The sequence below is a fragment of the Lathyrus oleraceus genome, chromosome 5, assembly GCF_024323335.1.
Source record: "Lathyrus oleraceus cultivar Zhongwan6 chromosome 5, CAAS_Psat_ZW6_1.0, whole genome shotgun sequence".
Lineage (NCBI taxonomy): Eukaryota > Viridiplantae > Streptophyta > Magnoliopsida > Fabales > Fabaceae > Lathyrus > Lathyrus oleraceus.
In genome coordinates, this window is record NC_066583.1 from 102,877,576 (window position 1) to 102,949,664 (window position 72,089).

General features: G+C 36.4%; 3 protein-coding genes and 1 long non-coding RNA gene across 5 annotated transcripts in view; 3 read left to right on the forward strand and 1 right to left on the reverse strand.

Moving 5' to 3' along the window:
* Positions 1-10,302: 10,302 nt before the first annotated feature.
* Positions 10,303-14,816, forward strand: LOC127084893 (uncharacterized). 2 transcript variants are annotated; one of them, XR_007788819.1, is made up of 2 exons: positions 10,303-10,441; positions 14,536-14,816. It is a non-coding gene; the product is annotated as an uncharacterized LOC127084893 (long non-coding RNA). The 2 variants fall into 2 exon arrangements; XR_007788818.1 differs by lacking the exon at positions 10,303-10,441 and adding an exon at positions 13,416-13,554.
* An 18,878-nt stretch (positions 14,817-33,694) lies between these two features.
* LOC127087971 (uncharacterized) lies at positions 33,695-37,614 on the forward strand. Its single transcript, XM_051028888.1, has 8 exons — positions 33,695-34,041; positions 34,152-34,190; positions 34,452-34,577; positions 35,553-35,788; positions 36,248-36,284; positions 36,771-36,828; positions 36,919-37,043; positions 37,248-37,614. Exons 1-7 carry the CDS (start codon positions 33,919-33,921, stop codon positions 36,996-36,998), a joined length of 699 nt encoding a protein of 232 aa, XP_050884845.1. The 5' UTR covers positions 33,695-33,918; the 3' UTR covers positions 36,999-37,043; positions 37,248-37,614.
* A 1,225-nt stretch (positions 37,615-38,839) lies between these two features.
* LOC127087972 (squalene monooxygenase SE1) lies at positions 38,840-42,346 on the reverse strand. The gene is made up of 8 exons (XM_051028889.1): positions 41,983-42,346; positions 41,348-41,459; positions 41,012-41,186; positions 40,742-40,910; positions 39,973-40,191; positions 39,570-39,845; positions 39,206-39,484; positions 38,840-39,118 (listed from the first exon to the last, which is right to left on the reverse strand). The coding sequence occupies exons 1-8, from the start codon at positions 42,202-42,204 to the stop codon at positions 39,014-39,016; spliced, it is 1,557 nt and encodes a 518-aa protein (XP_050884846.1). The 5' UTR covers positions 42,205-42,346; the 3' UTR covers positions 38,840-39,013.
* A 29,459-nt stretch (positions 42,347-71,805) lies between these two features.
* Positions 71,806-72,089, forward strand: part of LOC127087974 (probable xyloglucan glycosyltransferase 12) — a 3,730-nt gene continuing 3,446 nt past the window's right edge. Inside the window, exon 1 of the mRNA XM_051028890.1 lies at positions 71,806-72,089. This exon is cut by the window's right edge and continues 948 nt beyond it. The gene's annotated coding sequence lies outside the window, so the exon portion shown is untranslated.

The following is a 72,089-nucleotide window of genomic DNA, read 5'->3' on the forward strand; positions in this document are numbered from 1 at the left end:
TTGTGTATGTCATCTGAAACAATCCTGCATGAACATGTCTTTCATTTAAGCTCCAGTAGGTACATCCAATATCAGAAGCCATGGCATTGTATGTGGCATTCTGAAACAATCCTGCATGCACATGTTCTTGAACTCCAGCAGGTACATAGGATATCTCATGTTAAGACATCACACATAACATCTTGTGAACACTCTTTGTTTTACCAAAATTGCTGCCAACACTTAGAATCAACAAACTCCCCCTTTGGCAAATTTTGGCTAAAACATATATCTGTCCTTTTTGTTCACAAGGTAAACTATCAGCAGTTAAACAACATAACAGTAGTTTAATCAGCAGCAGAAGCAAAACAATTACTAGTTATGGCTACTAGTAATGCACGCATGCACAAGGGTACTTCTCCCCCCCCTAAATCTGTGCAACACAACAGAATTACTAGTTTATGGATGCAACTAGTAAGACACACAAATGCACAAGGGTACACCTTCTCCCCCTAAATCTGTGCACACATCAAATAACAGCTACTGTAACTCCAGCACCTGTACCAGCTAGAATGTCATTCTGACATCTGCTTCAACAACACCTGTGCACCATATCAGACATCCTCTTTGACATCTGTAAACAGAATAACATTCTGTTTTAACACCTGTTCACTTCCTTTAAAAATAGCTGTCCTCCAGCTATATACATCTCACAACTTCCATATCAGCACTTCTCCCCCTTTTTAGTCAAAATTGACCAAAGGTGACCAATTCTCATAGCATCTTCACACCCATCACATCCTTCACTACACCATACCTCACAAAACTCCATACTCTTTTTGTGAGAACCATCCACAGACTCCTTTGATTGCTATAGATTCTCATACATACAAATCCCCAATTTTCCTCTTAAACATTCAAATTGATTGGCATCCAAAGCTTTTGTGAATATGTCAGCTAATTGCCTCTCTGTAGGAACATGCTTCATTGCTATGATCTTCTCTTCCACATATTCTCTGATGAAGTGATGCCTAATATCAATGTGCTTTGTCCTGCTGTGCTGAATAGGATTCTTGGAGATATTTATAGCACTCAGGTTATCACAGTACAATGTCATGACGTCTTGTGTGACATTATATTCAGACAATATTTGTTTCATCCAGACCAGTTGAGAACAACTACTTCCAGCTGCTATGTATTCAGCTTCAGCAGTGGATAGAGATACACAATTCTGTTTCTTGCTGAACCATGAAATCAGATTGTTCCCTAAGAAAAAACATCCTCCTGATGTGCTCTTCCTATCATCAGCACTCCCAGCCCAGTCAACATCACAGTATCCAGTCAACATAGATCCAGATCCATGAGTATATAACATCCCATAGTCACTGGTGCCATTGACATATTTCAGTATTCTCTTCACTTGGTTTATGTGACTGACTTTTGGTTCAGCTTGATATCTAGCACACACACCAACAACAAATGCAATGTCAGGCCTGCTTACTGTGAGATATAGCAGACTGCCTATCATGCTTCTGTATAGACTTTAATCTACACTGACACCATTTTCATCTTTGGAGATTTTTACATGTGTAGGAGCAGGTGTTCTTTTATGGCTTGCATTCTCCATGCCAAACTTCTTCACAATGTTCTTAGCATACTTGCTTTGAGATAGAAAGATAGAGTCTTCCATCTGTTTGACTTGTAGCCCAAGAAAGTAGGTCAGTTCTCCAACAAGGCTCATCTCAAACTCAGTTTGCATTTGTCTAACAAAATGTTCAACCATCTGTTCTGACATCCCACCAAATACAATGTCATCTACATATATTTGTGCCACCATGAGCTTTCCTCCTTCATTCTTCACAAACAGAGTTTTATCAATACCTCATTTCCTGTATCCATTGTCAGTGAGGAGCATTGTGAGTCTCTCATACCAAGCCCTGGGAGCTTGCTTCAACCCATAGAGGGCTTTCTTTAATTTGTACACATGTTGTGAAAGATTTGGATCTGTGAATCCTTTAGGTTGTTCAACATATACTTCTTCATTTAAGTAGCCATTCAGGAAGGCACTTTTACATCCATTTGAAACAGCTTGAATTTCAGAATACATGCCACTCCAAGCAATAGTCTGATGGACTCAAGGCGAGCTATAGGAGCAACTGTTTCATCAAAGTCTACTCCTTCAACTTGAGTATATCCTTGAGCTACTAATCTAGCTTTGTTTTTAGTAACAACCCCTTGTTCATCAGATTTATTCTTATATACCCACTTTGTTCCTATGACATTTACTCCTTCAGGTCTAGGAACCAATTCCCATACTTCATTCCTCTTGAATTGGCCTAACTCTTCTTGCATGGCATTGATCCAGAACTCATCAGTCAAGGCTTCCTTGATATTTCTGGGTTCAATCTTTGACACAAAGTAGCCATGTGAGATCACTTCCCTTGATCTAGTAGTGACTCCTTTATCTGGATCTCCTATGATAAGATCTTTGGGATGATCCTTCTGAATTCTGATAGAGGGTCCCTTGTTGATTTTGTCCTCTTCAGGTTCAGCTTGAGGAGGTTCTTCTTCCTTATTTTTGTCTGAGAAGTCAGTTGGAGAATCATTCAGAGATGTCTCGAAATCGTCTGTGACATCCGTCTGTTGGTCATCCACCACAACATTAATGGATTCCATCAATACATTAGTTCTGGGATTAAAGACCCTGTAAGCTCTGCTATTTGTTGAATAGCCCAGAAATATTCCTTCATCACTTTTGGGGTCCATCTTCCTTCTTTGCTCACGATCAGCCAGGATATAACATTTGCTACCAAATACATGGAAGTATTTGATTGTAGGTTTTCTTCCTTTCCAGACTTCATAAAGGGTTGTGGGAGTCCCTTTCTTTAATGTCACTCTGTTGTGATAGGGCAGTTTCTTAGCATGAATCATAACTCTGGCTGATTCTTGAAGAATCCTATTCTTTCTTTCCACCACACCATTTTGCTAGGGAGTGATGGGAGATGAGAACTCATGATGAATTCCTTCTGAAGATCAGAATTCAGCAAATTTGTTGTTCTCAAACTCCTTTCCATGATCACTTCTAATTTTGACAATAGGACTTTCTTTTGCCCTTTGAAGTTTCAGACACAGCTCCTTAAAGACTTCAAATACATCAGATTTTCTCTTATAAAATTGATCCAGGTGTATCTGGAGAAATCATCCACCACCACATATGCATATTTCTTCCCACCAAGGCTTTCTACTTGCATGGGTCCCATCAAGTCCATATGAAGGAGTTCCAGGACTTTGGTAGTTGTGTCATGTCTGAGCCTCTGGTGTGACATCCTTGTTTGTTTTTCAATCTGACATTCTCCACATATTTTTCCCTCATCAATCTTTAAGTTGGGAATTCCTCTAACAGCTTCAACTGATATGATCCTCTCCATACCTTTAAGGTGCAGATGGCCAATCTTTGATGTCATATCTTCACTTCTTCTTTTTTGGCTAAGGTACACATTGAAGAGTATCCAGTTTCTTGAGAGCTCCACATGTAGCAGTTGTCTTTGGACCTAACTCCCTTCATGATTACTTTATTTTCTTTGTTAGTAATCAGACATTCAGTTCTGGTGAAGTTTACATTCAGACCTTGATCACACAGTTGACTGATGCTTATAAGATTAGCAGTTAATCCCTTAACAAGTAGGACATCATCAAGGTCAGGAACTCCACGACAATCAAGCTTACATGTTCCCTTGATTTCACATTTTTGCTCCATCTCTAAAGGTTACATGGCTTATGGTATGATGATGCAGATCAGTTAGCAGGTCTTGGTTTCCAGTCATGTGTCTGGAACACCCACTATCAAAGTACCACTCTTCTTTGACTGAGATTCTTAGGGGAATGTGAGCAATCAAACCTGTAACATTAGTCTTAGGAATCCATTGCTTCTTAATGATAGGTCTGTACTGTTTGGGTCTGGATTGATAGTGATTCTGATGATGAGCAGGCCTAGGATAACCATACAGTTTATAGCAGAACGACTTTAGATGACCAAATTTCCCACAGTGATGGCATCTCCATCTTTGGTGTTTCCCTTTCTGCTGTTTTTTTCTCTAGTGTTGTGACATATGATGTGACATCACAGGTTTATTTTTTGTTATGGATGCACTTAGGTTTGGCTTGAGGTTTGGCACCAGTGTAGCTGCTCTCAGGCTTTGAGTCATTATATCCAATTCCAGATTTGTCTCCTTCTATTTGTCCAGTTTGGAGAATCTTGTCTAAGGAATCAGATCCATTGCTTAACATCCTTACATACTTGGTCATCTCTTCTAGTTTAGAATTTAGGAACATGACTTCAGTTTTCAACTTAGAGATAGTTTTCACATGGTCTGCCTTCTCACCTTCCAGCTGTGCTATCTTCTGTCTTTCAGCTTGTGGATTTTCCACTAGCTTGGCATTCAGAACCACTGCTTCTGTTTGTAAATTGGAGATGGTTTCCAAGTATTCTTCCTTCTCATTCTCAAGTTGAGTTATTTCCTTCTTATGGTGTTCAACCTGTTTGCACAACTCTCTGTAGGTAGATGCCAATTCTTCAAAGGTTACTTCACCATCACTTGAGTCTTCATCAGATCCCCATCATCCTGTCAAAGCAGTCACAAGATTTGCAGCCTCCTCAGTTTCACTCTCATCAGACCAAGTGGCAGCCAGACTCATCTTCTGTTTCCTGAGGTAGGTTCCATGTTCAGTCCTGATGTGTCCATACCCATCACATTCATAGCATTGTACCTCTTTTCCTTCTTTGGGCTTCTCATCTGATCTTGCTCTTCTTCCAGCATTGTTGGATTTACTGATGTCAGATGAGATGTTCTTGACATTTGTCTTAGATCTTACATCCATCTTTTTCAACAGTTTATTGAACTGTCTTCCCAGCATTGTTACTTCATTGACCAAATCTTCATCAACCTCCTGACTCTTTTCCTCTTCTGTGTTTGACATAAAGGTTATGCTCTTTGTTTTCTTTTCAAGACCATTATTCAATCCTATCTCAAAGGTTTGGAGGGAACCAATTAGCTCATCTACCCTCATGTTGGAAATGTCCTGGTATTCTTCTATGGCAGTCACCTTCATTGCAAATCTCTTAGGGAGTGACCTAAGTATTTTTCTTACCAGTTTTTCATCTGTCATCTTCTCTCCCAGAGCTCCTGAAGCATTAGAAATTTCAAGAATATTCATGTGAAATTCATGAATGTTTTCATCTTCTTTCATCCTTAAGTTTTCAAACTTGGAGGTGAGCAGCTGGAGTCTAGACAACTTTACCCTAAAGGTGCCTTCATGAGTGGTCTTGAGAATGTCCCAAGCATCTTTGGCCACTTCACAGTTGTTTACTAGCCTGAAAATATTCTTGTCTACCCCATTGAATATTGCATTCAAGGCTTTAGAGTTTCCAAGAGCAAGATCATCCTCCTCCTTGGACCATTGTTCTTCATGCTTCTTCTCAGCAATGGCTTCTCCTTCTTTAGTAACAACAGGGTGCACCTAGCCTGTCAACAGAACCTTCCAAGCCTTGTTATCAAGAGATTTTTAAAAAGCTACCATTCGAGGTTTCCAATAGTCATAGTTAGAACCATCCAATATTGGGGGCCTATGAACAGATCCTCCATCTCTCTCCATTGTACCAGAAAGTATTGTCCCTAGATCTCACCCAGAACCAGAGCAGGATGCCTGCTCTGATACCAATTGAAATTCTGGTATCAGATATAAGATGTCGAAGGTAATGTCACAACACTAATATCTGTTCACATACAATGGATAAATATACAGAATGGTAAAGCAAATAACACAAGCAATTGTTAACCCAGCTCGGTGCAACTCACCTACGTCTGGGGGCTACCAAGCCAGGAAGGAAATTCAATAAAATAGAATTAGTTCAAAGACTCTCCGTACACTTCAACAAGTTACAGTCTTTCTCACCTAATCTCTACCCGTGCAATTTCTACCTAAGCACTCTTAGATATGAGAACCCACTCGCTTCCCTACAATCATACACCAGTGATTTTAAACAACAATTCCTTGTGAAAAGAAAATACTTTTCAATTACACACTCTTGATTTTACTTCACAGTTTCAATCAAGAAGACACACTCTTGATCTTGCTTCACATCTTTGATCAAGAAGACACACACTCTTGCTTAACAGCTTTAGAGTGACAAATTACAATCACAAATTAGTCCAATTCAATCATCAATGGATGACTTGAATGACCTACAAGTCTCACGACTAAACAGACACAAACCCTAGCTCTCTCTCTATATTTCGCTCAGTCTTGGTTGTGTCTTCAAACAGGTTTTCCAAGTCCCTTTTTATAGAAGCTTTCAGCTGGGCTTGGACATCTTGAAAACCCTAAATCTATTTTCCAATCAAATCTTTTTATAACAGCCGGTTAGATCTCCTTGAAAAATAAGTAAATTTGGTTGTAATCCATGATTGAATGCGCCTGCCAATCAGATCTTCAATCATACACAGATTGCCATTAATTGTGCAGTCACAAAACACCAGACATTCATACTGAATGTTCTGTGTACAAGATGTCATGACATCAGGTCTGGCATCCTAGAAAAATCCTGCATAATCCAATAATTCCTTTTATAACTTCCAGCAGGTACAACCATATCAGATGCCATGACCTTGTGTATGTCATCTGAAACAATCCTGCATAAACATGTCTTTCATTTAAGCTCCAACAGGTACATCCAATATCAGAAGCCATGGCATTGTATGTGGCATTCTGAAACAATCCTGCATGCACATGTTCTTGAACTCCAGCAGGTACATAGGATATCTCATGTTAAGACATCACACATAACATCTCGTGAACACTCTTTGTTTCACCAAAATTGCTGCCAACACTTAGAATCAACAGGAATTATCTTGGAAGGCATTCTTGAGTTTTGAAAAGTAGAGAATTCAAACTTTTGATTTTGCCGAAATCGAACTCGAAATATTGTTAAGGGTGAGGAATTAGAAAGGTTTTGTAAAGTGTGTTTGTGGTTTTTAGTTGGTATGTGGGTAAAAGTGAAGGTTTTAAGGTTGGTTTTTGGTGGAGTTTATATAAGTTGAGAGAGAGAGAGAGAGAGAGAGAGAGAGAGAGAGAGAGAGATAAAGAGATGAAGATGGTAAGATTGGAGAGAGAAAGGTAATAAGATAATGTGGTTTAAAATTAAACTTGATTTGTGTTTATGGATATTGAATGAGGTTAATTGTATGTGGGAGAGGTGGTGGATTGCTGATTAGGAGAGAGGGTCTTTCAAAAAATTGATTTTTTTTGCTAGGCCCTATTATGGCCCGTAATAGCTATTATAGGTGGCCGTAACATGCCTCTGCATTTTGTAGGAAGTGTGGCAATTTGGATGGCTAAGAGTATGGGAGCTATTACGACCCATAATGGTTGTTACAGGTGCCCATAATAGCTTGTTGGTTTCATCGTTATTTTTTTTTTGTTTTTCTTAGTTTTGGTTCAGTTTTTCTAAGCAGAGATTCAGCGTCGATTCCTCTAAACTTTTCAACTGTACCAATTTATTTTGCCTTCTCCTGTGAGTACCAATTGATTACTTGAAAAGAAAACAACAAAAATGAAAATGATCAAGAAAATAGATTAGTACGAAAAGGTGTGGGTTGCCTCCCACGTAGCACTTTGTTTAACGTCGCATGGCTTGACGATTCTCGAGTATTTCCATTCAAGAGGGTTCCATATTCAAACTTGGGTCCTTAGCATTCCCTTTTTATAACTTGGTACTCCAACCGGTCCTCTTCATCTAAGTCATACATCCATTCTTTTTCTTCCTTTGCGGAAGTTCATACACCGAATCTACTTCCTCACGAACCTCCTTTTTCTCTCTTTATTTCTTTTTAGACCCACCCCATGTGATTTTCTCTCATATAAGGTTAAGGTTATAATGAGAGTTTTGGGCATCAAAAAGATCCTGATCATTAGGGAAATAAAATCCTAACATATCTTCCCCTACCTCAATGGTCAACATTGCATGTTTAACATATATAACCGTTACGCCCGTAGCCATGAAAGGTCTCCTTAGGATAATAAGAATACTACGATCCTTCTCTACATCCATAACCACAAAGTCGGTGGCTATGTATAGGTTTCTAACTTTGACGGGCACGCCCTCTAGAACTCCCAACACAGGTTTTACCGTCCCATCGGCAAGTTGTAGACATAAGTTAGAGGGTTTCATCTCTCATAGGTTAAGCCTCCTATAAATGGCTAGGGGTATCATGATAACACTAACACCAAGATCACAAATAGCGTTAGGACATTTCAAATCTTCTATCTCACGAGGGATTGAGAAGTCTCCAGGGTCTCCTAACTTAGGGGGCGTTCCATGTTGGATCAAAGCAGTACATTTAGTAGTAAGTTTTATGGTTCCATGATCCTTCAATTTACTTTTCTTGGAAAGGATTATCTTTAAGATTTTCTCAAAGGTTAGCATTTGAGATAGAGTATCAGAAAAATGGATATTAGCGTATAGTTTTTTCAATAACTCTACGAAGCCCCTAAGACAGACTTCGTTCTTAGTTTTAACAGTTTCTTTCTGAGACAAAATCTAAACTTTATAGGGGGTGAAACAATGAGAGTTGCCTTCTTCCCTTCCTCTTCAATGACCTCTTTTTCAGGTGGCGCTTGTGTGTCTTTCTTAATCTCACCAATTATCTTCCTAATTTTTTTCTCAAACTCTATTTCCTTCCCCTTTAAACTAACCAACTGATCATTACTTAGGGTGGTTATAGCATTCAGATGCCCCCTGGGATTTTGCTCAAGTTGTCCCAGAAAAGATCCTGGAGGGACGGAGGTGGATGCTTGTTGCTGAGAAACTTGGGAGATTTAAGTCTCCAGCATCTTAGAATGTGTATCAATGCCATAAACCTTGGTTTTTAACTGCCTAAGGATTTTGTTGATATGGAGGTTTTGATTTTTGAACACTTCATTTAGGCGAGTTTGTGTCGCTATGAAGTTCTCCACCATCAACCCTAAATTAGATTTATTTTGGGTAGCTGAGGCAACATTTTGGAAACCTGGTGGTCCCCTAATCTGTTGAGGTTGGTTACTTTTCTAAGAAAAATTTGGGTGGTTTCGCCACCCGAGGTTGTAGTTATTCGAGTACGGATTGTTTTATTAGTAATTATTCACAAAGTTCACATTTTCTTGAATAGATCCTCCGTTGAGAATCATTTGATAATCATTAGTCGTATGCATGTTTATGCCGCAAATTTCACAGTTGAAGTTCGTGGGGGAAATAGAGGCTACACAGGTAAGGGTATGAGAGGTGATGCTCAAGTCATAAATTTTCTTATGAAGAGCATCGACTTTAGAATTCATGTGATCAAGTTGACTCACTTCATACATCCACTAGTTTCAGAGGTGGTTTTAGTGGTGACTTGTCACGTGCTTCCCCAAGAATGACAGTTTTTCTCCATCTCCTCTATAAGATTATAGGCCACATCTTATAGACTATTCATATGGGCTCTGCCAGAAGCCGAAACAAGGTCCATCCTTGTGGAGTAAAGGAGACCGTTATAAAAGGTGTGGATTATTATCCGTTTTTCGAGCCCATGGAAAGGGAAAATCCTTAACAAGTCCTTAAAACACTTTCATGCGTCAAACATATATTCCCTTTCTTCTTGCCTAAAATTATTTATCTCATACCTAACTTAGAATGTTTTACTCTGCGGAAAATACCGTTCGAGAAAAGCGCCTTCCAATTGAGCCCCCAAAAGGTTATCGAATTGGCAGGCAAGGATTGAAGCCAAGCTCGCGCTCGATCTCTTAAAGATAAGGGAAAAAGTCTTAGGCGAATATCATTCTGGTCGACGCCAATCACCTTAACAGAACCACAATTATTGACAAAAATTGACAGGTGTAAGTTTCGGTTTTCTGAAGGTAACCTTGAAAATTGGTCTTGTTGGATCATACCTATCAATGAAGGTTTAAATTCGAAATTGTTTGCCTGAATAGACGAGTGCATGATGTTGTAGTACGGTTCCTTTTCCGTCGGAACTACATAATCTTTCAAAGGTTTCTTATCAACAACGGGTTTAGCCATAGCAAGTTCTCTTCTAAAATCCTAATTATACTAATATTTCTAAAATCTAATCAAGTCTTAAAATCTAATTAAACTAATTAAAACCTAATCCTAATTAAATTCTAATAACTATATTAATCCTAAAATCTAATAAACCTAATTAAACAAATCAAGATTTAAAATCCTAATTAAACCAATTAAATCTTAATCCTCTAATTAAACTAATATAATCAACCAACAAAAAAAAGTAATGCCCAAAAAAATGAAAATGGGCCTCGGATCAGAAAGGGGGTGCAAGCCCGTGGAGGGGGTGAATAGGAAGGATCCGTTTGGGCCCTAGGCCCAAAACGCAAACCCAATAGAGGTGTTAGGTCAGTTAGAAATCACAAGGTAAGTTTGCTATCCATATTAACTCTGTTTGGATTTTCTGTTAATGTCAGTTATGTTAGCATTCTGTTAATTTGATGGAAATTAGTTGATTGTTAGTGTTAAGTGAATGTAGTTTTTAGAAAATGAAATGAAATGTTCTGTGGATAAATTTCAGATATCCTTTATTGTGAATGATATTTGGTGTTGCTTCTATTTTCTTTCCCCCTGATTTTTCTCTTGGAAGGTTGTGTAGTTAAAAATGTGTTTTCAATCTTGCTGCAGGTTCTGCTATCTGTTAGGAATTGGGGTCCTGTTAGGCCTTATCAGTTAGCTCCAAAAAATCTGTTAGTCTGAACTTATGCAGATTATTTATTGAGTTTTGTTAACTGGAAAAAAATTCTATTGAGTCATTCTGTTTAACTGGAAGTTAGTTGTTAACTCAAAATAGGATCCAATCCTTTATTAAATTTGTGAGAAGCTGAAACATAATGTTTTATTGTGGTTAATTAGAATGAATGGTCCTATCGATCTCTATTTTAATGAAATTGATGTTAGTGACTTATTATGCAGTCAAATAGCTGGAAATCAATGGTATCAATGCTGGCCTGCTACTGGCCTGCTACTGGCCTGTCAAATGAGGTTATGAAAATTTATGTTAAATCTAAATTATGTTAGTTAGTGAACCGCATCTTGCTATGTTAGTTTCGGTTAGTATGTGAACTGTTAATTGGTTGGTATGAAATTCAAATTGTTGACTTGATTTTAAAACAGTTAGTAATATGTTAGTTGAATCTTGAAATGGCTTTAGTGAGCAGTTAATGCAGTTAGAAAGTTTGGACTATTTGTGAATTGGAATCATGCCATGGTTTGGATGTTTGATCATTGATGAACATATTGCTTATAATGAATATGAATCTTGAAATGCTAAAGTTAGCTTGGAAACATGGATGAAGATATGTGGTGTTGTATAGGTTGAATACGTGTTTCTTGCCTTTGTAGGTACTTCTATGGAAGGAAGAGTAACTTGGCCTAGAGGGAAATGGAGACATGAAGCATGAAGATGGTGGATGAAGAAGTGTGGTTGAATGTTAGTGTTTAGGAATTTAGATTAGATTTAGATGTTAGAATCTTAGTTCATATGTTAGTTCATGCTTGTTCTTGAATTTGCTCATAATTTATAATATGTAATGTATTAATATGGATTATGTATATGAACCTTAAAATTGAATTTGAATGAAAAGTTTGAAAATTGAATGAAATGAAAAGTCATTGAATGTTTGGATTTGAATATGCATTGATTTGTATTAAACGTTATTTTGAATGGTTTAATTTGAATATGGAAAGTTATATTGAATGATTAGAACTGTATATGGCTTGCCCATTTGAATTGTGTTGGTTTGTATGTACTTGAAAGTAACTTGAATTGAGAAACATTGGAATCAATGGTGATGGATTTGTATGATTGTTGTAGCATGATGTATGGAATCTTGAAACATGTAATGCTTATGAAAAATGCTTGAAAATCTACTTCTGATTTTAATATAACTTTATATTTCCAATCAAAATTCACCTTTTACTATATGTATGAGATGTTTTATGGAATGAAAGCTTTTAATTCCACATGAGTTGGTTAATGGAACAAAATCAAGGGAAATGAACATGGTTAATGCCATTTTCTAAAGTAAGCCCTAATCACCAAATTATTGAAATGACATGATAATGATATGAACACAATGCACAGTAGGTTTAAAAAGATCATAATCTGGCTGGTTGACTTTGGTCAATTGGTCGACCCAAAAGTCAACAATTGACCAAAGTGTTGACCAAAGTCAATTGTAAGGTAGAAACTAGGGAGTTCTTGTGTGGAATAGGCTTGTGTAGGTGAACATGAACCCTGATTAAAAAATGCATAGATGGACCCACAAGGATGACCTAAAAAATGGTTTAAGAACCTTGATGGATTGAAAGCAAATCAAAGCCCAAAAGATCAATGTATTGATGCAAACATGACTCCAAGAATCAATAACTAATTATCAACACCATATGAATATGAGACATGATCTTGAAAGAGCCAGAAGAGTGTATGGATATAATGGACAAGATTTAGGCAAAGGCCCTCCCCAAATGGACTAGGATTTCAGTCAGACCAAGATGATTCTAAGTCAATCCCTACCAGCATAAGCCTTCAAGCATCTGAGATTAGGGTTTCAATAGCACATCCTTCAATCAAAGCCTTTGGATGAATTATGATGCTTCCCAATCAAGTCTTCAACATATGAACCCCTAATTAAGGTTTAGAAATCCAGATAAGGCTCATAGATCATCCATGAAGCCTTACAACCAAAACATCAGCAAATTAGGATTTGAGACCCTTGAGGAGTACCATGATGGAACCTTTTTGAATTCATGCTTCAAAAATCAAGCCATTAGGGTTTTACATCCCCTATGATCAGATGAACACCCAAGTCATACCTCTAGGGTTTTATCCACACGCAAACCCTAGCTTTGCAAGCCATAAGCTTTGAATCCATGATGATTATTTGCAAGTGTTAACATGAATGAATGATACACATGTATTTGGAATAAATGAATGCAGATGAATCTCAAACCAAATGTCAGATGAAAAGTAAAAGAAGTGGGGAAATTTTTTGGGTATGACACTATCACCTTAAGATTTTGGGTGAGTATGTGGCGTGTCTCTCGCAAATGTGTGTTGCTCTTAAAGAAAAATCTCCAAAGTAAAAATGCTCCTTCATGTTGATCCCCCTGAATAGCCCTAACAAAGTTAAATTGTTTTTGCAACTAAGACTGGTGTGAAGTCTTAAAATCTAATTAAACTAATTAAAACCTAATCCTAATTAAATTCTAATAACTATATTAATCCTAAAATCTAATAAACCTAATTAAACAAATCAAGATTTAAAATCCTAATTCAACCAATTAAATCTTAATCCTCTAATTAAACTAATATAATCAACCAACAAAAAAAAAGTAATGCCCAAAAAAATGAAAATGGGCCTCGGATCAGAAAGGGGGTGCAAGCCCGTGGAGGGGGTGAATAGGAAGGATCCGTTTGGGCCCTAGGCCCAAAACGCAAACCCAATAGAGGTGTTAGGTCAGTTAGAAATCACAAGGTAAGTTTGCTATCCATATTAACTCTGTTTGGATTTTCTGTTAATGTCAGTTATGTTAGCATTCTGTTAATTTGATGGAAATTAGTTGATTGTTAGTGTTAAGTGAATGTAGTTTTTAGAAAATGAAATGAAATGTTCTGTGGATAAATTTCAGATATCCTTTATTGTGAATGATATTTGGTGTTGCTTCTATTTTCTTTCCCCCTGATTTTTCTCTTGGAAGGTTGTGTAGTTAAAAATGTGTTTTCAATCTTGCTGCAGGTTCTGCTATCTGTTAGGAATTGGGGTCCTGTTAGGCCTTATCAGTTAGCTCCAAAAAATCTGTTAGTCTGAACTTATGCAGATTATTTATTGAATTTTGTTAACTGGAAAAAAATTCTATTGAGTCATTCTGTTTAACTGGAAGTTAGTTGTTAACTCAAAATAGGATCCAATCCTTTATTAAATTTGTGAGAAGCTGAAACATAATGTTTTATTGTGGTTAATTAGAATGAATGGTCCTATCAATCTCTATTATAATGAAATTGATTTTAGTGACTTATTATGCAGTCAAATAGCTGGAAATCAATGGTATCAATGCTGGCCTGCTACTGGCCTGTCAAATGAGGTTATGAAAATTTATGTTAAATCTAAATTATGTTAGTTAGTGAACCACATCTTGCTATGTTAGTTTCGGTTAGTATGTGAACTGTTAATTGGTTGGTATGAAATTCAAATTGTTGACTTGATTTTAAAACAGTTAGTAATATGTTAGTTGAATCTTGAAATGGCTTTAGTGAGCAGTTAATGCAGTTAGAAAGTTTGGACTATTTGTGAATTAGAATCATGCCATGGTTTGGATGTTTGATCATTGATGAACATATTGCTTATAATGAATATGAATCTTGCAATGCTAAAGTTAGCTTGGAAACATGGATGAAGATATGTGGTGTTGTATAGGTTGAATACTACAACTTATTAACGTGTTTCTTGCCTTTGTAGGTACTTCTATTGCCTTTGTAGGTACTTCTATGGAAGGAAGAGTAACTTGGCCTAGAGGGAAATGGAGACATGAAGCATGAAGATGGTGGATGAAGAAGTGTGGTTGAATGTTAGTGTTTAGGAATTTAGATTAGATTTAGATGTTAGAATCTTAGGTTATATGTTAGTTCATGCTTGTTCTTGAATTTGCTCATAATTTATAATATGTAATGTATTAATATGGATTATGTATATGAACCTTAAAATTGAATTTGAATGAAAAGTTTGGAAATTGAATGAAATGAAAAGTCATTGACTGTTTGGATTTGTATATGGAAATGGATTTGAATATGCATTGATTTGTATTAAATGTTATTTTGAATGGTTTAATTTGAATATGGAAAGTTATATTGAATGATTGGAATTGTATATGGCTTGCCGAATTGAATTGTGTTGGTTTGTATGTACTTGAAAGTAACTTGAATTGAGAAACATTGGAATCAATGGTGATGGATTTGTATGATTGTTGTAGCATGATGTATGGAATCTTGAAACATGTAATGCTTATGAAAAATGCTTGAAAATCTACTTCTGATTTTAATATAACTTTATATTTCCAATCAAAATTCACCTTTTACTATATGTATGAGATGTTTTATGGAATGAAAGCTTTTAGTTCCACATGAGTTGGTTAATGGAACAAAATCAAGGGAAATGAACATGGTTAATGCCATTTTCTAAAGTAAGCCATAATCACCAAATTATTGAAATGACATGATAATGATATGAACACAATGCACAGTAGGTTTAAAAAGATCACAATCTGGCCGGTTGATTTTAGTCAACTAGTCGACCAAAAAGTCAACAATTGATCAAAGTCAACTGTAAGCTAGAAACTAGGTATTTCTTGTGTGGAATAGGCTTATGTAGGTGAACATGAACCCTGATTAAAAAATGCATAGATGGACCCACAAGGATGACCTAAAAATGGTTTAAGAACCTTGATGGATTGAAAGCAAACCAAAACCCAAAAGATCAATGTATTGATGCAAACATGACTCCAAGAACCAATGACCAACACCATATGAATATGAGACATGATCTTGAAAGAGGCAGAAGTGTGTGTGAATATAATGGACAAGATGTTGGGCAGGGGCCCTCCCCAAATGGATTAGGGTCTCAGTCAAACCAAGATGATTCTAAGTCAATCCCTACCAGCATAAGCCTTCAAGCATATGAGATTATGGTTTCAATAGCACATCCTTCAATCAAAGCCTTTGGATGAATTAGGATGATTCTCAATCAAGTCTTCAACATATGAACCCACAACTAGGGTTTAAAAGTCCAGATAAGGCCCATAGATCATCCATGAAGCCTTACAACCAAAACATCAGCGAATTAGGATTTGAGACCCCTGAGGAGTACCATGATGGAACCTTGTTGAATTCATGCTTCAAAAATCAAGCCATTAGGGTTTTACATCCCCTATGATAAGATGAACACCCAAGTCATACCTCTAGGGTTTTATCCACACACAAACCCTAGCTTTGCAAGCCATAAGCTTTGAATCCATGATGATTATTTGTAAGTGTTAACATGAGTGAATGATACACATGTATTTGGAATAAATTAATGCAGATGAATCTCAAACCAAAAGTCAGATGAAAAGTGAAAGAAGTAGGGCAAATCTTGGGGTATGACACTATCACCTTAAGATTTTGGGTGAGTATGTGGTGTGTCTCTCGCAAATGTGTGTTGCACTTAAAGAAAAATCCCCAAAGTAAAAATTCTCCTTCGTGTTGATCCCCCGAATAGCCCTAAGAAAGTTAAATTGTTTTTGCAACTAAGATTGGTGTGAAGTAACAACGGAAAAAAGAATTACAATGGGATATGTGTTTAAGCTATTCAATTCTCCAATTATGCGTTAAGAAGCAAATATTAATGACTTTGTCTTCTTGTAGAGCCGAATATATCCCAATCGACAATGTATCTTATCAAGTAATTTGACTGTAATCTTTGTTGATTGAAATGAAGATTGAAAAAAGAATAAGTTGAACTAATGGTTAAAACAAATCAACAATTAGCATTTAAAGAATTACATATCACATCGAATGAGCAAACACATTAAAATTAAGTTTCACTTCCTTAAAAATATCAAGTAAACAAAGACAATATTACTTTAACATATTGTAAAATCGAGAACCGAGTAGCAGATATTCTAACCAAATCACTCAGATTGAAAAATTTAAAGAAATGAGAGGATGTTCATTATAATTAGTGATAACACTAATTTAAAAATAAGTGTTAAAGTATAATACAAGTTAAAGAAAACTTTAGGTTATAACTAGATGATTAAGTTCACTACGCCAAAAACTGGAATAGACAGCGCACCTTAGAGGGCGCTTTCTTAAAGAAGCGCACTCTAAAGTGAAGAGAAAAAATAAGGAGCGAACAATTGGAATAGACAGCGCACTTTAGAGGGCGCTTTTGTAACAAAGCGCCCTCTAAAGTGAAGCGAAAAAATAATGAGGAAATGGAGGGACACCAATAGAGGGCGCGTTTATGAAAGCGCCCTCTAAGGGTACCCTTAGAGGGCGCTTTTAAAAAAGCGCTCTCTAAGTCCATGTACAATTTCCAGTTTATAAGGCGCTTTTGGAAAGCCTTAGAGAGCGCTTTTAGAAGCGCCCTCTTAGGCCCCCTTTAGAGGGCGCTTTTTTGACACAAGCGCCCTCTAAGGTCAAACACTAAAATTATAACATATACTGCATGTCTCTTTATTTTCCCTCTCTATATGCTATTTCGTTTACGTAACTGGGTTTTCTCTCTACTGCGATTACTCTCTACTACGATTACTCTCGTCCTCCGTTCGTTCTCCCTCCCTCACCGTCGTCGTCGCCGTCGCCTTTTTCTGCTGCTGCGTTCACGCTCACTGAGTTATCTGCGTCCACCGTCGCTGTTCACTTTCTTCTCCATCGTTACCGTCACCTTGAAGGTATTTCTCTTCTCCATCGTTACCGTTCACTTTCTTCAGGTGTTTGATTAGGGCATTTTCTAAACTGAGTTTTACATTTTGTGCATTATGTTGATTAATGTTGTTTAGGGCAAACGAGCACTATATGGTGTTCATGAGCACCTTGTTGTAAGGTTTTTTATTTCTGATTGAAAACTGATGTCATTTGGAGTGTGTTTGAGCTTGTGCTTGGAAGTTTGATGATTATGGATGCAAGTTTGCTCATGTTCCAAACACCATAAGTTTGCATTGATCTTTTGTATGCAGTAGGTGTGTGTGAGTTTGTATTCAATAATGATAAAAAAAGAGAGAGTTTAGATTGTTGTAACATGAGAGAAATGGAAGGTATATGAATGTGTTTTTTGTGTAGCTTCACGAATATGGTCATTGTCTTACTTGGGTCTTATTGAATCATTTCTATATTACATTTAAATGGCTAACCAAGACGATACCCATGACGCGAGTGGATCACGTAACAATGTTGAAAAAGAAATCAAACGAGGATTGACTGTTATGAAGTCAATCATTCGTGCAAGAGACAAGGGTGAAAAATTTGAAGTACATTGGAGTGCTGAAGACCAACTAATTGAGCCTAACGGTTCAATATTGGCAAGTTACATTGGTTTCCTTATTCGACAACATATTCCGATTACATGTGATAATTGGAGAAGTCCGGAATTGAAGGTTGGCAAAGAAAAAATATGGTCCGAGATACAGGTACTTACCATATATTGTTATATGTTTTTTTTGTTGACTATTTGTTGACCATATATTGTTATAATATTACTTATAATAACACACTCCATGTGTATGTTTTTTAGAGATCCTTTCACATCGATGAAAGCCGGCAAAAATATTGTATTCAATTGGCCGGAAAAAGACTCTGAGGATTTCGATCCTTTTTGTCCAACAAATTTCTCAAGGATGAGGAAGGAAAATTTGTTGAAGCAGAACGGCCAATGAAGTATGCGGAGATTATTTCAGCCGAAGAATGGGATAACTTTGTCGCCAAACGAAGAAACGAAAAATTCCATGTAATGTCTATTAATTATGGTATTATACAATTGTTAAGTTACTTGGTTCTAATATGCCTTAAACTTTTTTATCCAGGAAGTAAGCGACAAAAATCGGAAAAGGGCATCAAAACCCGCGTATCCGTACAAAAAAGGGCGTACGGGATATGCACGGTTACAATAAAGAATTGTGAGTATATTCAAATGCTATGAGCTTATACATTGTCACAATATGTTATAATTGATGATCTTATAATCTGATTCAATGTGTAGCTAGCCGAGGAGAAAAGTGACGCAACATCTCTTCCGGAGCACGTATTGTGGAAGGCTGCTCGGGTTGGGAAGGATGGGGCTGTCGTTGAAGCGGTTCAAAATGTTTATGACGAATGTGTAAGTATATGTAACATTATTTCTTTAATTATATCGAAAATGTTGTTAGACATATAATTCATTTTTAATCTTCTCTAATAATATTTCAGGAGACTTTATCCCAAACCTTACCTTCAACCGAGGTCCAGGATTGCAGGAGCGTACTTAGTCGAGTACTAAATGTTCCTGAGTATTCCGGTCGTGTGAGAGGTAAGGGTTTTGGTGTGACTCCGTCGTCATTTTATAAAAAACCAAAAACAAAAAATCCTACCAACAAAGAGGTGATGGAGACCTTGGCGGAGTTAAAATTACTTGTTGTACAAATTACTTGTTGTACAAATAAAGAACTAAGACTACTTAGACATCATAAGTCAACTAGTAAAGAATAAATAATCAACTTGTGATCATTACTAAATATAAAAATAAATGTACAATACAAATAATCAATGACGTTTTAGTAATTTTTCTAAAGAGATACTTTGACGTTCATTAAAGTCATATCCAACTCAAAAAATTAATCTTACTGTTGCTAACTAAGGATACGCAATTTCTTCTAAAAAAAACTTTCATTCTATTTTCTCTTTTTGTTTTATTGTGTTAATTTAATTTCAAGATGCTCTCTAACAAAACCTTAAAAAAAGTATCCATCTAAACATATTTTTAAAATGATTTAATAATATATTTTAACTGTCAATTAGTGGTTTTTTTACCGAGATAACCCACTTTTTCGAAAAAATTCCCAAAATACCCCATTTTTCAGCAAAATTCCCAATCTACCCCACTTTTAGGAGGAGACGCCAATTGGATTGGCGACCCCTCTTAAAAATTGCAAGGAGGCGCCAATTGGATTGGCTAGGGCAGGTGCCCTAGCCAATCCAATTGGCGCCTATGTGTAATTTTTAAGAGGAGGCGCCAATCCAATTGGCAACTCTCTTAAAAAAGCCTCAAATGAAAAAACCTTCAACATGAAAGTTGTAGATATTTTCAATACAATGAATTTGGATATAAATTTTGCATCATTTGGATTTTTTATGAGAAAGTTATGGGCATTTGAAGTTGGACTTCCGAGTTTTTGAACTGTTATCTGACCTATAATGTTTTGTATTATTGCATGTGTTTGTGTTAGAGTTATGAAATTTGGTCCAACATAACAACTGAAGTAGACATCTTAAATTTTCCAATACACTTGGTCCCACCTCAAAATAATTAAAAATGAGTGAGTTAGGTCCTTGCGAACTTGACCCAAAATTAGGATTTCTGTCAAAACATGTGTATGTGAATTTTGCCAAAAGGGACCAACTTTAAGCCTTTTTGTTTGAATGATAAAAGTTTCAAATAACAAAACCTTCAACATAAAAGTTGTATATCTTTTCAAGATAATGAATTTGGACAAAAAATTTGCATCATTTGCAATTTTTTTGAGAAAGGTATGGGCACCTGAACTTGGACTCTTTGACATTTTAACTGTTATCTGACCTATAATGTTTTGTATTATTGCATGTGTTTGTGTTAGAGTTATGAATTTTTGTCCAACATAAAAACTGAAGTAGACATCTTAAATTTTCCAATGCACTTGGTCCCACCTCAAAATAATTAAAAATGAGTGAGTTAGGTCCTTGCGAACTTGACCCAAAATTAGGGTTTCTGTCAAAACATGTGTATGTGAATTTTGCCAAAAGGGACCAACTTCAAGCCCTTCTGTTTGAATGATAAAAGCCTCAAATGACAAAACCTTCAACATAAAAGTTGTAGATCTTTTCAAGATAATGAATTTGGACAAAAAATTTGCATCATTTGCATTTTTTATGAGAAAGGTATGGGCACCTGAACTTGGACTCTTTGACATTTTAATTGTTATGTGGCCTATAATGTTTTGTATTATCATATGTGTTTATTTTAGAATTATCAAATTTTGTCCAACATAACAATTTAAGTAGACATCTCAAACTTTCCAATGCACTTTGTCCCACCTCAAAATCATAAAAAATGAGTGAGTTAGGTAGTTGGGTAGTTTTGCCAAAATTAGGGTTTCAGTCAAAACATGTGTATGTGAATTTTGCCAAAATGGAGTTTAGACACAGAAACCTAATGTTTGGAGTTTACACAAAGATAAATTTGATATAATACGAATTGATATTAATAAAATTTGGATTTTACACAAAGAATCCTAATGGTGATGACCGGGATCACCTAACCGACCTCCGGTCCCACATCCCCTAGCTACCCTAGCCCTTGGCCCTAACCCACGTTGACGATTCTGCACCGGTGTTTGTTCATCTGATGGTCCAGGAGCGTCATTACCTCCTACAGGAGAAGATCCATTGAGGTATTCAGCCAACTCAACATAGTCTTCAGTATTCAATGATGGTGTACCGGCGTAGCTGAGCTCATGACCCATGCCAGAGAAGTTGGGGTATGGTTGACTCATGGATGGGCGACCGGGACGGTTGAAGGGAGACATGGGTGTGAATGATGGGTCTAGGAACGGTTGGAAATGTTGTTGGGGTGTTTGGAAGAGATATGGTTATGGGATGTTTTGGTATTATGATGTTTGGGGTTCTTGGCTACGGTAGGAGGAGGGGCGGTTAGTGTTTTGGCTAAGGCGACTTTGGTAGGATGATGGTGTGGATACGAAGCGATGTTCGGTCTGAGGTTGATGGTCCATTTGTTGGTGGTGGTATGAGGGATGTTCTTGGTATTGGGGTTGGGTGAATGGCATGGTTTGGTTATATGTTTGTGTGTTTGTAGAACGGAAAGTTTGACGGATAGGTGGTTGTGAGTAACCGGGCTGAGAATGTTGTTGGGGGTTAGATGTTGATCCTTCTTGTGTGTAACTTGTATGGCGTGGGTCGTAGAGGTACATATCATCGGCGATGAATTGAAATCCAACCGATCTGTACCAAGCCATATAAGTACGACTTGGTTTTACCTCATTTGGCATGACTGTGTCAGTTAAGACATGGTCATGACGGTGCTTCCACTTGCGACACTCTGATCTTGCGAAGGTTTGCCAAGGGTTGAAGTTCCATTGGTCGTTCACTTTACGCATATGCCATTCTCCTAGGCTAGCTGGGGGGTCTGGGATATTCTGGACCATACCGAACTGCAGCTTCACACGATCGGTGTTGTGCATCTCCACTGTTGTGAACCGTATTATCGGTGTGCATGCTATTCATACGGCTGCGTCTTCAGGGTTGACCTGATGCTCATGATCCATATTAAGGTATGGACGCCAAATGAACTAAAATGTTAAAGACGATAGGATTTAAATGAATGTAGAAAAAGTCAACATAATATGACGAATTAATGAAGTTATTTTGCTTACGTCTGTCGGTCGAAGGTGATCCAACAGGTTGCGATACTGAGTAATACACTGTCTCGGACATCTGCTGTAATTCATACCGCGTGTCGACCATCTACACCAAAAAGTTAAAATAAATTAGTTATGGGTACTAAACTGTAAGGAAGTAAGTAAAGATATAGCAATTTAAACAACTTACTTTTTTGCATATGGAAAAGTGAAGGGGTTGTTATTGACCGGTGCTAGAGACGGTAGTCTTGACCATCCCCATGCTTGTAGCAAAATAGCACATCCAGAAAATGTAGATGTGTCTTTGTGGGAGTTTTTGCACAACGAACTATAGAGATAGGCTAGACATGCAGATCCCCAACTGTAACTACTTATTCTATCTACATGTCTAAGTAGAGGTAAGTACATAATATGCATGCTAGAACCACTACCTTCGGGAAATAAAAAGGATCCTAGTAACAACATAATGTAACACCTAGTTTTGATTATTCGAGCATCTTCGGTAGAATGCTCATCTAAATATAAACTATTATAATATGACTTTAGGCGTGAGAGTAGTATACCTTGACCTCTAGCATTATCATCTAACAAATCAGTGTTTAAAAGCTCCATGCAAATTGGATTTGCATAGTTGGTCTTACCATTAACAGCTTTGCCTTCAATTCGTAGTCCTAAAAGCATGTAGACGTCTTCTAACGTCACGGTACACTCACCGGTTGGAAACCAAAATGTGTGTGTCTCTGGCCTCCATCTTTCGCATAAGGCTAGAATGAACTTGTTATCTATAGACCAAGACATAATCTTGCTAATCTGACCAAAACCGGCGAGTTCAACATAAGGTTGAATCATCGGGTCCATTGGGACAAATTCGTGGACTCGAGTTCGAAACCTTGATACATCCTATAATATAAATAATATAACACTTGACTAAGTTGGTATTTCAAAATAAAATGGGGTTGGTGGAGATGAAACATAAAAAATTAGTATAAGAAAAAACTTACGTATGTTGCGATGTTTGCAACTGTTCCTCTGTGTGCTTCGCCCATTGTGAGTAAAGACATATTGTTGGGGAGTTGGTGTAGATGAAATTGGAAGATGTTGTTGAAGATGAAATTGTAAAAGAAGTAATATAGATGAAGTAGTGAGAATGTTGGTGTGGAAGAATTGTTGAAGGAGTGGATGTATTTATAGGCAAATGGATGAGAGCATAAAAATTTGTGTTTGCATGGTGTCTCCACCTCATTTGGCGACCATGTACAATCCTAAAGAGGGGGCGTCATTCAAATTGGCGACACCATAGGGTACATGCATGCAAGGCTAGTTCTGAATGCTTGGTTTCGAGGACTGACTCCATGGGGGCGCCATTCAAATTGCACATGTCTACTGTATCAGACACATTGCACAAAACTTCATGCGTGCTATAAAAGATAAGAATCTTTGCAAGAAGGTGGTAAATGCTGGGTATGCTTTAACTCAACCGTCATTTCAATATTATCGTGATGAAATTCGACTGTCTAATGAAGACGTGGGGAGATGGATAAATAACATCCCAGTAGAGCAGTGGACAAGAGCATTTGACGGTGGTTGTCGATGGGGCCACATGACAACAAACATTGTGGAATGCATGAACGGGGTTTTCAAAGGAATTCGAAATCTGCCGATAACCGCCTTGGTAAGATCAACCTATTATAGGTTGGCTTATATGTTCGCAACCAGAGGTGAAAGATGGAGTGCAGTGTTAATGTCCGGACAAGTATTCAGTGAGTGTTGCATGAAGGTCATGAAAGAGGAGAGCATCAAAGCTACGACACACGCTGTAACAGTGTTTGACCGTCATAGACAAAATTCCAGCATTCAGGAAACAATGGGCAACAACGAGGGGAGACCAAATTTAGCCTACGCGGTTAAACTACACAGAAGTTGGTGCGATTGTGGAAAATTTCAGGCCTTCCGCATACCTTGCTCTCATGTCATTGCAGCATGCGCTTATACTCGTCAAGACGCTTACACCCATTTATCTGATGTGTACAAGGTCAACACCATCATGAATGTATATAGTCAAAGCTTTTCAGTACTACCAATGGAGGATTACTGGCCTCCATATGAAGGAGATATTGTTTGGCACAATGAAGAAATGCGTAGAAAGAAGAAAGGAAGACCAAACAGCACACGTATCAGAACAGAGATGGATTCCACAGATAAAATGATAAGATTATGTAGTATCTGTTGTCAACCAGGACACAACAAAAATAACTGTCCCAATCAAGGAGCATCATCTACATCTTAAGCTTTTTGTAACATGGTATCTAGATCTTAAGCTATTTGTGACATTGTATTTCTGTAACAATCAATCATTATATATCATTAAGTTCTTGTTACAACGAGTTTCATAACCAACATCAATACAAAACATCTGAAAACATAAATAATTCTAACTTATTACAACAATCAAATTAATGTCGTCTCGACCGAACATCATTTCCCTAGCATCCTTATCAGTCTTCATTCGCACCCAACCAAAGATACTGTCAAGTCTCTCAATACTTCTGATTTTTTCCCCTTCTGGTATTTTCCCGTCTAACCATCGAACCAGCTCCCTCTTCAGTTGATCTAACGTGGTGATGTTCCAAAACAGCATCAGCAATTGAGGTTTGTCTCTCGCATAAATCACCTTACCGTATCGGCGACGAACACCAAACATGATAGCCAAATGATTATATGAGTTGTGGAACAATAGGTCACACAACGCATCTATTTATAAGACAAAAAAGGCATTTTATGAGGGAGTCGCCAATTGAGTTGGCGCCTCCTCTTAAAACCTACACATAGGCGCCAATTGGATTGGCTAGGGCACCTGCCCTAGCCAATCCAATTGGCGCCTCCATTCAAGTTTTAACAAAAGTCGCCATATGAACAACTTTCATGTTCATCAAAAATCCATTTGAAACTTGGAAGCTCATCATTCATTTCAAAACATTATAGGTCATTTTGACAGAAACCCTAATTTTGGGTCAAGTTCGCAGGGACCTAACTCACTCATTTTTAATTATTTTGAGGTGGGACCAAGTGAATTGCAAAATTTGAGATGTCTACTTCAAATGTTATGTTGGACAAAATTTCATAACTCTAAAAGAAACACATGCAATAATGCAAGACATTATAGGTCAGATTATAGTTGAAAAACTCAGAAGTCCAACTTCAACTGCCCATAACTTTCTCATAAAAAATCCAAATGATGCAAAATTTATATCCAAATTCATTGTCTTGAAAAGATCTACAAATTTCATGTTGGAGTTTTTTTCATTTGAGGCTTTTTTAAGGGAGTCGCCAATTGGATTGGCGCCTCCTCTTAAAAATTACACATAGGCGCCAATTGGATTGGCTAGGGCACCTGCCCTAGCCAATCCAATTGGCGCCTCCTTGCAATTTTTAAGAGGGGTCGCCAATCCAATTGGCGCCTCCTCCTAAAAGTGGGGTAGATTGGGAATTTTGCTGAAAAGTGGGGTATTTTAGGAATTTTTTCGAAAAAGTGGGTTATCTCGGTAAAAAAATCTCAATTAGTAGTAATAGTCGGATCTTTAAAAATGCTTTGCTTCTTCAATCATTACTATTTACAATCATTCATATATATATATATATATATATATATATATATATATATATATATATATATATATATATATATATATATATATATATATATATATATATATATATATATATATATATATTTGATGGTAATTTGTTGAGGTGTAACACTTTTACGATCATAATATATCAAAAGCAAGCCATTCTTTTCTAGATCAATTTGTATATCAATTTTATAAAACCTTTTTATATATTCATGTATTCAAACTGTTGTTATTTTTTATGTTAGTAATCAAATTATCATTACAAATATTTAATTTGTCATTTTAATCGTAGGGATGTATAAAAAAAAACTTTGAATCGTTTTTTAAAATAACCAACAATTTTAAATAAAATCCTAAAATAATCAAATTTTTAAAAAATATATTAAAATAATAACTTTTTTATATTGATACACCAGTTGTACCGACGCATCCAACTAACCTAAATAGGAGGCACCCAGAATCTTGGCACATGCATGCAAAGTCAATGCATGTAGGCGCCACATGCATTGACGCATGCATGCCTTGATGCCGCATGTATTGACGCATACATATACTACATAGTGTATGCGTCAATGGATGTGGCACATGCTCCTTTCACTTAAAAAAAATTAAATGTTAAAATTAAAATTAATTAATTGAAATACTAAAAATAAAAATTATATTATATTATAATGAAAAATTACATAGAATTGATAAAAAATTCAATGACCCGCCCGATTGAAACGTTCTCGTGTTCCACATCCAGGTGCGTTAGCATGTCTTCGAGGTCTCCCATGATTTTTCTGAGGTGTTTGGGGTCTTTGAGTGATGACATGATCCAATGGTGGCTGGTGTGAAGCTCTGATGGAAGGTCCAACGGTATTTGACAGATGTGTCATCATTTGCCCCCAATAGTTTGGGGTTGTCGCCAACGGCGCTTCCGTAATTGAGTTCGGTGTCCATGTTGTCGTAGTTGGGTCGTTGTGGTTGGGTGAATTGTGGACGAATCAATGGTTCATAGGATGTACTATAGTCAAACAATGGTTGGATGTTGTGGTGATGGGATGTTTGAGTGTTCATTGATGGAGGACTACGTTGGCATAACGCTGAATCATATGAATCATCTAGGCTATAGATTATTGTGGTGGTTGCGTATGGTTGTTGGTGGTTAGGGTTTGATTCTTGGTTTTGAGTTTGGGTGTGTGACATGAATGAATTGCGAGATTAGATGTTTGGTTGTTGGGTGTATATGATAGGGTGATGGTGTGAGGTTGATCGTTGGGTTTGGGTGGGTTGACATTGTTCTTGGACGGAGATTTGCTATTGGGCGTATGCTGACTAAGCTAGTTAGCGTGGATCAATCAAATACCTTGGCTCAGACACAAATTGTGGTGTTGTAACCGACTTAAACCATGCCATATAATGTTGAGTTAGTCTAGCACCTTGTATGTCTGGTTCGTTTAAGATATATTGTCGTTGATTCCTCCAATGACGACACATCTCTTTTGTGAAGTCTCTCCAGTCGGAATAATCCCATTGGGCATGGACTCTTTGTTGATGTCAATCTCCTAAACACGTCGGAGGTTCTGAAATTTGTTGCTGCATGCCGAACTGCAGCTTTACACTGTCACTCTAGTGCATCTCCATAGTAGTGAACCGAATAATTGGTGTTTTTGATGTCCAAACTGCAACATCATCATGGTTAACCTGATGATCAAGGCCCAGATATGGCCTCCAGATAAACTGTACAAGAATATGACATGATTAGATGATATGTAATTGGATAATTTTTTTAAAATCAAATGTAGAGTTGTATAGTAGTATTACAACGTCTGGTCCAATGTGGTCTAATAGATTGCGATAGACTACTACAATGTGTTTCAGACACCTGTTGTAATTCATCCCTTTAACTGAACACCTAGATCGAAAACATTTAAAAAATATTATTTATAGTTAGTTATAATATAAAGTCTAATAAATTAGATGGTAAAATTTTAAACTTACTTTGTTGCAAAGGGGAATATGAATGGCTTCTCGTTTGCTGGGGCGAGTGACGACATTCTTGACCAATCCCATGCTTGTACCAAATACGCGCATGAATAAAATGTACAAGTATTTTTTTTTTTTGGCATTTTTACACAACGCACTATATAGATGGACCAAAACAGCTGAACCCCGACTATATGTGCTTACCTTATTTATGTTTCGTAACAACGACAAATACATAATATTTACCGTATTATCAGTACTTTCAGGAAATAAAAAATTACCAAATAGAATCATAATATAACACCGAGATTTAATTATTTTTTGATACTCGGTAGATTCTTCGGTTAATGTTATACTCGCATAATATTGTTTAAGATATTTTAAGTTAATACCTTGACCCCTAGCTTGACCAGAAGTCTCTCATGTAGTTCTGTCGTCACACAAAGGGGCACCCAACAATTCATTTCATATAGAACTATCCTGGTTAACTCTACCATTTACGGCCTTACCATCGATACGTAAACCTAACAACATGTAGACGTTCTCAAGTGTGACGGTACACTCACCAAAAGGAAGGTGAAATATGTGGGTCTCGGGTCTCCATCTCTCTAACAAATCAAGAATAAATTTGTAGTCTACCGAGTATGAGACTATGTTGAGTAGATTACCCAAACCACATCCTTGAATATATGGTTCTATCAAAGGATCGTGTGGTACATATTCATGTACACGACATCGAAATCGCCTTGGTCCTAATAAAACATAAGTAAGAAATAAAGTAAGAAGAAGCAATAAACGATAGAAACATAAGTAAGAAATAAGTAAGAAGAAGTAATAACATACAAATGTCGCGATATTTTCGATTGTTCCTCGATGTTCATCACCCATAGTCAATAGAGACATAATGTTGCTGAGGTTGAGTGTTGTATAGGTTGAGTGTTGTAAATGTTGAGTGTTGTATAGGTTGAGTGTTGCAGAGGTTGAGTGTTGTATAGGTTGAGTGTTGCAGAGGTTGATTGTTAGTGTTGCATATGTTGAGTGTTATGAGTTGCTGCCTTATTTCTATATGAGATATGCAGCATATGAAACATGGGAGTAGGGGTAAGGCTAGGGCGCATGCATGTGAAGAATGATGTAGGCGCCAAGGCTAGTGGCGCATGCCTTGCTTTAAGAAATGCATGGTAATAGGCGCCAAGGATAGTGGCGCATGCATGCCTTTTATCCATCTAAGGAATAGGCGCCAAGGCAAGTGGCACATGTCTTGCTTTATGCATTATTGATAAGGGCGTCTGCCTTGGATTATTAGGGCAGAAGCATCTTCTTTGCAGGCGCATGCTTTGGCTAGCTTTGGATTATTATGGCAGAGAATCATGCAGATGCATGCTTTGCATTGTCTTGTCTCTGCATGGATTCTTTGAATTGCAGATTATTTGCATTGCATTGTCTTGTCTTTGCAGATTATTTGCGTGATCGGTACATACACTGTATCCCCTATTTAATTGTATGCTAATATGATATCAATGCATTCACCATCAAGCACTAAACTGACATTTAAAAAATGTCTTCATCACCACATTACATGATCAGTGCCCATACCGATGGTGAAATATTTGAGCATCAATTATTCGGTTTTTATTTTCGCAACACAGAAGTAACTCAGTTTACAATAAATCAATGATCAAATTTTTAAAAATTGAAACAAAGAATATAAAAGAAATTGCAGTGTAATCAGGTGAGCCAAATCATCTATAAAAATCTGGCGTGGTTTGCAGACTACCAAGTAAAGTTTTATCAGTTGAAGATTTGAGATGACGACGATGTTCAACATATGTTTGTCAGTCATGAACAATCTGGGTACAATGATATAGAGTTATATATATTACCACAACAACAACAAGTGTCTCAGTTCATTGATCAGTCACAAGTGTTTTATGAAACTGATGATGACGAATAAGTTGAAGTCAATGTTGTTGATGAGGAAAAAGAAGAAACCGAGTTATTGGTTGATTCAATGGTGAATGATGAAGAATAAGAGGAGCCATTACCAGCTAGTCATGTATATTGTCCACCTTAACACATGACAAGCTTGAATTTGGGTGTTGATGAACCTTCATCAGATATATTTTACAATCCTTATGTGTAAATTCAAGGATCATTGAAAGAAGGAGACACATTTCACACAAAAGAAGATTGTGTAGAAGCCATTAAAAAGTATCACATGGAATTATTAGTTGATTACAGAGTTGATCGAATTAATGCAATGAGGTATAAGATTTATTGTCGAAATAAGCATTGCCTTTTCCGATTGTCAGCTTCTTACCGGAAGAGGAATGATTCTTGGGAGATTGGTTCCATGGGTCCAGTTCATACATGCATGCTCACGAACCCAATGCAAGAACATCGTAGACTTAGCTCTCAGTTAATATGCGATGAAATTTTGTTTGTCATTAGCGACAATCCGTCGTTAAAGGTGAGTACAATAATCTCGCATATTGTAACACAATACAACTATACTCCACCATACAGGAAGGCTTGGATAGATAGGACAAAGGCGGTTGACAAAGTATATGGAAATTGGGAGGAGTCTGTTGGTGTAAGCCCTAGAAGCCAATACTTTTGGTACTTGTATCGAATTATTTATTAATAATAAAAGGCTTTTTCTTTATTACGTTTGTTTAATAAAGTCCCTAGAATAGCTAGTCCGTTTAATGTATCAAGTGTGACTTGATCATGAGATCACATTAAACATAAGCACACCATTCTTAAAGTATCCGTAGTCGAGTTTTATTGTGAAGTGGGATAACACTAAAGCATTAAGACTATTATGTACATAGATTGATGATCACATCTCATGGATCATGGATAAGGAGTTATCAAGTCTTAAACATAGGTATGAATATTAAGAGTAATATTTATACCGGATTGACCCGCTATGAGAATACTATATAGAAAGTTATGCAAAGTGTCATAAGTTATTCTCATGGTGATAATGGTGTATACCACTCTTCGACCTGAAACCACTATGGATCCTAGATGTAGAGTCGAGTGCTTTATTGTTGATCAAACGTTGTCCGTAACTGGATAACCATAAAGACAGTTGATGGGTACTCCATGAAGCATGTTGAAGGACATGAGTGACCTAGATGGAATTTGCCCATCCTGCATAACAGGATAAATGTCTATGGGTCCAATATTGAACTGGACAAGGATGACACGGTCTATGCCTTGTGTTCAATATAGACATAATGGCAAAAGGGAAATTATGCATATAAGTATTGTCACAGAAGGATTTGTCAGATCACATGACATTTTCGTGTCTTGGGTAGCAGTGATGTGTTGCTAGATACCGCTCACTGTTTATTATGTTAAATACTGATTTAATATAATTGCCAACGTCGCGAAAACCTACAGGGTCACACACAAAGGACAGATTGATGAGAAATAAAGTAACTAAGGAACACCGTAAGGTACGGTGCACTTAAGTGAGTTGTAGAACATCGTAAGGTATAGTGTACTTAAGTAGAATACGAAATATGGTAAGGTACCATGGGCTTAAGTGATTTTGGGCATATTATAAGATATGAGCCAAAATACACTTAAGTGGGCTTTTAGCTTGAAGCCCACACAAGTGGTTCTATAAATAGAAACCTTGTGCAGAAGCATTCATAGCGGTTGCATTACTTTCGTTTTCTCTCTTTCTCTCTCTCTCTCTCTCTCTCTCTCTCTCTCTCTCTCTCTCTCTCACTCACTCAAAGCCTTCATTCGTAGCAGCTAGCACTGAGATTGAAGGAATCCGTTCGTGTGGACTGAGTAGAGATGTTGTCATCGTTCAACGTTCGTGATCACTCCGTGGATCTGCATCAAAGGTTTTGATTGTCACAAGAGATCTGCACCAAAGGTTTCAACCGTCGCAAGAGGTAAATATTCTATCACTGATCATGACCATTCGTAAGGATCTCTAAAGGAGAAAATTTTAATTTCCGCTGCGTTTTGGACCGTAATTCTCCTTCAGAGTCTTACAAGCAACTTCCAAAATACTTGGTGGCTCTTAAACAGTATGCTCCAGGTACTATTGTCAAGTTGGAAACGTTGCCGACATATACCCCAAACGAGACTTGTGCTATTGAAAATGGAATATTCCACCGTCTCTTCTGGGCGTATCAACCATGCATCAAATGTTTTGCTTTCTGTAAACCTATTATACAAATTGATGGTACATGGTTGTACGAGAAATATAAAGGAACACTATTGATGGCAGTGGCACAAGATGGCAACAACACATTTTTCCAATCGCCTTATCCTAGTTGAAGGGGAGACTGCTAAGGGATGGATTCTTTTTCTAAAAAATCTTCGATTGCATGTTGCTCCTTAACCTAACCTATGTTTGATCTCTAACCGACACCCTTCAATAGTGAGTGCCTACAAAAACATTGATAATGGCTGACAGGATCCTCTGTCGATGCATGTCTATTGCATTAGACATATTGCTCAAAATTTTATGCGGGAGATTAAAGACAAAACATTACGGAAGAAGGTTGTCAATGCAGGTTATGCATTAACAGAACCTTCTTTCAAACACTACCGCGAAGACATCAGATTGTCAAACGCAGATGCAGTATGGTGGATCGGCAGTATTTCATTGGAGAAGTGGACTAGGGCATACAACAATGGTCAACGTTGGGGCCACATGACAACAAATCTTGTGGAATCAATAAACTCTATCTTCAAAGGCATCTGAAACGTACCTATAACCGCTTTAGTGCAAACAACCTATTTCAGGCTAGGGGCGTTGTTTGAGACCAAACGTTTCAAATGAAGTTCAGTGTTACAATCTGTGTTGTTGTTCAGTGATGCTTCAATGAAATTCATTAGACACGAAACTGCCAAAGCTAACACACACGTGGTCAGATGTTTGACCGTACTAAAGGTTGGTAGTGTGTTGTTGTGTCCATGAATCACAATGAAGGTTTGCCGAGGAGACAATATAGAGTGGAACTAGATAGAGGTTGGTGAGACTGCGAAAAGTTCCAAGCCTTTCGTATGCCCTGCTCCCATGTCATAGCGGCATGTTCAAAGGTTCGACGGAATCCATTTTACTTATTATCCGACATTTACAAAGTCATAAATCTGTCCAATGTTTACAAAATTAGCTTTTCAGTGATAACAAAAGAGGATTACTGACTTGAATATCAAAGGGACATTCTTTGGCACACTGAAGTAATGCGAAGAAAGAAAAAAGACCGCCTAAATAGCACCCGTATTCGAACCAAAATAGATACGACGGATAAAATGGTTCGATTATGTAGTTCATGTCGCCAGTCCGATCACAATCGTACTAACTGTCCCAGTGTTGGAACAAGCACAGCAAGATAATTTTAATTGTATCTCTTTTGCTTTATAATAAGAACAACAATAAGAACAACATTTATTTCATATGATAACTTTGTGAGGAAATACCATCACAAACAAATAACATATTCAACACACAAACAACACATAAATAACAACACAACAGACTACAACAAATAAAATATCATTACTATAACTATGTGTCTGGTATTTATAGGAGAACTAAAGCACCAATGCACTAGGCTTCACACACACATAACGCATGCATACATCAATGCATGTGACGCACACACATGCGCCAATGCATATGGCGCCTACATGCATGCGCCAAAGTTCTGGGCGCCTCCTATTTAGCTTATTTGATTAATAGAAAAAAATGATTATTTTGATATATTTTTTTGAAAATTTGATTATTGTGGAATTTTATTTAAAAATGTTGATTATTTAAAAAAAAATCAAAAACTTTCGCATAGAAATTAATCTCTTATTTTTTATTTGAATGAAAATTAATCTCTTCTTAAATTACACGATGAAAATACTAAATATCGAAATTTTACAACATAAATATCTCGATTTAACAATGAACAAACAAAACGAATGAGGTTTTGACAAAAGGGAAAACAAGGAGAGATTCAGAGAGGTTTTGTAAGTAATTAAACCGCGATTTTGAATTACGGAGAATAAACGCTAAGAAAGGAAAAGTGGTGCCAAGGGTATGGTTTCGGGTTGTGTAATTTCTGTTATTATTGCTGAATGCTAACTTTTTTTTACGAAGAAGAAATGAAGAAAGATTCCAGAAACGACGAATCAGAAGACTCGAAACTTTGGGGAGCGGTTCTATTCGGCTTAATTGGCGCCACCGCCACTACTCTCGTCGTAAGCTTCTTCGATTTGATTTTCCGGTTAGATTTTAGATTTATCAATTATGAACAATTTACCTAATGTTATAATTACGATTTTCAATTTTGTCTAATTTGAATTTGCAGTTCGGTCAGCTACGGAAGACTGCTGAATGGCTCTCTCTGGTGCTTCACCTGCTTTGTATTTTATTGTTAATTCAATTCAATTTGAAGTAATGAAAATCAGTTATTGATTAATCGATTTGTGTTTTCTGCACTAGAGAAGTGTTTTTCTGATCTTGTGTTATTTGAATGTATTCTTTTTTTTGTGTGTGTGAATATTTTGATGAGGAATCTAGGTTTTTAGTTTTTTCATTTTTTTTTTGAATGATGTTTGAAGTGTAAGAGATCAATGGTGAAACTGATTGTGTATGGTTTTGATTGTAGCTATCTAGGTCTCAGGCATGGAAAGGAAAAAGTGGTAGTTCTTATAGAACAGCTTTTCAGGAAGAGGCTTGGAGAAAACATAATAAACGGATGCAAGAGGAGTATGAAGAGGAGATGGAGAGAGTCGTGAGTTTTCTTTCTTCTTCTATTTATCTGGTTGGGTTCATTATCGTCATTGTTGTCGTCGTCGTCATCAAGTGGAATTTTAGTAGTGTTCAAATTTTAAATGCCAAGATTTATTTTGTTGTAGCTGTAATTTTGTTAAAACAACTAGAGGTAGAGGAAGATCTAGAACAACTACAAGAGAAACTATTAAGAAAGATCTCGAGATCAACAAATTGGATAGAAACATAATAATTAATAACCTCAATAGTACCCCTCCAAGGTCCCATTGTAGCTGGAGTGAGATATCAGTCTGTTGTAGAATTGAGTCCTTTTTAACTCTCTCAACTTGAAAGGGGATAAAGTAAGTATACCCTATTATGACAGGAAACAAAAGCTATTGCATCCCCATATCAACCTTTACACTTATTTATGACCCATTTGTTCCTCACACAAATTCGTGCTTGGCCTAATATCTCAAAGACCTGTGATGCTAATTTTGGGTGCAGTTTCCTAATTTGCTTCCACCATATATACTGCTCTTCTCGTGTTCTCTGCAAAAAAAGTGGGTATATGCAGGGTATGCACCATTTCTACTATTATCTCTAAAATGGAAATAGTTTCCTAATAACATACAAGTTATTAAAGATAAATTTATAAAAATGATGAAATATCTCTTAAATAAGAGAGAAACAATATTCTAAGAACTGCATAATAATCAGTGTTATCAAATATCTGCCATGGTGGCGCTGCGGCGGAGATACATGTCGGTTATTGAGCTAGCCGCAATGGTAAATATTACCTGATATTGCGGGTTTTTCCGCCATAATCTGCTATAACTGCACTACGAGGCAGCCGGTATGGTGGGATTTTGGCTCTCCGCCATGGACCACGATCCGTCATCAACAACACTGATAAGAATTCCTAAATAGAACAGCAATATGTAAATATGCCCCACTACTCTGAATCACTGGGTGGTTTTCCATCTGCTCTTTGTAGGAACGAATAAGGCGAATGCAAAACGTGTTTAACAGAGAAAGAAATAAGTACAAAAGAGGCTATGAAAGTTGGAAGGAACAAGGTCCTAGCCCATATCATCAACATTTCCAAAGAGAAGATTGGTATTGGAAGACTGATACTTCATACAAAGACAGGAGGGCTAATTATCGAGAAACTCCAAGAGAGAGCAGAAATTATGCATTATCACATCACTACTCAGTTTTGGGTCTTGACAGGTACTAACAGAAACCTAAGACAATGGTCTATCTAATATGTGGCTTCAGAGGAAATATTTTGGTATGTTTACATATATTACTTGAGCAAGTACAAGATAATTGCTTGTATTATAGATTATAGAAGATAAAAAACAAATAAGAACTGTGTTGGTGAAGAAAATGCCTTATACTCTATGGGTGGAATACATGCTTATATGGTGAATCCAGAGCAGTCAATTACCTTTCTAATTTTAAATAGTATGCACTTTAGACCTAAAGAAGTATTTGATTTTAATACCGAGTAATAATTGCAACTAGCTTAACAGAATGGAGTTTCCAAAATTTTGCTTAAACTGTAACTTTGTAAATGTTTGAGGACCTGTACATGATCGTGTCCTATCTGCAAATGAAGTTAGCATGCTTTTTTTTTTTTTTGCTTTCGTGATTAGCGATTAAGTTTAACTTTCTGGTGAACCTCAGGTTTAGGAAAGCACCATATTCAGATGCTGAAATTAAGGTAACTTTATTTTTCCCCAGTGCCTGCACACTACTGTTGGTGTTTTGCTATATTTTGTCTATAAATTGCTATGTGCATCAAGCTCATCATTTTGCAAGTGCTTCATCTCATTTTACTTTGGTGTCTTTGATATGACCACAATTGAAGCTTCCATGATACTATGGCATAGATTGTGTGTTTGAGCACTATTCTTGAACAACTAGTTTCATTGTTATTATTTTGTAGAGTGGTAAAATCATATAATGGTCCAGCCTATGATTTGTGTTTGAGGAAAACTTAAGCCTGCCATAATTTATTTACATATTACAACTATTCTCCTTGCTAGAGTGCAGTGTTCCATCATACTCACACAGTATTCTAGTGTCTTCTATCCTGATTTGATGTCCTGCAGTGTGTTCTCCCTTCAGATTATTATTCAGTATTTTCATTTTTGTTGATACTGTATCTTATTACTCTCTTACATTACTTTGTTACTTTGTTTTGCAGTCAGCATTTAGGACAAAGGCAAAGGAGTATCATCCTGATCAGAACCAGGATAATAAAGGTAGGTCTTGACTTATTATCGGTGTATAAGATCTTGTTATCTCAAATTTTGGTATTATAAATCACATAATCATGTATGGGAAAATGGCAGATGTTGCTGAAGCTAAGTTCAAAGAAGTGATGACTTCATTCGAGGCCATAAAACACGAAAGAAATAACCAAAAGCTGTAATTGTCAAACTCTGCCCATCAACCCCAGGACCGGAAAGGATGTGAGGTATTCCAAGTAATTAATAAAGTTCATTTAATTTTCATCCAGCTAAATTATGAATATTTTTTTGTGGCTAAGAAATTCATCTATGTAAGAATAATAAGATATGCATTTAGTTAATTAGAATTTCAGTTTTATGCTTATGATAGCAGTTCATTATATACTGATGATAGCAGTTTAATTTTTTTTTCTTTATGCTTCAATGAACAGAATTTGACAATTAACAGACATGAGTATCTCGTCTGAATTGTACAAAGAAAATCTGGTAATAATATTAAACTGTATTCATTGAGTGGCAATGCCATTGCCATGTTTGAAAGCCGCAGGCAAACAGTCAAGGTTGAGTATGGAAGCCATAGACAGAGATGGACAATTAAGTGTTGTTTAGAAGAGATTATTTTAAGTTTATTTTATGAGATAAACAGTTGTATAACATATGTTCATAAGCAATTTTCAATGTATTTTTATAAATTTCTCAAAATAGTTCATAGAAAAATTATACAGGGCTTCACTTTCTCTTTGATTGTAAAAGCAACATAAATTTAAGCACTTTTATGATTAATACCATTTTATAGAATGATTATTTAATTAAATTGTTTATCCGGAGAGACCCAAATCTTTTCCAAAGGTTGATGATGTGTTCCGTTAGCTTTCTACTTCTTACTAGCTAGATATCCGAGCGGTTACACGGATAACGATATAAAATAGATAGATTTAGATATGTATTTAAATTTCAAATTAGTTATTAATTTTAAAATAAATAACTATATAAATTTAATTGTATTAAAATATAAAAAATTAGACATGCAAGATGAAAGAAAAATGAATATTTAATATTTGAAAATAAAAATCTTATCTTTTAAATTAAGATAATTATTGATTAAAATAAAATATGTCTGATAGTAATATTTAAGATATAAAATTTATTTAATACAAAACCTAAGTTTAAAATAAATTATTTAATTATAAAATAAAAAATAATTATATAAACTCAATTCTATTAAATAATTATAAAAAAATATATATGACTTATGAGAAGAAGAAGAAAAAAAAAAGGAAATTGTATTATTTTGAAATAAAGATTATCTTTTAAATTAAAATAAATTATTAATTAAAATAAAATAGATATAATGATTTGTGAGATAAAAAAGAATTTAATATAATATAAAATGTATTTAAATACACATGCAAAATTTGAAATAATTTATTTATTTATAAAATAAATAATAATTATATTTATAAATAAAGAATGAAAGAAGTAATAGAAAAAAAAATATAAAGAGAAAGGAAAGAAATATTATATTTTTGAAATTTGAATTTGATTTTGGTGGGATGGAGAATTTTTTTTATATTTTAGATAGCCAATAATTGATTGATATTTGATATAGATTTAGTTGAGATTTATTTGTGATATTTATTAATTATCGGTATGTACAAATGTTAGTATAAATTGAAAAGGTTAGATCGACAGGATTGAAAATTCATACTATTATGTTTTGAAGGGTTGACAGTAGATTCCTTTAATTAATAACTATAGTGTCCCTTATAAAATATGTAGCACTTGCAATTCCTAAAATCTTGTTTTTATCATTAACTATTATGCTCTAATCAATTTATTTTCTTTGCAATTAACATCTACATCAAGAATTCAATTTTAATCAAAACTGAATCCTGATCAATTTGATAAGATTTAAATTTAATTAGAAAATTTAATCTGGACAAAATGTAAACAAATATTTTGGCGTGCTATTAAGGATTTTGTAGAAGTTTGTTTTCTGGGACAAAAGATAATTTCACGCCGCTTAAGATAATGACTTTGCGTCTTTTATTAAAGTTTCAATCATATGAGGATTAAAATAACCCTGCAGTTTAATATTGAAGTTCAATATTGACTCCATAAAGAATCAAAATACAACAATGCTAGCCCCCATCTTAAAAGCACCTTGACTTTAAAGATGTATTAATTAGATACAAGTTTATGCAGCTGGAGGAGTTCTGTAATAAGCAGGAACAGTTGCAGGGAAGAACATTTGACGAACTCCTTCTGCCTTAATTATGGGCAAGATGATTCCAGATGCACTCTGCCAAAAGAGAGTTGGTTTTTCAGTTAATTTTCTTATAATTTATTCAAATAAAATAGCAATGAGTCCCAAAAACTTCCTACTTACAGCTATTAATCTGACTCCGCTCCATATGCGTTTAGGGGAAGGAAATGGTAATAATAAACGACCAACACCGTAAATCGCAACAGCGAAGAAATGAAGAACCAAGCTCAGAGGTCGAGGGTTTAATCCTGAAAGCAAAGAGACTGGTCCTTCTGAAAATAAACCCCCAAGGCTTAGATAATCAAAGCAAGCTTGACGCATTTCTTTCCTTGCTGGATCAGGTGATGCGCAAAAAACCTTGTAAAGTGCTCCTGCCAATGTATTTATGGTGGATGCTACTGGCTGTATATTCGAAGATTATGATCAATTACGCATTAAGCAAAGCTTGGATAAAGAGGTGATTGATTGTGTTAGTTTGTGCCATTACCTTGCGCAAGGTATAGAAGGATTCAAGGTATTTACAAAGGCTGGATGCATCATTCAGGTCGCGTAAAGGCTTGAGAAGATTTCGGAGCACTACTATATCAGATAATGCCACAGTCATCCCTCCCCCGGTTAGGGGATGGCGCATGTTGAATGCATCTCCCATTAGAAGGGCTCCCGGAGTAGGATAAGGATCAGCTGGCATGCTTCTGTTTGGCATTGTCCTTATGTTGCCTTTGTCAACTGCAGCTATGAAAGCATCATGAAGCTCAGGGGGGACCTGCAACAATTTTTCCCTTATCATCATCTAACTTTATTAGCCAAGGATGTAACAGAGAGAATGAAAAATAACCAAATGCCGGAGCCTAACAAATTTTTTGACTTGTAGAGCTTCAAGTATATGGTACCTGTGGAGCTACCACTGTCTTCAAATACTTTGCCATTTCACCGTTGGAAATAGATGGAACCTTCTGACCAGGAACATCAACCAGACAGCGAATTTCTGTGCTACTTATGGGATAGAACAGAACCGGCGAAGGATCTCCCAGTATAACATGACCATGGTTTGCACATGGAAGTTCACAGTTTTCCAAAACTAAGCCAACAAAACAAGAGGGAACATCTACCTGCAAACATAGAAATAGGAAAAAATAAAACAAAACCGGTGATTCAGAATTCTTCAGACAAGAATAGACAACGGGAGGAAATAATAGCAAAATGTAGAATCATTTATAGTCTTACGGATGCCTATAAGGCTATAACTTCATACATTGATAACAGTCGAGTTTTACTCCCTAGGTAAGGTAGAATACATGGATCAAATGATGTCATAATATTCTATCATAGATCATATCTTTATCTAATCCTATAGTTTTTCTTGGTCTTCTTCTACCTCTAGCATATGAGCTATCCTCCATCTGATTTACTCTCTTTATTATAGAATTTACGGGTCTCCTCCACACATGTCCAAATCACCTTAGTGGCTTAGTCGATATTCAACGATCTTTTCTACTATAAATGCAATCCAAACTCTCCAATGCTTTCATTCTTAATCGTATCTTGTTTATCATTCCCACACATCAAACGCAAAACCCTCATCTCAGACTCTCACCAAACTTTATAAAAAAATGAAAACTAGATGATACATAAATACATTTAAGATGAAAATTTTATCACCTTAGGATTACAAAGAGTACGGCGCAAGTTCGAGAAACAGCCATCGCAAACAATGGTAAGAGGTGCACATGCTGATAACTCCTGAGCATCTTTTGTTTTGTACTCCACACCTTTAATTGTACCTTGATCTTCGAGCAGGGAAGTGACTGTTCCTTGCTCCAATCTTACACTACATAATATAGAAAAATAAGACAAGTGCTAACAAACAACAACAATTGAAACGTTATATCAAACAAACAACGACTATAAATTTAAGGAAGAAACCAATACTTGGGTAGTGAGGCAGCCTTCTCTCTCATCCTCTGAATAAAACGCCCATTGTGAAAGCTTCTTCCAGCAATATCTGAGTGAAACTTTTCCAAGGGATAAGAGAGTCTTGTATGTTTCCCATCCTTGAAAAGAGCATACCCAAACACTTGCTGAGCATCAATTTTCTCCACACAATCTGCAATAATAGACATGCCAAGATCACTCTCCTTTCTGTTCTAAGCGGAATTAAAAACAAACAAAAAGAATCACGTCTATTCCGTTCCAGCGCTCAAGATCAGCCATATCTAGAAGTCAAAGAAATGATGTGCTGTATACATAAAATTAAGTTTGCACTACCTTCAAGGCCTAGCTCAATCAATTTGAGATAGCCTCCAGGTTGTAGCAACTCTCCAACAATTCGGTCCGGTTCATTCAAATCTCTTTCAATAACAAGTACTCTACGTCCATCCTACATTAGATCAAAACTTGATAGTGACTGAACTTGCTCAAACACAAAAGAAACCCAAAATGGGAGACAAAAGGCACAAAAAAGGGAGCACCAGCTTAACTTTACCACAGAACCTTAAGACCTAAAGTGAAGTAAAGTTAAAAGCAAGTTTTCACCTAAGAGAAACATGAAAAACTAAATCTTAACTTACTAAGACTGTCCATTATTATTCAAATAGTAAATAAATTGGACAGATATCCAAGAATATCCATAGAAAATTACTTTAACTAGAAACCAAAGTTTTATTCCACTGAATAGTTTGGAAACCAAAGACAAACATAAGTATTTTAAATTTATTTTCAATGAGTATAAGAAATATATTCTTAATAATTTATTCACAAACTTTAACAACAAAATCGTAGACGAACTTAATATTTGAGAAACTAACTTCTGTTAAATATTTTTCTACAGTGAAACTATAATCAACCAATACAATTTCCATAATCTAAGAACATAAATTAACAAGATATTGAAATGAAAATACCTTGCCGAGAGTGCAAGCTAGTGCTGAGCCAGCAACACCGGCTCCAACAATGATGACATCAGCATCTCCGTCGGGATTAAAAGATCTGCATTCTCCGGTGGCAGTTGTAATATTCTCGGTGGTTCTTTGAGAACAATTCTTGCGACTGAAAACAAAAGTGTAGAACGCGACGATGGTGATGATGGAGCATATGATCCATCCGAGCGCGTAGGGGTCAACCATTACGAAGAACCACTTAGCGACGGAGGGAGAGGATGACGGCGCGGTGTTGTGTTGATTTTTCTTTTCCTCTCTCTGCTTTGTTGGATGCAATGTGGATTTAGAAGGTGCTAGATGTTGCTGTTTGCATGCGTGGCTTAATAGGGGAATTTCATGAGGATTTATTTTTATTTTGTATTTTGTATTTTAGAAAAAGCACATGGCATGTTGATACAAAATATCAGCACATTGATTTGGCTGCTAACTGTTTTTCTTAAACAGTCAACATCGGTATTATTTAAAAGTATGGTAGATATATTAAAAAAATAATTATATTAATAAATTTTAGAATATTTTTTCAAAATAACCATAATTTTCAAAATAAATTCTAAATTAAATTTTTTCAATTTTTTTTCTTCAAAATAACCACATTTTAAAACAAATGCGTCAGATGAACGGACGCATTCATTTTGCACCATGAGGAGGCGCCAACTTTAGTGGTGGTGCATACATTGGCTTGCTCACGAGGAGGCACCAATATCATAGGCGTCTACTTGTTGCATGTGGTGTATGCGCCAATTCATCTGGCGCATACACCTTTGTATTATTATTTTTTTATTTTTTTTTATTATTTATTAAATAATAAAAAATAATGTAAAAAAATAATTTTATTCGTGATATAATAAATGTTACATGAGATTGACAAAAATTTAATGACCGACCCGATCGAAACGTTCCACTGTTCCACATCCAGGTGCGTTAGTTTGTCTTCGTGGTCTCCCACGATTTTCCTGAGGTGTTTGGGGTCTTTACGTGCTGACATGATTGAATGATGACTGGTGTGGAGGTCCGGCGGAACTTCCAGCGATATTTGACAGATGTGTCATCATTTGTTCTCAATATCCGGTGGGGCTCTAGCCAACTGCGCTTCCGAAATGGAGTTCGGTGCTCATGTCATCGTAGTTAGGTCGATGGGATTGGGTGGATTGTGGACGGTATAGCTGCCCGAATTATGACATTGAATCGTTTTGGAAACGAAGCAACGGTTCTTGGGGTGTACTATATTTAAATAATGGTTGGGTGTTTTGGTGATGAGATGTTTGAGTGGTCGTTGGTGGGGGGCTACGATGAAGTGACTCATATGAATCATTTGGGGCTATAGGCGGTTGTGGTTGAAGCGTATGGTTGTTGGTGGGTAGGGTTTGATTCTTGTTTTTGTGATTGGGTGGGGTGACATGAATGGATTGCGACGTTGGGTGTTTGGTTGTTGGGTGGATGGCATGAATGAGTTGCGAGGTTGGGTATTTGTTTGTTGGGTGTATGTGGTAGGTTGATGGTGTGAGGTTGGTTGTTGGTTGAAATTGGTGTTGGACGTGGACTTGTTGTTGGGCGTACGATGACGAGGCTAGTTGGCGTGGATCAATCAAATACCACGGCCCAGACACAAATTATTGCGTTGTCACCGACCTAAACCATGTCATATATTGTTGAGTTGATCTTGCACCATGGATGACTGGTTCGTTTAAGATGTGTTGTCGTTGATTCCTCCATTGACGACACATCTCTTTTGCAAAGTCTCTTCAGTCGAAATATTCCCATTGGGCGTCAACTCTTTTTTTATGCCAATTCCCCAAACACGTCGGAGGTTCTGGAATCTGTTGTTGCATGCCGAACTGCAGTTTTACCCGGTCACTCTGGTGCATTTCCATAGTAGTGAATCGGATAATAAGTGTCTTTGCGGTCCAAATTGCAGCATCGTCATGGTTAACCTGATGATCAAGTCCTAGATATGGCCTCCAGATAAATTGTACAACAATATGATACGATTAGATGATAAATAATTTGATAAGTATTTTTAAATTAAAATAGAGTTGTGTAGGAGTATTACATCTCTGCTCCAATGTGGTCCAATAGATTGCAATAGACTACTATGCGTGTTTCAGACACCTATTGTAGCTCATCCCCCTTACTGACCACCTAGATAAAAAAAATTGAAAAATATTATTTACAGTTATTTGTAATATAAAGTATAATTAATTAAATGGTAAAGTATAATTAATTAATATAAAGTATAATTAATTAAAAGGTATAAAGTAGCCTTAGCCTTAGGCGCATGCATGTGAGTTGTCACATGTAGGGATGACAATTGTTAGGGTTTGGGCAGGGTACTCTAGTACCCATCCCCATACCCGCGATTTAAAAAAATCTTCGTGTCCGAGTCCATACCCGCTTGGATGCCGAAATTAGCACTCGTACTCGTGTCCTATGGGTATATAAGTACCCATACCCGTACCCGTACCCGTGACCCGCACTCATATTATAAATAAATAAATCAATTATAAAATATCATATAATTTTAAGTTTTTAAAAACATTAAAAAGTTTTCAAACAATTTATTCTTGAAATAAACGAACACTTATATTAAATACGCAATGGTTTAACATTGATATACGTTTTATAATTGATAGACATATACTTTTATATAATAATATAAATAAAAATATATATTAGAAATAAAAATACATAAATATATAGTGTGCGGGTATGGGGCGGGGTGGGTACCAAGGTGCCCATGCCCGCTTACTTTTGTGGGTAATTACCCGAGCTTATGCCCGTACCCATTTTTGCAGGTTTTTACCCTCCCGTTGTGGGTAAATTTGTGGGTGCCCATTTGAGATTAGTCAAATTCCCATCCCTAGTCACATGCAAGGAAGAGGCGTCCATGCTCTTGGCGCCTGCATGTGACTTTTCACATGAAAGGAAGAGACGCCATAGGCATTGCGCCTAGGTAACTTTTTAAGGAAGATGTGCCCATTGTCTTAGCGCCAATGTTGCTTTATGCGCCTAGGTAATGAGCTCTTGTTTGGACTATTAGGACAAATATTCTCTTGTGTGCAGATGCATGCTTTGTGCAGAGATTCTACCAGATGCATGCATTGTGTATTTTTGTCTTTGCATGCATTCTTTTCTCTGCATGATCAAGTTTGTGCAAATGAATTGTGTGATCAATGCATTCAACATTTACGCTATTTAAGTGCATCAAAATGACATATTAATGCATTCAATTTCATTACCCATACAGATCAAAAGAAATACTAAAGTTAGATTTTCAAAAATGTCTTCCTCACAACATTACATGATCAATGCCCATATCGAAGGTGAAATATTTGAGCATAAATTATTCGGTTTTTGTTTTCGCAACACAGAGGTAACTCAGTTTATAATAAACCGACGATCAAATTTTTAACATTTGAAACAAAGAATAGAAAAGAAATTACAGTCTAGTCATGTGGGCCAAATCATCTATAAAAACCCGGTTTGGTTTGCAGAAAACTAGATGAAGTTTTATCAGAAGAAGATTCAAGATGATGACGATGTTTAGCATATGTTTGTCAGTCACGAACAATCTGGGTACAACGATATAAAGTTGTATTTATTACCACAACAACAACAAGTGTCTCAGTTCATTGATCAGTCACAAGTGTTTTGTGAAACCGATGACGAACAAGCTGAGGTGAATGTTCCAAATGATGAAGAAGAAGAAACTGAGATCTTGGTTTATTCAATAGTGAATGCTGATGAGGAAGAGGAGCCAGTACCAACTAGTTATGTATATTGTCCACCTCAACACATGACAAGGTTGAACTTGAGTTTCGATGAACCTTCATCAGATATATGGTATAATCCTTATGTGCAAATGCAAGGATCTTTGAAAGAAGGAGTCACATTTCACACAAAAGAGGATTGTGTAAAAGCCATTAAAAATTTTCACATGGAACTATCAGCTGATTTCAAAGTTGATAGAACTAACGCATTAAGGTACAAAATTTATTGTCCGAATAAGCACTACTTTTTTAGGTTGTCAGCTTCGTATTGGAAGAGGATCGATTCTTGGGAGATTGGACCCATGGGTCCAATTCAGTGTTGCAATTTGGGCAGTTATTCAGTGATGTTTCAATGAAATTCATTAGACATGAAGCTTCCAAAGAAAACACACATGTGGTTACAATGTTTGACCGCACTAAAGGTTGGTATAGTGTTGCCGAGTCCATGGATCATAATGAGGGCATGTTGATGGGACAATACAGAGTCAAACTAGATAGAGGTTGGTGCGACAGCGGAAAGTTCCAAGCCTTTCGTACGCCCTGCTCCCATGTCATTGCGGCATGCTCAAAGGTTCGAAGGGATCCATCCTACTTGCTATCTGATGTTTACAAAGTCACCAGCCTATCAATTATTTATAAAATTAGTTTTTCCGTAGTGGAAAAAGAGGATTATTGGCCAGAATATCAAGGGGACATCGTCTGGCACAACGAAGTTATGCAAAGGAAGAAAAAGGGTCGCCCAAACAACACCCAGATTCGAACCGAAATGGATACAGCGAGCAAAATGGTTAGATTATGCAGTTCATGCCGTCAGCCAGATCATAATCGTACTAGCTGTCCTAGTGTTGGAACGAACACAACTAGATAAATTCAAATGTACCTCTGTTGCAATATATGAAAAACTAAATTTATTTCATATTATAAGTTTGTGAGGAAATATCATTACATAAACAACAACACAAACAATTAAAATAACTACAATACAATAACTAAGCGATTACTGTAACACCCTTCTAAAATACCCCAATAATCAATTAATTCGACAAAATATAAATCAGAGTAGATATGCAATTTAAGGGTGTCACACTTGACACTTCACACCGTTCACCATAATAACTTGTCATGCTCATTTATTAATCAAAATAAAACATTGCACAATTCGCAGCGGATAGAAATCAAATCAATCATGCAAACCATGTAACACATTACATGTAAAGTTGTTCAACAACCAAAATGAAAACAAAGTAAAACATCCCGTCCCGATGTTACATCTACCAGAGCATGACCCACTAAGGAACTACACTAGACTCCAAGCACTAGCTTCTACTCAATCACTGCTCGTTACCTGAAACATAGTTGTAAGGGTGAGTTCCTCAATCGATATAATAAGCATTATAAAATATCATGTAATGCTAAGTAATTTAACACATTTCATCACCCAAATCAGATCACACATTCAGCAACGAAAACATCAACTCAAAATCATAATCATACTCAACCCAACACAAAACACACGTATAATATTGGAATACATCCATTCATATTATACGCCATACATACATTATGCAATGAGACTCCATGCATGCGGTACCGACTATTCGTGAACACATAGTTCAACCTCACCGATCAAACCCAGATACGGCTACCAAGCTCACTAGTCCCACTCATTTGAGACCTAGTGACTCACTCACTAATTCCTCACCATGGGAATTAGCTACCACCCCAAGGGCTATGCTATGCACGCTAAATCACCTAGCATGCAAACATCAACAACAATCCACAACAACTCACTCACTAATTCCTCACCATGGGAATTAGCTACCACCATAATGGCCATACTATGCACGCTAAATCACCTAGCATGCAACATCAACAACAATCCACAATGGACATATGCTCACACTCTAAGTCATAAACCGTCCATCCACAATTGCATACATAACCGATACATTCACAGCATTATGCATACCATCATACATCATCAGCATATTTATCACAGAATCATATTCATATCATGCCAAATAATAAATCACAGTATTAGCACACTCTACTAATACCTATACTGCTCAAAACAACGGGAAATGATCCCTACTATATCATACACCAATATAGGCCAATCATCAAATATGTCCACAATATTTAAATATCAATTTTTCACTTTTCAAACAGTGTTAACCGGTTAACGCCCTGGGTTAACCGGTTAACGCAAAACAGAACACGCTTCCTGGCACATTTTAACAGTGTTAACCGGTTAACGCCCTGGGTTAACCGGTTAACGCAAGACAGACAGCAATTTCTCATAATTCATAACAGTGTTAACCGGTTAACACCCTGGGTTAACCGGTTAACGCAAGACAGAAAGCTGTTCCTGCGCTAACACGAACAGAATGCAGAATCCCCCGCATTTTTCGCCGTCGGAGGACTTCCGGACCTCCGATTTCAATTCCGTAAAAAGCTACACGTCCAGAAATTTACGATTCACCCACATATAGATTCAATTACAGTTTTAACATAACTTATTCATCACCATTTACAGCATTCCTCATCCCAATTAGGGTCAATTCAATGGCTTATTACTACCCATTACATGTTAACCCATAATACCCATTAAACGACGATAAACCCCCCTTACCTGAGTTAATCCGGCAAATCCTTTAGCTTCAAGCTTTTCCCTTCTTCAACCCTTGTTCTCTTGCTCTTCCTCTTTGTCCTTTTCTCACTTTCTGTCGCTTCTCTGGTTTTCACGTGAAAAAAACCCTTTTTACCAAATGGAACTCTTTATATATATTCCAACTTTATTATTCCAATAATAATAATCCAATAATATTCCAATTATTTAATTAAATTAATAAATATACAATTAACTTAAATTAAATAATTATCATATTTTATCGGGGTGTTACAACTCTCCCCCACTAAAAGAGTTTTCGTCCTCGAAAACATACCTCAAGCGAATAACTCTGGATAAGACTCCTTCATCTGATTCTCAAGTTCCCAAGTCACATTGCCACCTGCTGGTCCTCCCCAAGCTACCTTTACCAAAGCAATCTCTTTACCCCGCAACTGCTTCAACTCTCGATCCTCGATCCTCATAGGTGATGTTTCAACAGTCAGGTTATCTCTCACCTGTACATCATCTACTTTGACCACATGCGACAGATCAGGAATGTACCTCCTCAACTGAGACACATGAAAAACCTCATGCAAATTCGCAAGTGACGGCGGTAAAGCGATACGATAAGCTACCTCCCCTATCCTCTCCAAAATCTGATAAGGACCAATAAATCGAGGTGTCAACTTCTTCGACTTCAAAGCTCGACCAACCCCAGTTATCGGAGTAACACGAAGAAACACATGATCTCCCTCTTGAAACTCAAGTGACTTCCTCCTCTTGTCGTGATAACTCTTCTGACGACTCTGAGCAATCCTCATCTTCTCCTGAATCATCTTAATCTTTTCCGTAGTTTGTTGAACGATCTCCGGTCCAACCACAGCACTCTCACCGGACTCATACCAACATAAAGGTGTCCGACATCTCCTACCATACAAAGCTTCAAACGGTGCCATACCAATGCTCGAATGAAAACTATTGTTGTAGGTAAACTCAATCAAAGGTAAATAACAATCCCAAGAACCTCCCTTTTCCAAAACACAAGCCCTCAAAAGATCCTCCAGTGACTGAATCGTCCTCTCAATCTGACCATCAGTCTGCGGATGGTATGCGGAACTCAATCTCAGCTTAGTTCCCAAAGCCCTCTGCAAACCTTCCCAGAACTTCGATGTAAATCTAGGATCTCTGTCCGAAACAATACTCGACGGAATACCATGCAAACTTACAATTTTCTCAATATACAACTCAGTTAATCTCTCTAACGGATAATCCATTCTGATCGGAATGAAATGAGCCGATTTTGTCAATCTGTTAACAATCACCCAAATAGCTTCAAAATTCTTAATTGTCCTCGGTAAACCAGAAACAAAATCCATACTGATACTATCCCACTTCCACTCTGGAATAGCCAACGGTTGCATTAGCCCAGACGGCTTCTGATGCTCAATCTTTGACTTCTGACAAGTCAAACAAGAATAAACAAAACTCGCAATTTCTCTTTTCATTCCCGGCCACCAAAATAACTTTTTCAAATCATGATACATCTTCGTAGCCCCAGGATGAATACTCAGGCCACTACGATGTCCTTCCTCAAGAATACTCTTCTTAAGTTCGGTAACATCCGGAATACACACCCGATTACCAAATTTCAAAACACCATTCTCATCAACTCTGAATTCACCACCTTGACCTTGATTCACTAGAGTCAACTTATCAACCAAAAGCACATCGGATTTCTGACCCTCTCTAATCTCATCCAGAATACCACTCGTTAACTTCAACATTCCCAATTTAACACTATTGTGAGTACTCTCACACACCAAACTCAAGTCTTTAAACTGCTCAATTAAATCCAATTCCTTAACCATTAACATAGACATATGCAATGATTTCCGACTCAATGCATCAGCCACTACGTTTACTTTACCCGGATGGTAATTCAAACCAAAGTCATAATCCTTCAGAAACTCTAACCATCTCCTCTGTCTCATATTCAGCTCTTTCTGATCAAACAGATACTTTAAACTTTTATGGTCACTGAAAACCTCAAATCTTGACCCGTACAAGTAATGCCTCCATAACTTCAGAACAAATACCACAGCTGCCAACTCTAAATCGTGTGTCGGATAGTTCCTCTCATGAACCTTCAGTTGTCTCGAAGCATAAGCTACAACCTGCTTATTCTGCATCAAAACACCACCCAAACCCAACAATGAAGCATCACAGTAAACCTCAAATGGTTCCGATGGACTTGGTAATATCAGAATAGGAGCAGTAGTTAACCTCCTCTTTAACTCTTGGAAACCTTCTTCACACTTTGAGTCCCAAACAAACGCTTGCCCCTTTCTAGTCAACATCATCAACGGTAACGCCAACTTAGAAAATCCCTCAATGAATTTCCTATAATAACCTGCAAGTCCAAGAAAACTCCTTATCTCCGAAACTGACTTCGGAGCTTCCCACTTAGATACCGCTTCTATCTTAGAAGGATCAACAGCAATACCACCTCTTGAAACCACATGACCAAGAAAACTAACCTCTTCTAACCAAAATTCACACTTAGACAGTTTAGCAAATAACTTCTTTTCTCGTAGAACTCCTAAAACCACTCTCAAATGTTCAGCATGCTCTTCTTCAGATTTCGAATACACCAAAATATCGTCAATAAACACCACAACAAACTTGTCTAGGTACGGATGGAAAATCCTATTCATATACTCCATAAATACCCCAGGCGCATTAGTCACACCAAAAGGCATTACAGAATACTCATAATGTCCATACCTTGTTCTGAAAGCAGTCTTCTGAATATCCTCAGTTTTCACACGTATCTGATGATACCCCAATCTCAAATCTATTTTGCTGAACACACTCGCACCAACCAACTGATCCATCAAATCATCAATCCTCGGCAAAGGATACCGATTCTTGATCGTCACTTTATTCAGTTGCCTGTAGTCCACACACAACCTCATAGTACCTTCTTTCTTCTTAATCAATAACACTGGTGCGCCCCACGGTGACACACTCGGACGAATAAATTTCTTATCCAACAGATCTTCCAACTGACTCTTCAATTCAGTTAACTCAACAGTAGACATACGGTACTGAGCCATCGATATCGGCCCAGTACCAGGTACCAAATCAATCGAGAACTCAACTTCACGCTCTGGCGGTAATTCATTCACTTCTTCAGGAAACACATCAGGAAAATCACACACCACGGCTAGATCGCAAATCGCCAGTTTATCTTTAGCCTCCAAAGTCGCTAACAGCATAAACAACTCTGCCCCATCTGCTACTGCCTCATTCACTTGCCTTGCTGATAGAAACAAACTCTTTCCTTCCTCAATCTCAGGAAAGATCACAGTCTTATCAAAACAGTTGATATAAACTCGGTTAAACACCAACCAGTTCATACCCAGGATAACATCAATCTGCACTAGTGGAAGACACACGAGGTCCATCCCAAAGTCTCTACCAAAAATACTCAAAGGACAATTTAAACAAACTGAAGTAGTAGTCACTGAACCCTTCGCAGGAGTATCAATCACCATACTCCCATGCATCTCAGATATCTCTAATTTAAGTTTCACAGCACAATCCAAAGATATAAAGGAATGAGTCGCACCTGTGTCAATAATAGCTACAAGAGTAAAGCCATTAATATAACACGTACCTCGGATCAAACGATCATCTGCAGAAGTCTCAGAACCCGATAAAGCAAAGACCTTGCCTCCCGACTGGTTCTCTTTCTTAGGCTTAGGACACTGTGGACTGATATGACCCACCTCTCCACAGTTGAAACAAGTCATAGTCTTCAACCGGCACTCTGCAGCCAAGTGACCACCTTTGCCACACTTGAAACACTTCTTCTCTGTACTGGTACACTCATGGATACGATGTCCAGCCTGACCACATCTGTAACACTTAGCAGGGGCACTGGAGTCTCCCCCACTAGGTCTCTTCATCCCACTCTGTCTCTGGAAACCTTTGCCAGCTACATACGGTTTCCCACGATCATTCTGATTCTTGCCTTTCCTATCAACCCTCTGCTGATAGCTCTCCGCTCTGGCCTTGGTATCCTGTTCAAAGATCCTGCAACAGTCAACCAGGTCAGAAAACACTCTGATCCGCTGATACCCAATAGCCTGCTTGATCTCGGGACGCAACCCGTTCTCAAACTTCACACATTTTGAAAATTCCCCAGTAGCCTCATCATAGGGAGTGTAATACTTCGACAGCTCTGTGAACTTAGCAGCATACTCAGTAACAGACCGGTTGCCCTGCTTCAATTCTAAGAACTCTATCTCTTTCTTTCCTCTGACATCCTCTGGAAAGTACTTCCTCAGGAATCTCTCTCTGAACACCGCCCAAGTGATCTCAGCACCCCCAGCAGCTTCCAACTCATTACGGGCAGCAACCCACCAATCATCTGCTTCCTCTGACAGCATATGCGTACCGAACCTGACCTTCTGGTTATCGGCACACTCAGTCACTCGGAAGATCCTCTCGATCTCCTTCAACCACTTCTCAGCACCATCTGGATCGTATGCTCCCTTGAACATTGGAGGATTATTCTTCTGGAACTCACTCAGTTGACGAGCAGCTCCCAGTCCCACAACATTCGGATTCCCTCCAAGTACTCCAGCTAGCATACCCAGAGCCTCAGCAATCGCAGCATCGTCTCTACCTCTTCCAGCCATCTCTATTCTGAAAACCCAACAAGCTAAAACAATAAGTACTGATAGGGTTACACAACACCTATCACATACAGGGAAACAGAATAATTACGACTCGACTCGACCGACCAGGCTCTGATACCACTAATGTAACACCCTTCTAAAATACCCCAATAATCAATTAATTCGACAAAATATAAATCAGAGTAGATATGCAATTTAAGGGTGTCACACTTGACACTTCACACCGTTCACCATAATAACTTGTCATGCTCATTTATTAATCAAAATAAAACATTGCACAATTCGCAGCGGATAGAAATCAAATCAATCATGCAAACCATGTAACACATTACATGTAAAGTTGTTCAACAACCAAAATGAAAACAAAGTAAAACATCCCGTCCCGATGTTACATCTACCAGAGCATGACCCACTAAGGAACTACACTAGACTCCAAGCACTAGCTTCTACTCAATCACTGCTCGTTACCTGAAACATAGTTGTAAGGGTGAGTTCCTCAATCGATATAATAAGCATTATAAAATATCATGTAATGCTAAGTAATTTAACACATTTCATCACCCAAATCAGATCACACATTCAACAACGACAACATCAACTCAAAATCATAATCATACTCAACCCAACACAAAACACACGTATAATATTGGAATACATCCATTCATATTATACGCCATACATACATTATGCAATGAGACTCCATGCATGCGGTACCGACTATTCGTGAACACATAGTTCAACCTCACCGATCAAACCCAGATACGGCTACCAAGCTCACTAGTCCCACTCATTTGAGACCTAGTGACTCACTCACTAATTCCTCACCATGGGAATTAGCTACCACCCCAAGGGCTATGCTATGCACGCTAAATCACCTAGCATGCAAACATCAACAACAATCCACAACAACTCACTCACTAATTCCTCACCATGGGAATTAGCTACCACCATAATGGTCATACTATGCACGCTAAATCACCTAGCATGCAACATCAACAACAATCCACAATGGACATATGCTCACACTCTAAGTCATAAACCGTCCATCCACAATTGCATACATAACCGATACATTCACAGCATTATGCATACCATCATACATCATCAGCATATTTATCACAGAATCATATTCATATCATGCCAAATAATAAATCACAGTATTAGCACACTCTACTAATACCTATACTGCTCAAAACAACGGGAAATGATCCCTACTATATCATACACCAATATAGGCCAATCATCAAATATGTCCACAATATTTAAATATCAATTTTTCACTTTTCAAACAGTGTTAACCGGTTAACGCCCTGGGTTAACCGGTTAACGCAAAACAGAACACGCTTCCTGGCACATTTTAACAGTGTTAACCGGTTAACGCCCTGGGTTAACCGGTTAACGCAAGACAGACAGTAATTTCTCATAATTCATAACAGTGTTAACCGGTTAACACCCTGGGTTAACCGGTTAACGCAAGACAGAAAGCTGTTCCTGCGCTAACACGAACAGAATGCAGAATCCCCCGCATTTTTCGCCGTCGGAGGACTTCCGGACCTCCGATTTCAATTCCGTAAAAAGCTACACGTCCAGAAATTTACGATTCACCCACATATAGATTCAATTACAGTTTTAACATAACTTATTCATCACCATTTACAGCATTCCTCATCCCAATTAGGGTCAATTCAATGGCTTATTACTACCCATTACATGTTAACCCATAATACCCATTAAACGACGATAAACCCCCCTTACCTGAGTTAATCCGGCAAATCCTTTAGCTTCAAGCTTTTCCCTTCTTCAACCCTTGTTCTCTTGCTCTTCCTCTTTGCCCTTTTCTCACTTTCTGTCGCTTCTCTGGTTTTCACGTGAAAAAAACCCTTTTTACCAAATGGAACTCTTTATATATATTCCAACTTTATTATTCCAATAATAATAATCCAATAATATTCCAATTATTTAATTAAATTAATAAATATACTATTAACTTAAATTAAATAATTATCATATTTTATCGGGGTGTTACAATTACAACCATTAAAACAATTTTGAACATGTAATGCATCATCCTATGAACGTCTCGGTCAGTCTTAATATTCATCAATTCAGACACTTCTCTATTTGGTTGAACGTGGACACAAGCCATTGGATTCTTCTAATCCTTTCACCACCCCCAATTTCTCCATCTAACCAACTGTTCAACGTCCGATTAAGACGTTCAAACGAATCTATATTCCAAAGTCGAATCTTTATCGGAGACGCAACGACGAAAAATATTAAATCGACATTTCACTTGTGGATGTATTCAGACATGGTTAAAACTTAAAAACTTAAAGGAGAGTGAAGTTGAATGAAAGAAAATATGGTTGTAGGGTAAGATTGTGTGAAAAATATGGATGAGGGGCGATGTATATATACATATGAGATAGAAAATGCATGCACTAAGAGGCTAGGCGCCTGACATGTCAAGACATGTAGGTGCCAGAGGCATTAGGGCCTCCTCATGAGGCAATATGCAGGCGCCATAGGCATTGGCGCCTCCTCACGAGGCTTCTAATGCAGGCGCCATAGACCTTGACACCTCCTCATGATAGAGAATGGATGCGCCAGTTCATCTGATGCATCTATTTTAAAAGGTGGTTATTTTGGAATTTATTTTAAAAAAATGGTTATTTTGGAATTTAATTTGAAAATTGTGGTTATTTTGAAAAAAAAAATCTAAATTTTACAATTTTACAAAAGAATTCATTTACTATTAATTAATATTATTTTTTCTTCAATAGAAAAAAAGGAAACAATAAAAATTAAACTTTTAAGAATTAAATTCTAATATAATTTTATATTAATTGAAAATGAGAGAAAAATAGAAAACAATCTCACTTCTCGAAGAAAACGAAACTCTCAATTTAACAAGTTAATTAGTACTTAAGGTGTGGAAAAAAAATAATAGGTCGCTTCTTATGAATAGAAGGTCGGATATAATCCACCGCATAAGGATGGATAAAATACACACCCAGTTGAATAAATTTTATAATCATTTGGAATAAGACTCACAAATCACATTTTTAAAATCACGATTCCAAGTAATATCAAGATCATGAGAGATGATTTGAATTTCAACACTAATATTAGAGATGAAACCACAACTTTCTGCAAAACTAGTGATCCAACATATATATATATATATATATATATATATATATATATATATATATATATATATATATATATATATTATAAACCCCATAAGGTCTCTGAGTATCCATTTGCCCTCGTAGAGATACCATGCATTCCTGTACTTTTTGACCAATACAATACAGAAATGTGTGACATCCCTACGAGGATAAGGGATACTCAAAGACCTTGTATGGTGGTTTTACGGTGTTTATGATGGTATGAGAGGATTTGCGTATTATGCGATATGTGATTAAGTTAATATATACTCCTTTTCTCCCATTAGGGAAGAAGTATTTATAGAGGCTCTTGGGTATAAGACTTAGGAAACTCTAAAATATGGTAAATTGTTCACCTTTGATTGAGGGTGGTTGTTGACTACCTATTCTTTTAGAAGTCGTAGTATGACTCTGTTTGCATAACAAGTGGAGGGATAATGGCATTATGCACGTGTCTTACTATGAGGGCGAACCCCCATACTACACACACTACTACAAAAAACATATTTAACCCTAGATGCGAAATATATTTAACCTCGACTACATAAGCGAGGTAATGAAGAGCGTAATAAAAAGTGATCATTTTACCCCCCGGTTTCTAAATAACCGAGGGGTAAAGTTATTTGCACATGGGTTCGATCCCTAACATTTTCCTTTTTATTATCACAGAATATAGAACCAAATTTTGCAGATTTCTGAAACACAAGCTTGCACATTTTTCCAATTTCTCAAACAAAAATATTGTACCATAAATATTAATTATTTACACCAAATGCAAAGTCAAAATGGCACACACATTATAATTTTACAACAAAATTAAAACAAATGATTAACCAGTAAAAACAATAACCAAAATGGAAACTCTTGTATGTTGTTCCAAATTTTATATAGAGTTTGAACAACATTTGAAACCAATTATGATAATCAACAACAACATTAAATCTTTAGTAAAAGCAATAAAAATGAGTAAAATGAATAACTATAAATTACTAGGTGATATAAAATATTTACTTACTACTTTTCTCATAACCCTCCTTTATGATCACGACGAATAACATGCGCATCATCTTAGTCATTTTTTAGATGAATGACATACATGTGTTGCGAAATAAGGGGACTCATAGTTAAAATCTTGATTTTCATGAGTACTATTAGGAAGATATTTCCCGTGAAGAACAATTGACCATCTAGTGTTAGAAGGATCAGTGACATAAAAAACTTGTTTTTCTTAGGTTGCATTGATGAACGGTTCGTTCTTATAAGTTTCCTTTTGAAGATCAACTCGTGTGAGTTCTAATTCATCGATTTCTACACTTGTGTTAATTTCAATCCATTTTTACTTAAATAAAGACACTTTAAAAACAACATAATAAATCTCCAAAGTCTCCTCAATGGCCCTAAAGTACGCTCTAGATGCTAGTACACGATTGTTATCTTTGGAACTAGAGAAGTACATGGATTCAACTTTAACCATAACCCCACTATTTTGTATGGTACTACGATTATCCTTTAATTTTGTATAGAGTGAAAATTTAGTAATGTTGTATGCACTCCAAGTTATTACATTACACTTATGCATACTTGACAACCATTTAATTGTCTCTGATGCACTACTCTCTTTAGAAACACTTCAGTTAAACCAAGTTACAGAAGTTTTGCTATGCTCTGTCAACACCATATCTCAAACTTCATCCATGTTATTCAATATATACAAATGTGCTTGAATAACTACGTCTCGACCTCAAAAGTCTTAACATTTAAACCTTGAGTACAACTACCATCATATCTTCCATCATGACGATACTAGAATTCCTATAGATTTTGCTTATGACAAATAGTTTATACAAAACTCAATAGTTTCTTTTGTGACGTATCGTTCAACAATCGAAACCTTTGAACAATGATATTTCTTTATACACCCTTTAAAGATCTTCATGTATCGCTCTACCAGATAAATCCACCGTAAATAAACTAGACCATAAATTCTAATCTCCCTTACTAGATGAACAACTAAGTGAACCATAATGTCAAAGAATGATGGAGGGAAAACATCTTTAATTGACACAAGATAATTGCAGTCTCAGGTTCCAACTCATCTAAATTTCCAGGATCAATGACTTTACTACATATAACATTGAAGAATAAGCAAAATATGATTATAGTTACCCTTATATTTTTTGGTAGAATACCACGAATATCCACTTGTAGAAGTTGTTGCATTAAGACATGACAATCATGAGATTTTAAGCCAACTAATTTGAGATCTTTCATTGACACAAGTTTAAGAATGACTAAATGCAATATAATAAGAAACCTTGATCAGATTGACCCTCAGTTTCAAACATGATTTAGGCCTATAAATGCTCAAGATGCAAAATAAGTTAAAAAGAAAGGATAAATGATGAGGCAAAATTGGGGTATGACAATATATAATACCTGCAATGGTATAGGGGATCATTACCTGAGAATGCTATATTTTTATTTTCTCCTCTTTCATAGGAGGCTTTGGGACGTAAGTGCGGTTGTCTTTGAGGATGCGGCCTATGCTGTCAACGACAAAAGGGATATTTGGAGCATGCTTGACAATAGGACGAGAAGCCATTGTTGATTCTTCAGAACTTGTGGAAAAAGAGTTTTGAGACACGAGAATGGGAGTTGTAGAAATCTCAAAGGAGTTATAGGGTTATGGAAAAGAAAATGGTGGAAGAGAGAAAGAGACGTTTGTAACACCTCAAAATTTGCCCTCCTCTCTTGGGACTAGCTTAGCATATTGCATTTCATTTTTAGGGTTTTAGTCATTGCATATTGCATATCATGTGGCAACTCAGACAAGTCATCCTTCCAAGTCTTGATCAAAAGATGAAGAGGTTAAAAGATTCAAGCCTGAGGGTTTCATGGATTGATCACTAGCCACATGAGGGTTGGTGTTTCAAATTAGGGTTTCTTGGTTCCTCAAGGAGGATTGATCATTATCTTGGGTTGAAATGATACATCATCATCATCATGGTCTTATCATCACCAAAGGATTCATTATTCATGATCAGTTCCTTGAGATTAGGGTTTTGACCTCTGGTCAACCCTAATCAATTGTATTGTGCCAATCAGGGCTTGTTAAGGAGATGAGGTCTTCATTGAGATGGGGGATCATCATATGGTTTCATTGAGCTTATGGAAGCTAGGGTTTCATTGTGGAGCCATTTCATCAGAAGATTGAGGCTCAAGTTCATCTGTGCATAGCCAATTCATCTATCAGTCAACAAAAGTCAACCAAAGGTCAACTGATGGATTTGGAGGTGGGAGAGGGTTAGAGACACTTCATTCATGTCCAAACAAGTTTCATTTGACATTTCAAACATCAACAATGAAGAAAATAAAGTCAGATGAAAACTTTCCAAAAATAGAAAGTGACTTGTAATTTAAAATTGCCAAAAATGGAAAGGTCTTCTCCTTAAAATTACATGTCCAAAAATGCTTCAAATGAAATTTTGTTCAACATGAAAGTTGTAGATCTGGCTCTCACCTTTCCAAAAAGTCCAAGAACATGAATTTCTCATGTGTGGTTGAGAAATTATGGATCAATCTTTGTCAAGGAATTTTGAACTTCAACAAGGCATAACTTTTGCACCAAATGGCCAAATCATGTGGTTCTTTTTGGAGCAATTCACTCTTGATGTGCACTATCATAATCATGCATCACATTTCATTAAAACTCATCACAAAAAAAGTGCATTTTTTCACTTGAACTTAATTTGAATTTGGAGGGAAAAAGATGAATTTGAAAAATAAGCATGGTATTCACTTAATTTCACTTGCCTTGGCCTCTAAACAACATTTCTGAAGTGAATTAAAACTAAACCTGCACTGTTACATTGGTTTGCACATGTGAGGGGTGGATTTCCAATTTACACTAAAACTTGGTTTTGGCTTAAACATTTGCATTAACACTAATTGTGATTAGCAACGTGTTTAACAACACATATAAAAGCTAAATCATAACTGTTTTCTGATTAATCATAACAGAATTGAGATCTAGATCTAGAAATCCAAAAACTCTTCATCTTTCTCTCTCACTTTTTCTCCAAAAAACTTCACAAACATGGCATTGTTCTTGATGGAAACATGATCCAGGAGCATAATTGAAGTGGTTAGAGGCAAGATCCATTGATTTCAAGCAAGTTTTTGGGACTGTTGGAGCATGTGTTCAACAATGGCAAATGGAGATTTGAGCTAAATCGTACCAATTCAACTCTCAAGCATTCATCCAAAGCATCATACAAGAGTTGTGGAGCTTCTGTTTCAGCATTGCAAGGCCAAAAAACATCAAATTCACTTCTGCACTTCCAACAAGGTGAGATTTCGACTCGCATAATTCATGAAATTAATGCATGATTTAGATAGATCTTTGGATGTGGAGTAATCTGCACTTTGTTCCATTAAATTTCGTTGAGAAACAAGGAAGTTATGTTGATTCTAAGTTTCATGAGCAAAAATGTTTTCCTTCGAATCTTTTAATTTAGGATGAATTAGGTTAAGATGATGTTAGATTGTTGATGTACGCTGAAAGACGGTTCCAATGATATGCGTTTTGTTGATTTCTGTGAGAAGTTGTTCTTGAGCCTAGGGTTTGTGATGAACATGGATGAATGTTTGAATTTCCGTTTCCAGAAATCACTTTGATCCACTTTAGCGCTACTTTGCATGCGCTGGGATGTTATGTGCTCATGTACTGGACCACGTGTCCAGGTCCATGCTTAAGCGCGCGCCAATTTTTGAATCTTCCCTCCCTTCGATTCTGGCCGAAGGCAATTTCATTTTGGCCATATGCATTTTTCTTCATCCTTTCTCACATGATCATGCAAGCCTTTCCATGTTTTTTTAATTTTTCTCCACATTAGAAAAATCATATCTCCATGATTACTTATCCAATTGAGCTGTGGTTTTTTTCCATGTGTCCATCATGATCTCTAGAATTTAATGATTATTTTTCCAGAAATTGTGCACTGTTGGATTTTTATTTTGCTTAGGGATTGTGTATGTGTATGTTTTCATGACCTACTTTGCCATATCCTTCATGAAATGATGATGCTTGATCCAAAATTCCTGAAATTTTGCATGCATAAACTAGAGATCCTAATTGACATTTTGGCTTTGAGTTTGTGATTTTGTCATTTCTGGTTTGTGAGATATGAGCTGATCAATATAGGTGTGACAATGTGTGTCACACCATTTCTTGTCCAATTTGTGGAATTTCTTTACCATGCCTATTGAATGCCAAATAATCTGATTTTTTGCATGTTGATTATTCTGGATGTTAAGTTTGAGTGTGAAATTTTGTGGATTTTTTGAGTGCATTTCCAATTTGTTTGAGAATTTCTCCCCTGTTTGACCAATTGTGAACCTTTTGTGAGTCATGAGCTTAGATGTTTTGTGAAATTCTTGATATGTATCACATGAACTTGAAATTTTGTGGAGTGATTCTAAACTCATTGAAGTTTATCTTGGCTTTGGTTTGAGTCATTTATCATGTGTAGATTCTGTTTTGTGCTTGCTTGAAGTTGATGCATGATTTTGTGCCTTGTATGAGCTTGTTTTGCCTTGCCTTGTCTTATGGATTTTATTTGACATGCTTCCAGTTGTCCAAATGACCTGAATTTTGGCATGATGATCATGTAATGAGTGCTGTTTAGCCATGATTTTTCTTGGGATTTATTGAATTATTTTTGAGTTAGTTTGGATTGGATCATTCTGTTTGGTTCTATGAGGTTCTAACTTGCATGCTTTGCACTATTTGTTGTGTGAAATGAAATTGGTGTATGATATGAATATGATACCACTTGGATTTGTTTCTTATTTGATTGAACTTGAGTTTTGATAATTTTCATGTTCTGTTTTGGTTTATTTCTCCCATTTTGACCCTAGGCCTTGTCCTAGTGGTTAGTGCTTAATGTTTGAGCTTTGTTTCAGGTCAAAGAACACAATTGCTTATACTTGATGATGTGCACTCAATTGGAGTTGGTCCATTGCTTGTTTATGACTAACCTTGAGCTTGTTTTGTAGGCTTTGAGACTTGTACTTAGGCCTTGTGGATTGCACCTTTGTGCATTGCTTTGCTTGTTTGTCTGTTTATGTACAGTTGACTGTTGACCATTAGCTTATCTGTTTGACTGTTTGAGCTGTGTACTGATTATGTTAGATTGATTTCAGGTACATTAGTTGCTATAGTTCATTGTGAACTTGCTTTTGCTGTTGCTTGGTTGCTTAACCAATTGAGGTATAGCTCACTAACTCCATGTAGTCTGGAAGACCTGGCCTGTTATTTGGTCAGGCACCTGTCTGAAGTCCTCCTTAAGAGGCAATGCTTGTGTTTGTTTATCTTTGTGCCAAGCAGGGAAAGACCTTTGATAAGGCAATTGGCAGATACAAGAGATGTGCAATCCATCTCCTGCTATTCAGTCGAGTCATCCCTTTGCTCACACAACTGGTGTTGATGCAGTGTGGATAGTAACCCAAGATCCTTGTACAGTTGTACAGTTGAGTCAGTGTCATAAGTGTAGAAGGGTTCCCACTTTCTGAACCCACACTTCATTTGTCTAAAGCTCTCCCTGGCCAGGGATAAGAGCCGTGAGGCACACCCCTCACTTCCTATTTCATCTGCTTCACCCTAACTCTCAATGTTAGGGTTAAGAGCTAACATCACCTGATACAGTTGGCTTGCTTTTGCAGCCTAACCCTTGTGTGAGCCCACTTTGTCTGGATATAGTGTGTGCTAATTGTGTATGTTTGCTTTGTTTTGATTGTGCTTGTATGCTTTGCTTTGCCTGTTTAGGATTAGCTTGCTGCCTGTGCAAGTTAGATAGCAACCTTAACTTAGGGATGATATGCATGATAACATCTAGGCTCGAGTCATAGTCTCCCTAGTTGTGTCTCCCTCTGTATCTGGTTAGGCTAGTCCTTTCTCCCCTGTTAAGGGGAACTACGTTGCCCTGATCCTCATACCAGATGAGGTACGTAGGCAGGAGATCGTACGAGATCTCTCCGGGCACCCTTTTTCTTTTTGTGTGTGTTTGCTTGACAGTTGCTAGGCTCGAGTGCCAGACTCCTTAGTAACTTGTTGTCTGTATCCTATCGGTGTTGTTGTGTGCTTAGAGTCCGATATAAGTCCAGCAATTGGCATTCGGTTTCCAGTGTGGGTTTGTTTGGTTCGGAGTCTGATGTAAGTCCAGCAATTGGCATTCGGATCCCATGTTTGCCTGTTTGTGTGTTTGTTTTGACGTCTCAGCGTCTGTGCGTGTGTTTTGTTTCGGCGTGCGTGAGCCGAACTACGGTAGCTCTGATTCTCATCCCAGATGAGATACGTAGGCATAGGATGCGATATCCTAGCGAGCCCTCTCCCCTCTTCCTCCATCTGTGTTGTGTGTGTGTGTGATGTTTGTTTTAGCAACCTTGTTCTATCTGTCTGAGGTGGATCCCGTCGAGTACGACGGATGCGTAGGGGTGCTAATACCTTCCCTTCGCATAACCGACTCCTGATCCCATTCTCTTTGGTCGTGAGACCATGTCTTTTCCAGGATTACTTCGAGCGTTTCCTTTCCCTCTTTTGGGATAAATAACGCATGGTGGCGGCTCTGTGTTGTTTTGTTTTAGCCTGCCGGTTGTTTTTCGCGGATGCGACAACGTTGAAGGAGCATATAAATAGCCACCAAGAGAAAATACTTTTCAGATTCCCTTTAAAAATTTATATGATAAGTATCATTTTGAAACAGACATGTGGCACACGGGTCAAAAACGAGTAATAAAATATAGTAAACGGGAAGCGACACCTCGAGTATCGTATCACAAGGATTCTTGTATTATTCTTAACCTAATGAAATCGATTTAAGGGGGGTTTATGTTTTAGTGTTCGATTTAGAAAACAAAGAAAAAAATTATTAAAATAAGCGAGTATAAAATAAGTCAATCTACTGTTTTCGGTTTCCGGCTAATCATTGGTTTTTACCTACCAATTCCCTAAGCGGCTTCGATCTCTATTCGATTCAAATTCGATTGACAAGCGCAATAGATATATGATAGATTTATATTTCTATATTCCGAATTAAGCAAACGGATAATTACAATCGTGAATTAAGCAAACACGATTTACAAACGCAATTTAACGACAAAGCGACGGAAACGACGATTAATAGTTAGGAATGCAATCATACGAATTTAATCAAAACCATTCCATAAAATACAGATTAAGCAAATGAAATTTCATAGAATATAATTGAAAAAGAACGAAATTAAATTGATAGAATAAAAACCTCAAAGCCTTGGAAATTCGGTTACAGCAGATTGACTTTAGGAGATTAGTTCCTCTTCATGATCGTACAAAAGCAAAAATTTATCGTCAATAATGTGTGATTGCTACAGTACCGCGGCTTCCCTTTTAAACAGAATAAGGGTTTCACTAATAATTCAAATTGGGCCGGAAAACCTAAATTCGGCCCAACAAATGGCCCAAAAGAAAATATTTCCTAAAGTACGAAACTTCAACGAATAATTTGAGGCATCTTCACTCCGAATCAGCTTTTGTCTTCAACATAAAAGTTGTATCTCTTTCTCTTAGCTTTCCAACGACTAGTAGCACGCCTTGATCTGATACTCCTAACTCTAGTTATGAATTTATTCGTGCAGACTGCTAATGCTGAAAATAATCTGCGAAAAACAAATAAGTGTAAAAATAAGATAAATTATAAAAACACATTAAAAGGGAAAAATAATCAAACTAAAACATGGAAATGCATAAGTATAAATATAGAAGAATATACATCAAAATGCACTGATCAAATCCCCCCACACTTGAACTTTTGCACTCCGAGCAAAATTTAAAATAAAACGAAGAAAACACAAACACATCATTAGTTACTCATCCTAGGCTACAAGTTTTCTTCGGTTAAGTTTGCATCGATAGGTACTAATCTTGCACACTAAGGATATCGTAGGAACACTAATGCATAATTGTGCAGTTATAAACCTCCTGAATACACAAATCAACTCGAATCATATTATTATGTTAAAGCCTAACTTACTCATCCTTCTTTTTACTCTTTTTCATTCAGGCACAATCACATTAAGCCCGTTATCTCCATACACCCATAACAAGGCGACCAGTTAGTGACTCTGATCCTTTTTTGCACGGGATTCTAGTACTTACGTGGCATAACCCTTTGCTTACTCAGTTGTAGTTACGGGGGATCGGACCGTAATCCGCCCTACCAGGTTCAGCACCAGAAACCGCTGAACCAACTGACAACGAGTCTTATTTTCAATTTTTTTGAAGGTTCTACATCCGTTGGGTTAAGTGACCGGGTGAGGGTCACCAAACTTAGAAGGTGTATTCCCTTTTCTTTTTCTTTTTTTTTCTTTTTCGGAACACTCACTTATATTCATCGACTTCCCTGCGTAGAGTGTGTGTGAGATGGTGCTGACTGCTGAAATAAACTACTCCAGAGCTGTCAGAGAATGAGAATTTAAGGCTAAAATATAATAAGAATTCGAATCAATTTCCATATGCAGGAGACTTAAGGTGTTAAGACGATACCGATCTTGTGAATTTTTCCCAAGTCTCCGCAAACTAATCTCAAATTAGTCAGTCTATAGCCTAAAACTTTTAAGAAGATGCATTTTTTTAAAAAAATTTAGCAACTAAAAAACTGAAAAACAAAATAAACAAAACAAAACAAATAAATGGTTCCCTCCCCCACACTTAAAATACATTGTCCTCAATGAAATACCATAAATATAAAATAAGAGTGGGAGAAAGGAAAGAACACACCCGAGGAGTCAAGGTGGATAAGTGATTGCATAAGCAGCCTTTCCCAAAGAGAGTTCTTCTATAGTCTCTTCTTCCAAAGTCGGGTTCTCATGTAGTAGTTTTGGGTAGTGTCCATTGACCTTGAAATTTTTATTAATGCATTCGCCTTGTATTCCAGGATCAAAGAAGAATCTTTGATAAGTAAAAGTGTTGAATGTGCGCGTGAAAGTGATCTCCTTTTTCACAATATCAAGAATCAAAGGATTACGGGGCTGCCTCACTATTTTTATTTCATCTTTAAGTGAGATCCTATGAATACATATGGAATGGCTAATATCACGAGTGTCAGCCAAGGTCCATCCAATTCCCTTCTTATGTTTCTGCTTAAGTTGAAGCTTTGATGAATAATATAAATCCTCGGGAAGTGGTTTAGGCTCTACAAAATATGCTTGTTCAATGGATGGTATGTTTGGGGCAGCCAGAATGTCAAGAGCTTCAGCTACATAAATAACTTCATTTACACTGTCACCCTGTAAGGCAGCATCAATCTCAGCACAAACAGCACAAAGGTTAGTGTTAGTACAATCATCACATGAGTAAATATCATCAAAATCAGATAAAGTTGGAAAATCAACTGAAAACAAATCAAAATAAGCTTCATCAACAACTTCAGAAACCAACTCTATTTGAAAAACAGAATGCTCTTCCTCGTCAATCTTCTTATTTTTCAATACTCCTTGTGGGAAAGGGATTGGTGATACATACTTTTTTTCAACCTCAACAACAATAGAAGGTTCAGGTTTATTTTCAAGTGTTACACTAACAATGTTTTTATTTTTTTTGGGGGCTGGTTCTGCAACTTTTTCGGATCTCAAGGAAATTTCACTCACATTAGAGCCTTTTGGATTAACTACTGTTTGAGCATGTAGTTGGTTTGACCATTTAGCTTGTTGCATGATATTCATTGAAGTGGCAAGCTGTCCAATTTGTGTTTGTAAAGTCTGAATACTAGAATCTGTTCGTTGTTGAAACTGAAGATTATTTACAGCCATTTGCTTGACAAGATCCTCAAGTGAAGGTTCAGAAGGTGGAGAGGTGGTTACTTGTGGAGGGTTATATGGTGGTGGTGGTGGAATGGGTAGCATCAATTGTTTCACTAAAGAGGTAAGTTCATCAATTCTGGTTTCTAGAGCTTTGTTGGAAGAAGAAACCTGAATCTCATTCACACCTTTTGCTTGGACCAAAAAATTATCCCTTGTTGTGAACTGTTGGAAGTTAAGTGACATCTTCTCAATCAAGGATTTGGCAGCAGCTGAAGTCTTACCAATACACAAATCATTATAATCAACATCAGGGGCAACAAGTTCTCTCAGAGTTCTTTGGTCAGTCATGTTAAACTCAATAGAAAAGAAAAAAAATCAACAACCAATGAGAAAACACAACTAATTCAACAATGCAACAACAAATAGAAAAATACCGACAATGTCCCTATTAAAAAAAACAATTGAAATACGAAAAAAACTATTAAAATAAAAGGAAAAAAATACAAAAACACGAAAATTAATCTAATAACGTCAATTAAGAATTTTGAGAATTTTTGCGGAATTTTCTGAAACTATCAAAACAGAAAATAAATCATAAAAAATAGAAAAATAAGGAATTTGTGATTTTTAGAACGGTTCCCACTATTTAGTCCTTAAATAGAGGCTTTTAATTCTTGATTTTTTCCTAATGAATCGGCAAAAAATAGGAATAATCTGAGACAATTTTTTTTTTAAAAACTGATTTTTTCTTATCCTAAAACACAAAAAGACCAAAACGCAAGAAAGTTAGGGCAAAAAAATGCTAAAACATAACACCTAAAACTATAATAATGATTAGACTATACTAATGGTTAAAATCTACAAGAGTCCCCGGCAACGGCGCCAATTTGATCCGCTGTCGCACACGGATAAAAAACGAGTAATAAAATATAGTAAACGGGAAGTGACACCTCGAGTATCGTATCACAAGGATTCTTGTATTATTCTTAACCTAATGAAATCGATTTAAGGGGGTTTATGTTTTAGTGTTCGATTTAGAAAACAAAGCAAAAAAAAATGATTAAAATAAGCGATTATAAAATAAGTCAATCTACTGTTTTCGGTTTCCGGCTAATCATTGGTTTTTACCTACCAATTCTCTAAGCGGCTTCGATCTCTATTCGATTCAAATTCGATTGACAATCACAATAGATATATGACAGATTTATATTCCTATATTCTGAATTAAGCAAACGGATAATTACAATCGTGAATTAAGCAAACACGATTTACAAACGCAATTTAACGACAAAGCGACGACAACGGCGATTAATAGTTAGGAATGCAATCATACGAATTTAATCAAAACCATTCCATAAAATAGAGATTAAGCAAATGAAATTTCATAGAATAGAATTGAAAAAGAACGAAATTAAATTGATAGAATAAAAATCTCAAAGCCTTGGAAATTCGGTTACAGCAGATTGACTCTAGGAGATTAGTTCCTCTTCATGATCGTACAAAAGCAAAAATTTATCGTCAATAATGTGTGATTGCTACAGTACCACAACTTCCCTTTTAAACAGAATAAGGGTTTCACTAATAATTCAAACTGGGCCGGAAAACCTAAATTCGGCCCAACAAATGGCCCAAAAGAAAATATTTCCTAAAGTACGAAACTTCAACGAATAATTTGAGGCATCTTCACTCCGAATCAGCTTTTGTCTTCAACATAAAAGTTGTATCTCTTTCTCTTAGCTTTCCAACGACTGGTAGCACGCCTCGATCCGATACTCATAACTCCAGTTATGAATTTATTCGTGCAGACTGCTAATGCTGAAAATAAACTGCGAAAAACAAATAAGTGTAAAAATACGATAAATTATAAAAACACATTAAAAGGGAAAAATAACCAAACTAAAACATGGAAATGCATAAGTATAAATATAGAAGAATGTGCATCAAAATGCACTGATCAATAAGTATCATTTTGAAACAGACATGTGGCATTTATTTTATTTGAAAAAATTAAATTGAATGATTTATTTTTAATATCAATTAATTTTATGGTCTATAATTATCCTAGAAAATCAGAGGAATGATGACAGTCTGCACGCACGTCTATGACGTGACAATTTGGTTAAAAGTAGCCATGATGACTAGAAACGTCTAATTAATGTGACATGTACATGCTATTATGAACAATATTGAGCCGTTGCTAAAAACACCATTTTTCTTCCACTTGATATGATCGAAATTGGCATTTTTGGGGGACATCTATTAGCCTGGAATTTCAGCTGAAGAAAATCAATAAAGAATAGTAATAACTACATTGAAAATACTAAGTGTCAAAAGCTTCAACCCAAAGCTTCGACATACTAGCTATGTTGCTTAAGATGTTTCGACTTACCTGTAAGATGAGTCGAAGCAAAGACTGATTTAGAGGAGTCTTAGGAACATACCCACAAGATTAGGATTACTATCTCTTCGAAACATGTTCAAAATCCTGAAAAGGGTTTCAGAAATCAGATATTTGATTCGTGTCAAAGTCGACACGTTTATCAGGTGTTAGGGACTTATGATATTCTTAAGTCCAAAGATTATGTGATATGAAGATGTCTTAGCATTATGAGAGTTGATTAAAGACTCTCGACAGAGTTAAAAGGTTCAAAGCAGTTATCAACGCAATTATTAGCATGATGATTGGTTTTTTCTAGCAGTTTTCATCTTTGAAGATCAAGACACATGGAAGCGCACCAAAGTATGAGAAGACACATACTAAAGTACATGTCTTTGAAGGCCGAGACACATGGAAACGCACCAAAGTATGAGAACACACATACTAGAGTACATGTCGAGCGCTGAAGAAGTAACTATTGTTGACGATTATCAATGTAGTATTATATAAACTGACGACTTGTATAAAATTAGGGGTCGCAATTCTTATAAAAAAATCCTATAAAACTCAAAGTACCCGAGTCACGTAGAGAATCGAGTCTGAGAGAAATATGTATGAATTTGCACACCATTTCTTTTAAGTCTTTTCAATTACAAAATTATTTTATAAACTTTCTTGTTTTTTTTATCGTATCTTTATCCAAAGCTTACTGCAATTAATATTTATATTCAGATTATTATCATCCAAGCATTAACTTTAAATCACAAATATTTTTCTCTTTACAATTTTTTTTCTACATAAAATCATCCTTAAAATTTTTCGAATTAAATATTTAAATAAATTAAATTCGTGATTGATTACTAATTTACCATTAAATAGAACTCCAGAAGTATGAGGGTATATTCCATGAAGTGGGATAAATATTTTTCTAATTTGATCTTCCTTTTTCTTTTCTCTATTTTTGTTAGGCCAAATCTAATTCCCAACTGTACACTTTTATTTTAATATCATAGATTCAGCCTTTTTAAAATATATATTTTTTTAAATTCATAAAAGATAATTTAAATAACTTCCACTATTTTTTATTTTTTCATAAAAAATATTTTTAAAAATATAAAAAAGTAATTTTTTAGAACAATTTTTTTATATAATTTTTAAAAAATATATAAAAAAAACCACTTTTATAAAACCATAACATTAACAACGGTACATTTGACAGCTTGACATGTTCCCTTTTATTTTACCAAATAGAGAAATCTGGTTAGTTGTGATTTTTGCCATATTTGAGTCCAGAACCATTAGCTTGAATAAATTTATTGCGTTAGAATTTATCTCATCAAACTTAATGCCCATGTAGTAGATTTACCCCTTCAATTATATTGCAAATATAGCAAATGAAAAAGTACTCGTCACGCCTTTTGGATTTTTGTGTCACACTCGTAATAATAATAATAATAAATATGATAAAAAAAATTCTATTAAAATAGTTAGTTATACTAAAATATTAAATGTAAGATTATATGTTTGAATTCCTCACATCTCACTTATTATTCTAGTAAAAATATATAATAATTTTTTTATTATAATAATAATAATTTATTTATTAAATAAATAAATAAATATAAAAAAACTGATTTGGAGGAGCTTAGAATTAATGTTACTATGTAAAATTAAGGACTTGGTCAGTTCAAAACATGTATTGTGGACGGCAACGAATTTTTCACCACCCTTTTCATATTCTCCACCACTAAGGTTGAAATTAAAATTTAAAATATAAGTTTGAACTTTGTCATATAAAGAATAATCAAAACTTAGGGAAACGAAATATTAAAATAATAAAAAATTAAAAAACGATAGACACATTTTGGCTTTTTAGCGCATTACTTTGCGCTTGTCTGTTAATGCAGTCTCACACTTTCTCTTAACTTTTCTCAATTTTTGCTAGGATTAATTAACACGCATTATTACTTTTTACCGTCGCAGTAATAAATAATAAATTAAATGATTAGTAATAATTAATAATAATAATAATAATAATACTAGTTTTTAAAAATTCTACTTTTTGTCTCAATGGCGAAGGAAAATAAAATAAACAAAATTTCAATTATTTCTGAATAGATTGTAAGGTTCCAGTTGTCAGGTTGTTGTGAATGTTTATGTAAATTAAAAGAAGTTGTTGAAAAAAAAGAGAAAAAAAATGGAAAAATCGTGTGTTACATGTTTTTGTTACATTTTTTATCAATGATAGCATTTAATATTGTTACTAACTCTATCATTTTTAATTTATGATGATCATGAATCATGATTGATCTTTTCCCATAATTGAAAGCACTTTTTTTTGGTTATGTTTGACGGATAAAAGTGCTTTCTGGGTAATATTCCTGTTGAAATAAGCACTTTTATATGTTTAGGTTTTTTAAACCCCGTTTTATTGAGTTTTTGGAGTCATCCAAACAGGTCATAACATAGTGTTCTTTCTTTCTCTTTCTCTCTCTCTCAGTAATATAAACAAACAGTTTGTTCGCGTATAGATTTGCTCCGAATGTCGCAATTCTTTTACGACGCATTGCTTTGCTTTCTTCCTCCACGCGTCTTTCACCG

What these genes read in the sequence shown, in the direction of transcription:
- LOC127087971 (XM_051028888.1), top strand. Translation starts at nt 33,919, where the DNA reads ATGCTAACTTTTTTTTACGAAGAAGAAATGAAGAAAGATTCCAGAAAC. An exon ending in CTGCTGAATGGCTCTCTCTG is followed by an intron (nt 34,191 to 34,451) that starts GTGCTTCACCTG and finishes TTTTGATTGTAG; the next exon opens with CTATCTAGGTCTCAGGCATG. An exon ending in AAGAGGAGATGGAGAGAGTC is followed by an intron (nt 34,578 to 35,552) that starts GTGAGTTTTCTT and finishes TGCTCTTTGTAG; the next exon opens with GAACGAATAAGGCGAATGCA.
- LOC127087972 (XM_051028889.1), bottom strand. Translation starts at nt 42,204, where the DNA reads ATGGTTGACCCCTACGCGCTCGGATGGATCATATGCTCCATCATCACC. An exon ending in TAGCTTGCACTCTCGGCAAG is followed by an intron (nt 41,460 to 41,982) that starts GTATTTTCATTT and finishes GATCTAATGTAG; the next exon opens with GATGGACGTAGAGTACTTGT. An exon ending in AGACAGTGGTAGCTCCACAG is followed by an intron (nt 39,846 to 39,972) that starts GTACCATATACT and finishes AAATTGTTGCAG; the next exon opens with GTCCCCCCTGAGCTTCATGA.